At 44.5% G+C, this 72,089-nt stretch overlaps 2 protein-coding genes across 4 annotated transcripts; one reads left to right on the forward strand and one right to left on the reverse strand.

Moving 5' to 3' along the window:
• The first annotated feature begins 34,986 nt into the window (after positions 1-34,986).
• LOC125538190 (digalactosyldiacylglycerol synthase 1, chloroplastic) lies at positions 34,987-39,349 on the forward strand. 2 transcript variants are annotated; one of them, XM_048701471.2, is made up of 7 exons: positions 34,987-35,696; positions 36,474-36,506; positions 37,055-37,145; positions 37,230-37,708; positions 37,802-38,068; positions 38,141-38,490; positions 38,591-39,349. In XM_048701471.2, exons 1-7 carry the CDS (start codon positions 35,160-35,162, stop codon positions 39,120-39,122), a joined length of 2,289 nt encoding a protein of 762 aa, XP_048557428.2. In that variant the 5' UTR covers positions 34,987-35,159; the 3' UTR covers positions 39,123-39,349. The 2 variants fall into 2 exon arrangements, with proteins under 2 accessions (XP_048557428.2, XP_048557429.2); XM_048701472.2 differs by having other exon boundaries at positions 34,989-35,696; positions 37,058-37,145.
• A 188-nt stretch (positions 39,350-39,537) lies between these two features.
• LOC125541721 (aluminum-activated malate transporter 1-like) lies at positions 39,538-48,291 on the reverse strand. 2 transcript variants are annotated; one of them, XM_048705067.2, is made up of 6 exons: positions 47,894-48,291; positions 47,568-47,708; positions 46,729-47,001; positions 46,321-46,433; positions 46,050-46,199; positions 39,538-45,962 (listed from the first exon to the last, which is right to left on the reverse strand). In XM_048705067.2, exons 1-6 carry the CDS (start codon positions 48,219-48,221, stop codon positions 45,600-45,602), a joined length of 1,368 nt encoding a protein of 455 aa, XP_048561024.2. In that variant the 5' UTR covers positions 48,222-48,291; the 3' UTR covers positions 39,538-45,599. The 2 variants fall into 2 exon arrangements, with proteins under 2 accessions (XP_048561024.2, XP_048561023.2); XM_048705066.2 differs by having other exon boundaries at positions 39,538-46,199.
• Positions 48,292-72,089: the final 23,798 nt, after the last annotated feature.

A 72,089-nucleotide genomic window follows, 5' to 3' on the forward strand; every position in this document is an offset into this window, starting at 1 on the left:
AGTGATTATACCGTTTGGTCCGGGCATTTTGAGCTTCATATACCCGTAATGGGGTATGGCCTGAAAGCGTGTAAAAGCATCCCGCCCCAACAGGGCGTGATATCTGCTGCTGAAAGGGGCCACTTGGAAAGTTGTTTCTTCGGACCGATAGTTCTCCGGCGTGCCGAATACTACGTCAAGTGTGATTTTGCCCGCGCACCGTGCCTCCTGACTGGGAATAATTCCTCGGAAGGTTGTCTTACTTTGCTTGATGCGGCTCCTGTCTATTTCCATTTTATGGAGTGTGTCCTCATAAATGAGGTTTAGTCTGCTTTCGTTGTCCATGAGGACCTTGGTAAGTCGAAACCCGTCCATGATGGGACTGAGGACTAACGCGGCTGGCGCTCGTACTGTTCTGTACTTTGGTTCGTCACCGGCGTTGAATGTTATAGCCCTGTCATTCCAGGGGTTTATTTCAGCAATTTGGCAGACTTCGGTGATCTCGTGAAGCACCCTTTTGCGCTTGTTGTTTGAAGCGAATGTCTCAAAGACCATCAATACTCTTGAGTTATCGTCCTCTGGGGGATGTCGTTATGGGTCGTCTTTGATAAGGATGTCCTCGCCGCTCTTGGCTACCTGTCGTAGTATCCAACATGCTCTAAGGTTGTGGGTTGCCACGGTATCTGGTGTTGTATGTATTTTGCATGGGCCATCGAGCCACCCCATCAGAACGGTGTCGTGCCGCATAGCGGTTTTGTGTTTCTTGACTTTGGACTAGGCGTGCCACGAGGGTGCGCCCTTTTCGCCTGTAGGGAGAGTTGAGTTGGGACTGATGGTTCCCAGCGAGCTGCCTGAGTTTTCCGGGCGCTCTCCATCGCGCTGTACTTTTGTACGATGGTTGCTAAGTCAGCGAATTTCAGTATGTGGCGGCGACTGATGGCGTTGAGGATTCCTTCGTCCGCGCAATTGTTGCAGAATGCTGATATTGTGTCCTCGTCACGGCAATCTTTTACCTTGTCTTTGACAAGGAGGAATCTAGCTCAGAAGTGGTGGACCGGTTCCAGAGGCTGTTGTTTTATGCTCATGAGCGCGTCTATGTCCAGGTGGGTGGGTGGAATTAAATCCAAACCCCGACCTGACCGATTATCCGGAGTCTGACGACCTTCCGGGCTTAACAGTCCGGGTTCCGGAATATCTTCTGATTGTTTAGGACCGCCGTCCAATGCTATGTTCGGAGGGCTGGTCGCATCCTTTCGCGGGTGAGTATCCGGCTCTTCCTGATCGACGATCTGAACATAGTCCGTCTTCGGTATAGAAGAAGACTCGTCGTCCTGCTCCATGACTACCGCAATCTGGTGGGTGATCGGTAGGGTCTCGATTTCTCCTTGATCAGTTTTAGGCCCGATCCGATCGTAGTTTGTGGCTATTCCCAAAGCGGCGATGCAATCTAGGAGTTCGTTCAAAGACGAAAACTCCGTCGAATCCATCTGCTTGGAGTGCTCGGAGTTGATGCGAGGGGGGTTTTCGATGGCCCGAGAGGTCACCGTTGACTCAACAGCCGAACGGGCGATCATAGTAAAGCCGCCCAGCCGGAGGGTTTGGCCTGGGGCCAGAGCTCCCCCGGAGGTGATGTTGTCTTTAAGGACAAGGTGAGCCATCGAGCCTTTCATCGACGGCACAGTGGAACTCTCGATGAAAGCACCAATGTCGGTGTCAAAACCAGCGGATCTCGGGTAGGGGTCCCGAACTATGCGTCTAGGATCGACGGTAATAGGAGATGGGGGACACGATGTTTACCCAGGTTCGGGCCCTCTCTATGGAGGTAATACCCTACTTCCTTCTTGATTGATCTTGATGAGTATGAGTATTACAAGAGTTGATCTACCACGAGATCGTGATGGCTAAACCCTAGAAGCCTAGCATGTATGACTATGGTAATGAGTATATCCTTTCCGGACTAACCCCTCCGGTTTATATAGACACCGGTGAGGGAATCTAAGGTTACATAGAGTCGGTTACATAAGAAGGAATCTTCATAGTCGGTCGCCAAACTTGCCTTCCACGCCCAGGAGAGTCCAATCCGGACACAGGTACAGTCTTCGGCCTTCATGTCTTCACAGCCCATCAGTCCGGCCCATGGATAACAGGTCGGACGCCCGAGGACCCCTTAGTCCAGGACTCCCTCAGCTGACGGTAACATTACTGTCTACAAAGCTTGACTTGTTGCGAAAGGTTTTTGACAAGTTCAAGGAGTTGACTACGATGAGACCTTCTCACCCGTAGCGATGCTTAAGTCCATCTGAATCATGTTAGCAATTGCCACATTTTATGATTATGAAATTTGGCAAATGGATGTGAAGACTGCATTCCTGAATGGATTTCTGGAAGAAGAGTTGTATATGATGCAACCTGAAGGTTTTATCGATCCAAAGGGTGCTAAAAAGTGTGCAAGCTCCAGCGATCCATTTATGGACTGGTGTAAACCTCTCGGAGTTGGAATAAACGTTTTGATAGTGTGATCAAAGCATATGGTTTTATACATACTTTTGGAGAAGCCTGTATTTACAAGAAAGTGAGTGGGAGCTCTGTAGCATTTCTAATATTATATGTGGATGACATATTATTGATTGGAAATGATATAGAATTTCTGGATAGCATAAAAGGAAACTCGAATAAGAGTTTTTCAATGAAAGACCTCGGTGAAGCTGCTTATATATTGGGCATCAAGATCTATAGAGATAGATCAAGACGCTTAATTGGACTTTCACAAAGCACATACCTTGATAAAGTTTTGAAGTAGTTCAAAATGGATCAAGCTAAGAAAGGGTCGTTGCATGTGTTACAAGGTGTGAAGTTGAGTAAGACTCAATGCCTGAACACTGCAGAAGATAGAGAGAAAATGAAAAATGTTCCCTATGCTTCAGTCATAGGCTCTATCATGTATGCAATGTTGTGTACCAGACCTGATGTGTGCCTTGCTATTAGTTTAGCAGGGAGGCACCAAAGTAATCCAGTAGTGGACTACCTACGAGGTCCTGTAGTAACTTGGTCTAAAGTTTCATGATCATTATCATTAGCTTCCTCTCTAGTTGGTGTAGGCATCATGGGAATGGATTTCTCTGACGAGCTACTTTCCAATATAAGAGAAGGTACAATTACCTCATAAAGTTCTACTTTCCTCCCACTCACTTCTTTCGAGAGAAACTCCTTCTCTAGAAAGGATCAATTCTTAGCAACAAAGATCTTGCCTTCGGATCTGTAGTAGAAGGTGTACCCAACAGTTTCTTTTGGGTATCCTACGAAGACACACTTCTCCGATTTGGGTTCGAGCTTATCAGGCTAAAGTTTTTTCACTTAAGCATCGCAACCCCAAACTTTAAGAAATGACAGCTTAGGTTTCTTGCCAAACCATAGTTCATACGGTGTCGTCTCAACAGATTTAGACATCATAGATCACACCATATCGGATAAAGTACGGTTACGACATTCAGACACACCATTACGCTGTGGTGTTCCAGGTGACGTGAGTTGTGAAACTATTCCACATTGTTATAAATGAAGGACAAACTCGTAACTCAAATATTCGCCTCTACGATCAGATCATAGAAACTTTATTTTCTTGTTACGATGATTCTCCACTTCACTCTGAAATTCTTTGAACTTTTCAAATATTTCAGACTTGTGTTTCATTAAGTAGATATACCCATATCTGCTCAAATCATCTGTGAAGGTCAGAAAATAACGATACCCGCCGCGTGCCTCAACACTCATTGGACCGCATACATCGGTATGTATTATTTCCAATAAGTTATTGGCTCGATCCATTGTTCCAAAGAACGAAGTTTCAGTCATCTTGCCCATGAGGCATGGTTCCCAAGTATCAAATGATTAATAATCAAGTGATTCCAAAAGTACATCTACATGGAGTTTCTTCATGTGCTTTACACCAATATGACCAAAACGGCAGTGCCACAAGTATGTTGCACTATCATTATCAACTTTGCATCTTTTGGCATCAATATTATGAATATGTGTATTACTACAATCGAGATTCAATAAACCATTTACATTTGGTGTATGACCATAGAAGGTTTTATTCATGTAAACAGAACAACAATTATTATCTGACTTAAATGAATAATTGTATTGCAATAAACATGATCCAATCATATTCATGCTCAACGCAAACACCAAATAACATTTATTTAGGTTCAATACTAATCCCAAAGGTAGAGGGAGTATGCGATGGTGATCTTATCAACCATGGAATCACTTCCAACACACATCGTCACCTTACCCTTAACTAGTCTCTGTTCATTTTGCAACTCCAGTTTCAAGTTACTAATCTTAGCAACGGAACCGGTATCAAATACCCAGGGGCTACTATGAACACTAGTAAAGTACACATCAATAACATGTATATCAAATATACCTTTGTTCACTTTGCCATCCTTCTTATCTGCCAAGTATCTAGGGCAGTTCCGCTTCCAGTGATCACTCCCTTTGTAGTAGAAGGACTCAGTTTCAGGCTTGGGTCCAGCTTTGGACTTCTTCCCGAGAGTCGCAACTTGCTTACCACTCTTGAAGTTTTTTTTCCCTTTTGCCCTTTTTCTTGAAACTAGTGGTCTTGTTAACCATCAACCTTTGATGCTCTTTTTGATTTCTACCTTTGCGGATTTCAGCAATGCGAAAAGCTCGAGAATCATTTTTGTCATCCCTTGCATATTATAGTTCATCACGAAGTTCTAGTAACTTGGTGATAGTGAATAGAAAACTATTGTCAATCACTATCTTATCTAGAAGATTAACTCCCACTTGATTCAAGTTATTGTAGCACCCAAACATTCTGAGCACATGCTCACTAGCTAAGCTATTCTCCTCCATCTTGTAGGCAAAGTACTTGTCAGAGCTCTCATACCTCTTGACATGGGCATGAGTCTGAAATACCAATTTCAACTCTTGGAACATCTCATATGCTTCGTGGCATTCAAAACGTTTTTGAAGTCCCGGTTCTAAGTCGTAAAGCATGGTGCACTAAACTATTAAGTAGTCATCATACCAAGCTTGCCAGACGTTCATAACGTCTGCATTGGCTCCTGCAATAGGTCTGTCACCTAGTGGTGCATCAAGGACATAATTCTTCTGTGCAGCAATGAGGATAATCCTTAGATCACGGACCTAGTCCGCATCAACGCTACTATCATCTTTCAACTTAGTTTTCTCTGGGAACATATCAAAAATAAAACAAGGGAGCTATACGCGAGCTATTGATCTCCAACATAGATATGCTAATACTATCACTACTAAGTTCATGATAAAGTTCAATTAATCATATTACTTAAGAACACCCACTTAGATTGACATCCCTCAAGTAATCTAAATGATACGTGATCCAAATCAGATAAACCATGTCCGATCATCATGTGAGATGGAGTACTTTTCAATGGTGAACATCTCTATGTTGATCATATCTACTATATGATTCATGTTCGACCTTTCGGTCTCCACTGTTCTGAGGCCATGTCTGTACATGCTAGTCTCGTCAAGTTTATCCCGAGTATTCCACATGTGCAAAACTATCTTGCACCTGTTGTATGTGAACGTAGAGTGTATCACACCCGATCATCACGTGGTGTCTCAGCACGACGAACTGTCGCAACGGTGCGTACTCGGGGAGAACACTTATACCTTGAAATTTTAGTGAGGGGTCATCTTATAATGCTACCGCCGTACTAAGCAAAATAAGATGCATAAAAGATAAACATCACATGCAATCAAAATATGTGACATGATATGGCCATCATCATCTTGTGTTTTTTATCTCCATCACCAAAGCATCGTCATGATCTCCATCGTCACTGGCTTAACACCTTGATCTCCATCGTAGCGCCATGGTCGTCTCGCCAACTATTGCTTCTACAACTATCGCTAACACATAGTGATAAAGTAAAGCAATTACATGGCGTGTGCATTTCATACAGTAAAGAGACAACCATAAGGCTTCTACCGGTTGCCAGTAACTTTTACAAAACATGATCATATCATACAATAACGTATATCACATCATGTCTTGACCATATCACATCACAACATGCCCTGCAAAAACAAGTTAGATGTCCTCTACTTTGTTGTTGCAAGTTTTACGTGGTTGCTACGGGCTTCTAGCAAGAACCGTTCTTACCTACGCATCAAAACCACAACGGTGATTTATCAAGTTTGTTGTTTGAACCTTCAATAAGGACCGGCATAGTCAAATTTGATTCAACTAAAGTTGGAGAAATAGACACCCTCCAGCCACCTTTATGCAAAACTAGTTGCATGTCTGTAGGTGGAACCGGTCTCATGAACGTGGTCATGTAAGGTTGGTCCGGGCCGCTTCATCCAACAATATTGCCGAATCAAAATAAGACGTTGGTGGTAAGCAGTATGACGACCACCGCCCACAACTAAGTTTTCTTAATTCTTCCGCTTAGCGATCTATAAGGGTATGTAGATCCAATCTCTCCTCTGGTAGATGGTCATCTCCTAGATTGGATCTTGGTGAGCGTAGAAAAACTTTTGTTTCCCATGCAACGTTCCCCAACACCTCTCAGGGCGGGCCCCCTACCTTGTCGCTCCCTCGTGAGTGTTTCGGCCTCCTCCCGAAGCTTTCAGGGTCTTTTTTTAGAATAAATTGTCAAAAGTTTCATCGTGTTTGGAATTTGTTTTGTAAGGATTTTTTGGAAAACCAAAAGCGTGCAAAAAAAACAGGAATTGACATGGGGCACTGAGTTAATATCTTAGTCCATAAAAACAATATAAAATGACATATAAAGCATACAAGGTTGATAATGTAATAGCATGAAACAATCAATAATTGTAGATACGTCGGAGACGTATCAACATCTCCAAGTTTAGTTTATGCTCGTCCTTGAGTAGTTAAATGATAAAACCAGAATTTTTGATGTGAAATGCTACCTAACATGTCTTATCATGTAATCCTTTTACCGTATGACTATTGGGAAGCGATGAACTATTTGATATCAAAACGATTATATGCAAGAGTGCTAGAAAATAATTATTAGTCTTTAAAATAAAGAATGCTAAAGAATGTTATTCCCTACTCATTTAATCATATAAGCATGGCATAACTCGGTCTTCATCACGTAAATTATAAATCATGAGCACCCTGGTGCCAAACCAAGCAACTGTATTATACTTTTTCTCGCTTCAACTTTTTCAACTGAAGCTTTTCTTTGCCGTCTGTTATTATTTGGCTAACAGCAAAGACGACAGGTCTTTACCGTCAATGCGATGAATTATTGACCGCAAAGCAGCTCTTTGCCGGCATACTCTTTGTTGACAGACTTTGCCGTCAGCAAACTGACGGCAAACTCTTTGTCGTATGTTTTCATGCCTTTACTATCTGTTTCCCATAGACGGCAAATTAGTTGATTCTTGTAGTGAGTAGCCCTACTAGAATACAAACAAGACCGATGTTTGCCACCATATTTACCTCAATGACAAAATTGTAGCCAACCTTCTCAAGGGTAATTAGTCATTCCTATTTTTTTTTCTTGTTCCAACAGACTATCGACCAATCCCGCATATCGAGCAAGCGACCGACCCAAACTGGACTATGCCTTTTTAGCTGGATAGCATAGGAGTACTACATAGCCCAGTTTTGGGAACCTTCTAGAAGTTTTTTTTGGTTTTTTCTTGTTAGTTTTCTTAATTTAGGTATTTTTATTTTAATAAAAAAATCACATTTTGGGGGATTTTTCTGAAAAATAAGTTTTCTAATTTTTTTGCATTTTTAGGGAACTAATATCAAAATTTTAAAATGTTCATGCTTTTTAAAATATACTATCAAAATCTAAAAATGTTCATATTTTAAGAAATCACATTTTAAATAAAATATTTTTATCACGCAATAACATTTTCAGTTTTTATTGAGAGCCAGTTTTCGTGGGCCAGACCATATCCCATCGCTATGTGCATTTCAACGACAAATTACCATAGAGTGACGTGTCGTATAGGAACTCCCGGTAATTACCGACCATACTTTTTTTAGGAGAAAAAACATTGCTTTATTGATTAACTCCAAATGAATTGTTACATTGTCATTTGCCTCCAAAAGCAAGAGAGGTTTTGAAGCAGACAATTTAGCAAAGTTACCCCATACTATATATCGCTTATGAGACCTCATATTTTGATATATATTTTTGAGCAAAAACACCTCATATTTTGATATATTCACTCTCGTCTTCTCAGGTTGCAATGAGTGGCGCACTACATATGCGCCACTTGTCGTAACCTGTGAGTTTTCTTTTTTTTCGTAGATTCGTTTATTCAAAATATTTTAGCTCTTAAACAGTGCGTCCAAATCTTGAACTGTTTTCGGTATTGGATTCTTCTCGTCAAGATCTTCAAAATTAGATCCATGTTAATAGGTTTTGACGAACTTTTTTTATCATGAAAAAAATCAGACGAAAATACTGAACCGGAAGCACATTTTTTCTTTCTAAAGGAGGCACGATTGTGTCTCTCACAGAAGAAAATTCATGCCTCCACGAGAAGTAAACACGTGTCTCTCGTGAAAGGGAAAAACATGTTTTTTTCGTTTCCGAGAGGCACGCACATGTCTCTCGCGGAAGCATATTCGTGCCTCCCGCGAAAGTAAAAACCGTTTATTTTTTTCCGTTTCCGATAGTCACGGTCGTGCCTCAGAAGCAAATCCGTACCTCTCGCGGAAGGAAAAAAACGAAAACATGTTTTTTTTTCATTTTCGAGAGACACGGCCGTGCCTCTCGCGAAAGCAAAACCGTACCTCCAGCAGAAGGGAAAAAATGTATTTTTTTCGTTTTCAAGAAGCACGCCCGTACCTCTTGCGGAAGCAAAATCATGCCTCACGGTAGGTAAAAAAACGAGTTTTTATTCAGTTTCCGGGAGGCACAACCTTGCCTCTCATAGAAGTAAATATGTGGCTCTCGTGAAAGCAAAAAATGTGCCTCTTGCGGAAGGAAAAAGTTGGGTAAAAAAGTTTGTTTTTTGCGTAATTTTCCTATTTTTTGTCCAAAAGCTAAGAAAGGCCGGTGAAAAAACGAAAATCTGAAAAAAAAAACTCATCTAAAAAGCCAAAAACACGTGCGAACAAATATAAAAATATAAAAAGCCAAAAATAAAGCGTCCAGAGCGCGACACCTGACAGCGGCTGAGAGCGCGCGAAGTGGCGTGCTCCCAGTCCATCCTGAGTGACCCTTGGGAAGGCTTCCGAAGGAGCGCTCCTTCGTTAGTTGCGCCCGGCATCGAATAGTTGAGAAAATGCTCACTTTGCCCTGTATGGACTGACCGGAAGCAGCCCATTGATACTACCAGTTTCAATTTGGAGAAAAAGAAATTTAACTAACATGCTAAAACACGTTGTTAAAAAGAAAAGTGTTCATTGCATATTTAAGAAAACTTCATTTATCCACTTTGTATTTGAAACATGTTACTGGTATTGAAAATATCGTTCATCACATATATGAAAACTTTTTTTTGCCTACTTAAAAAACGTTCACTCCATATTTTCAAAATATTCATCCATAACTAAAAAATCTTCATGTACTTGGAAAAAAAGTCCACACATTAAAGTATTTCAAAATTTTATTTTGAAAATTTTCATTGTGTATTTATTTTTTCAGTATGCATTTGCACACATGATCGTCTTGTATTTTAAGAAATTTTCGTCACATATTTTAAAAATGTTCACTTTGTATTTGTAACAATGCCCATCGTGTATTTAACAAATGTTCATCGTACATTAAAAAAATATTGAGTGAGTAATTTGAAAATTGATCACCATGTACTCCCTCCATTTACTTATACAAGGCCACTATGGAATATATATTTGGCATCTATACAAGACCACCAATAATAATCGAGACAAAAATTAATAATATATCTTGTACTAGTACTTGTTTAATGCTTGCATGCATACAGTCATAATGACACTTAGCTACTTAATCCACTCAGTTTTCTTGCATGCATGAAGTGTATTAATGATCCCAGTAAAATTTTACCTTGATACCTATAATCTGAGTTTGTGGCCTTGTATATAAAAATGAAGGAAGTATTTAAAATATTCATTGCGTGTTTTAAAATGTTCAGCGTGTATTTGTATGAATGAGCATCGCGTATGTAAAAACAAGTGAAGTAGAAGAAAAACTAGCAGTAAAAATGAAAAGGAAGTAGGAAAACTCAAAAGAAAAGCATAACGATAAAATGAATAAGAAAAACGAAAAAGCAACACTAAACTGGAAAGAAAACATGACTACAAGAAAAATCACGGAAACCATTATTGGGCCTTGGTCTATCTTCAACTCGTGTGTTCCATTTTTCGAATCAAGATTTGCATATTGCGTCCCAGGTGTATCCTAGATAACCCACATATAATCCCACTACCTATAAAAAGACACATGATCCAAAAATACTTCTTAGGACATAGTGACAAGGGTAGCCAAAATTAGGGCCATTTTCTAGGAGATAGGTGTTGCATCATATGCCACTATGCTAGTGTAGTATAATCCATCTATCATAATTTTTTCTGGGGGTATTTTAATTCATATTCATGTGACCATTCAAACATAGGGAGCACATGGTGGGTGATGAAGTTAGAAAAACAAGCCCAACTAATAATGTGGTAGAGCTACAACTTTAGATGTCCGTTTGCTGAAATTTCCTTACTCCACGCAAGTTTTCCCTACCGCAATTCAAAACATTTAACACGGATTTTGATATGTTCTAAACATACTTTGTAAGTTATTAGCATCCTGATTTCTACAAATTAACTATGAGACTACGAGTCTTGCTCAATGTATGCCAATTGTTAATAGTTTTTTATTCATACATTTTGAATATTATTGGTTAGTGGCAACATTGATCACTATTTTTTTGGCAACTACTGATGATAATTAGCTAGTAAAAATGGCATGTACTTATTGACTTATTTATGATTGTTTAGGATATTTAATGGTATTTCAAATTAATGTTAATAGGAATTTCGAACTTTAATTTTTACGCATGAAGAAGGCCATTATAAGTAGACCAGGAACTGCGAACCAACCTGTGGTTGGATGGTTAGAGGGACTGCGGTATCCCCAGCCCACCAGGGTTGAAATCCCGGTGCTCGCATTTATTCTTGGACCACGATGACTTCGTAAATTTCAAGATGACATGCCAGCTCAGTCTTTCGAAGGTGCTCATAAGGGTAGGTTATGCGTGTGTGCGTTAATAGGGATGAGCGTATGCGCATGTATATGAGCGGTTGCATCTGTACTGTGTTAAAAAAAGTAGACCAAGAACTTTGGTAACTAATCCTCAAAATAGCACTTAATGTGGAAGCTTATGAAATATAGACAAATCTGGGAACTCCTTCAACTTGCGGGATGCTAGTCTTGCATTGGTGTAGCCACTTATGGTAATTGCTGGCTTGGAACACAAACATGTAAAGAAGAAGAAAGAAGAAGAAGAAGAAGAAAAAGAAGAAGAAGACCAACAAGCGAGAAAGTAAGAAAGCTTTCTATTAACTAAATGATGACCTAGGCTCTTAAGAAACTCATATAAACCTAATGCATCACGTTTTTTCATGAAGTTATCATAGATGGTGGATCATCACAATGAGTCACAGTTTAGGTCCAAGGACAAAATTGCATAGGTTAATTTGGCCTTAATGAGATATGGTAGACATGGGGCACCTTTGCATGTCAAGATCTTCATTTGTCTCGTGGGGGAGATCTTTGACCTACTGTTACCTGAGCAGCTCAGACCGTGTATTTGCAGGGCCGAGCACCCTTTTTCTTGTTCTACTTATGCGCTCACAACCACTGGTTTTGCAAGTTGCATAGGGACGTGGAGTTTCTACACCTGAGCTCATATGCTCCTGGTGTGAACAGTAAAATAAATAAAATAATAATATTTTTTAAAAATTTGAATTTTTTTTGTGGCATACTTTAAGAAATGTTTGTTGTGCATGAAAATTTTCATCACGAAATGACATTGGTGAAAGGTGTGGTAAAAAAATCAATGCTCTGAAAAATATTAGTTTCAAACACATTTTGGAGCTCTCATTTTGTTTTGTTTTTTGCCACGACTTCCATCAATGTGATTCCGTGATGAAATTTTGCATGCACAACAAACATTGCTTAAAGTATGTCACAAAAAAAATCACATTTTTAAAATATTTTTCTATTTTATTTATTTTACTGTTCACACCAGGAGCATACGAGCTCAAGTGTGGAAAGGTACTTTTGATCTTATAGTTGTTTGACTCTCTATCTATTAATACTTATCAATAAAGCGATACACAATATTATGATTTGCGAAAAACATGATGGCACCGTGGATGTTAACAATGAGTCACAGTTTTACCGTTTTAGGCATTAGATATAAAAAAAATCTGCATAACAAAACTCGACCTTACTTAAGTTGTGATGTTTCGTCACGAAGCCATGTTAGATGTTGGATATTGATGACAATTTGGTGGTGCAAGTGTAATTGGTGAGCTTGAGTGTGATGATTACTCACTCTGTGCATTTGAAAACCGAACTGAAAAACCATACCAAAAATAAATCGAACCGAACCAAATTTATGGTTTTTATGATTTCTGGTTTCGGTATGGTATGAACTTTTCATATCGATTTGAAATTTGGTTTTTATGGTATATACTGAAAAACCGAACAAACCGAGGTAAAAAATAATTTTATATTTCTTGTGATGAACAACCATACAAGTTCTCATTTTTCTTGTACATGAGTCAAATTCACTACTAAGCACGTAATTTTTTGTTGTAACATAGTCATTTTTCCCTTTTTAAAATGCTAAGCATGTCCATAACCATCAACAGATGAATCAATGCATGCATATATACTATTTGTATACACACACATATAATTATATACTATTTGTATAAAACAGTATGTGTTTTGAGTCATAAATCTACAAATTATTATTATGTCATTTTCAAATTCGTGTCAACTTTGATTATTATGATATATACTGAAACCATACTGAAATGATTTGGTATATACCGAAACCGAACCGTATTTTAATTTCATACCATATTTACCAAAGTATTAATACCGTACAAACCAAAAAACCGTATAAATTGAACCATGTAAATCGAATAAACCTTTTGCACAGAGTGAACGATTACACACAAAAAGCAATTATTTTTTCGAAGCGACTAGCAACCATCGGGAAAATACACAAGGAAACGACGAACCCCAGAGGCCTCTTCTACATGCTACTAGAGTTTCCACGGTAGTATCCAGAACAGCTCTATCCAGAAAGGAAAAATTAGAGGCAAGCAGGAAAGAAGCACATCCTTCCGGAAAGGTTTTTAGATTTTTTTTTGTGCAAAAATATTTTTTAGTTTTTTTAGGGGTAAGTGTTTTTTTAGATGTTTCGGAACGGAAAATGTTCGCGGGACGGAACCGGAGAGGAACTATTTCACGAGCCACCACACATCAAGATTTCCCCAGGCCCACCGGGCCAAGTGTCGCAATTCGCGCGGCTGACATCTGGCGTCCCGTCGTCCTCGCTCACATGGGCCGAGCGACCGAGCCGAACCTGTGAAAGTAAAAATGACCGAGAGAATAAACTTCTTATTTTATTGATTGAAGAGTAGGGTATTTATACCCCTGTTACAAGGCGGTAACTACATAGGCGGTAACTAGCGATTGCTCATCTACACAACCGACCTAAGCATGGGTTATTAGGATTTAATTAATCCTTGACACTCCCCTAATCCATGCTTCACTAGGTGAGGATGCATCATCTTGATAGACTCCTAATATATGGCCGCCCTTGAGAATGTTCATCATCTTCATCTTGAGAAATCCTTGTATAATTATTAAAGTCTGCTCCAAAAAACCTGTGGGAAAATATGAGGAGAACAGTGTAGATATGTCGCTAAAACTCCTTTAAACCCAGTGGGAAAAATAATAAGGAGAAAATGATGCAACATATAATGATTATTGTCTCTTGATAACTCATATGAGAAAAACCTTTGAAGAAGGAGAAAAATCATTGGTGAGTTTAGAGAACAATAAATATGCTTTGTATACTTTCCTTTAAAAACCCCAATGGGAAAACTTAAAAGTATTGCATATTATCTTAAAAAGATATTGCCTCATTAAATACCGTTATGAGAAACTTTGAGAGAAAACTCATAAGGGAAAAGAGTGCAATCTGATATGCCATCGAAAACTCCCTTAAAACCCAGTGGGAAAAATATAAGGAGAAAATGATATGGCATATACATACACTTGTGTTTATATTGTCTCGTTAAAAATCTTTTATGAGAAACCATTAGGGAAAAACTCATGAAGGGAAAAAGAGTACAATATATGCAATCTAATGATTGTTAATGGGTTATACTTTGGAAGAATACTCCCCCCTGAACTTTGCCAATCTGGAGGATGTCTCATATCAATTACATTGACATGATCATGACATTAGGAATAATCCGTTGGATTTTCCAATATTTTGTTTGCAAATTGTTTCCTCGCTTTCTATAATTCATGAGGATAAGTGATCTCGAGCAATGTGCTTTGTGATATTGCTCTTCATATAACCTGTATGTATTGAGTAACACAAGTGGTAGCATCTTGATAAATCAAGTTATGTTATTCTGATGAATCTCTCAACCACATGGTTTTGAGTGTGGTTAATCATTCTGCTAAGCCAAGCATATTTTCAATGCCTTTATATAAATCAATTATATCATAATGATAAGTGGAAGTAGTCGTTAAGTTCTATTTAGATGACTTCCATAAGAAGGCTATTCCATCAAATTCAGTCATTGATATGGCTTTGTTGGGATCAAGTAAAGAGCCAATATCATATATCATATCATGGTCAAATCTTGGTTTTCCTGATGGAATTGTCCAAGATTTATTGTGAACTTGGGATATAACTCAATATTCCTCATATCGACTATATACGTTTTGTTGGTATGATATATCCACATTGAACTTCTCATATATGTTTTGGATATATGTAGACTGATATGTATTCTTGAGAGAATGCTCAAGTTGTAAACTTAAGCTAAATTTGGCTTAATCCAAATTTTCCGCCTTGAGATGATTTTGTGTATGTTTAGGTCTTGTATAGACATTGATGATGAAGTCATTGATATACACTAAGTGATATAAGGAAATCAAATTTGGGATTCCCTTATTAACACATAAGAAATCATCATTCTTTGAGTAATCCTTTTGAAGAAAGAACTCATTTAGTCGGTAGTACCATATGATTTCCGACTATTTCAAGTCATAGAGTGAATGAAGTTTTACACAAAACTTGTTGCGATTTGCGTTTGGATTCGGAAGTTTTAGACCTTCAAGGACTTCAATAGAGATATCCGAAATGAGCGACTCATATGAGTATGTAGCCACTTCATCCATCAACTGCATGGATAATATTATTATTTTTATTGCCAATGATATTTAGTATCGAAACATAATTCCACTCATACCAAGAGGGTATGTTACATCGTAATCGATGTCGGGTCTCTACGGGAACCCTTTTGCTACAAGCCTCACTTTCTCACCACCTCATTGACTTTGTCTATGAATGAGAAGTTTTTAGTATTTCATGTGGAAGATACTTATGAGGAGTAAGGTATTACTGCGGTAAATACCACTCGTTTGCAGAGCGAGTGCTATTCTTCATTACTTGCTTCCTTTTATGTGAACCAATATGAGTGCAAGAGGCACTCTACCATGGATTTTGGTTCAGGGCCCAAAAGGTTTAGTAATTTAAGAAGAAATATATGTCGACAAATGTAGTTTTTAGTTTATATGATTCTGATGGAATCATTCAAGTTTGTGGACAAAATATTTGTTCCTTTTTAACTCCTTGTGATTTCCTACAACAAATGGAGTCAAGGTGTTTCGATGTCCTAGCGCCAAAACATTTTGTGCACATTTATGCCGGGCTTTGGATTATGAGCATCCAGTGAGGTGTCTTTCAACTTGATGTTGAATTACATTTACTGGTTGAGGATTTGATTTCCTCTGTTTCCGCGGAAGCATATGAGAAGTTATATCTCGTCTTGTCAAATTTTCTCCCCCTCTTGCTCTCATTTGGGGAGAAGAGTGGTTTATCAGGTACCTCCACTCTTTCTGACACTTTACTGCAGGAATATAGAATTTAGTAACACCTTGTCATCAGTAAATGTATGTGGCAAATTTGCAATGTGTTGCAAATATATGATTCTCTAAACTTTTAGTTCAGATTCTTTGAGTACGTGGATAGAAGGATTGAATGTCAATAACATTTCTAATTTATTTCTCGGCATTCATTGTGGTACTTATCTCCCCCTAATGCCAGAAAAAATCCTTATTGCTGATGCAATCAGCATACGGGCTATGAATAATTTTGATTGATGGATAAACTGTTATTCCTCACATAGATCCCTAATTTTTTTGTGAGTGCCCATTAATGTACCTGGAGTGGTGATATCGGTATGTAACCGAATTATCGCAGATGGGAAATACTTTGTTGATTTCCACGTAGTTACTACAAGGGGAAAGTAGTATGATATGCAATTGTTATGATTTAGATCATACTTAAGGTGTGTAAGGCCGCATGTGTCCGGCAAGAGGCTGGTAAATTTACAATTCTTTAAAAGTGGTCATGTAATTCATTTGACTATCTTTGATAAGAAATTTAGTTAAATCATTCTGGGTAAGTACATAGAGTACTGAATGCAGTCATAAAAGGCTCATGAAATGAGTTCAACGACATTGTCCATTCGAATGAGTTTATCCATTGTTCAGGAGAATTTGCTCCTACTTTAATAAGTTAAGCAATTTGTTTGGGTAAGATCATGGTTTGATGTGATAAGGGATACACTTCAAAAAATTTATGAATGCGTATATGAGTAACATGAGTTATCTAAATTACCCCAAATAACGATTAAGCAATCCACATATATCTTTTAAATGTGTTCAAGAAAGAATAAGTGGCCTGCTTAGAAATTTTAAGGTGAGAGTGCCTTAAAAACTAATTTCCCCTATGTCACATGCGGTGCACATAAAATCTGATGATTTGGGAAAATTTGTAACTTGATAAGTTGTGACCAACATAATTGTCAATAATTTTCTAATCATCCCCAAACCAGGATGGTTAAGACTACTAAACCAAATACTTAATGTATTAAGATATAGAAAATTATTGTGTACGCAACAATATTGAGTATGTCTTGATTCATACATTCAAAAATTTATCGAATATCGTGTCTGCGAAATAAGATATTGGACATCGCTCTACTTGTAGTAGAACAAGCATAGGCTAATAATATTTTGGGATGATTAGGAGATTACCCGAGGTCTCCATTTTTTTACTGAATGCAAATGATCCTCCTTTTACCGCACTAGATTCTGGTCCTCCTTATGATGAAGAATCTAAGAACAATCATTTTCCAGGAAATTTATTGGTTGTATGTTTGTAAAATTTTAAATTTATCCCATGAAACTTATTTGCCTTTTCAGTAAATTTGTGGTGTGGTTCGACCATATGTTTGAGGGTTTGGTAATCATAGGTACAATATTTATACGACCACACATTTGACAAATTTGAGAGTTGTCCTTTGATCATTTGAAAATTATTGATTCCTATTAAGAGATAATTTTGTCTTTGGTTGTCTATTAGCCTCCACTTTACTTCCAATTCCTCATGGTTCTATTTTGTGACCACTAACTTGCATAGTATTCTGATACTAGCAAGAATTTTAAATTATGGTATAGAACCTGTTGGGTGAATCTGATGATTTTAAGAAATTCCATGTTCCTCATTGAAAGATCGTGGATGTCGCCTAGAGGGGGGGGGGGTGAATAGGCGTTTTAAAATAATTACGATTTATGCTTGAACAAATGCGGAATAAACCTAGCGATTAATTTGTCAAGCACAAAACCTAAAACAACTAGGCTCACCTATGTGCACCAACAACTTATGCTAAGCAAGATAAGCAACTATGCGATAGCAAGATATATGACAAGAAACAATACGGCTATCACAAAGTAAAGTGCATAAGTAAAGAGCTCGGGTAAGAGATAACCGAGGCATACGGAGATGACGATGTATCCCGAAGTTCACACCCTTGCGGATGCTAATCTCCGTTTGGAGCGGTGTGGAGGCACAATGCTCCCCAAGAAGCCACTAGGGCCACCGTAATCTCCTCACGCCCTCGCACAATGCAAGATGCCGTGATTCCACCAAGGGACCCTTGAGGGCGGTCACCGAACCCGTACAAATGGCAACCCTTGGGGGCGGTCACCGAACCCGTACACTTTGGCAACCCTTGGGGGCGGTCACCGGTACCCGTCAAATTGCTCGGGGCGATCTCCACAACCTAATTGGAGACCCCGACGCTTGCCCGGAGCTTTACACCACAATGATTGAGCTCCGAACAACACCAACCGTCTAGGGCGCCAAGGCACCTAAGAGGAACAAGCTCTAGGGTGCCCAAACACCCAAGAGTAATAAGCTTCTCAAACTTCACTTCCACGTATCACCGTGGAGAACTCAAACCGATGCACCAAATGCAATGGCAAGGGCACACGGAGTGCCCAAGTCCTTCTCTCTCAAATCCCACCGGAGCAACTAATGCTAGGGAGGAAAATGAGAGGAAGAACAAGAAGGAGAACACCAAGAACTCCAAGATCTAGATCCAAGGGGTTCCCCTCACATAGAGGAGAAAGTGATTGGTGGAAATGTGGATCTAGATCTCCTCTCTCTTTTCCCTCAAAAACTAGCAAGAATTCATGGAGGGATTGAGAGTTAGCAAGCTCAAAGAAGGTCAACAATGGGGGAAGAACACGAGCTCAAAAGGTTAGGTTCAATGGGGAAGAAGACCCCCTTTTATAGGAGGGGGAAAATCCAACCGTTATGTGCTCAGCCCGCACACGAGCGGTACTACCGCTCCTGGTCCTGGTACAACCGGGACTCACAGTATACGTGCAGAACCCTACCAGGCGGTACAACCGGGCGATCAGGCGGTAGCACCGGTTGAGAAGAACAACCGGACCAACCGCCCAGCCACCGCTCAACCACCGCATAGGAACAGAAGGGAGTCACCCCTGAGTGCGGTAGTCGAGCGGTACCGGGCCAGTGCAACCGCATGGCCTTGAGCGCTCGGGCGGCTAAGTCCTGAGCGGTCGAACCGCTTCGGACACCGGTGGTACCGGTACGACCAGACCAACCGGGCCACCACCGCCCGAGTACCGCATCAAAACAGAGGCCTGACCGGTACTTGGGCGGTGCCTGGCCGGAACAACCGCCCAAGTCTTTGCTGAGCAAGTTGGCGGTACCACCGCCCAGAAGTAGCGGTACAACGGCTGAGAGCTCCAAGCGGTACTACCGCTGGGGCACGCGGTACTACCACTGGGACCAGACAAAAACCACTCTCAAGAAAACCAGAACTGCCATAACTTCTGCATATGAGCTCCGAATTGAGCAAACTCAAGCTTGTTGGAAACAAGATGACGAGTAGCATCAAAACATCGACTGGATATAGTAAGAAGAGGCAGGGGAGGTATGCCAACAAATAGAGGAGTGAAACCTCCAACCGAGAAGAACCGGCAAAACCTCCAACATCGAAAACATCATAGAAGATGCATGTGAACTCCGTTTTCGATGAACTCGAGCTTGTCATCAAGATGACCATAAGCTCTAAGACTCACAAAGAGAACCAAATAAGAACCAAGAAAGATGATGCAAGGATGCAATGGTTTGAGCTCTCTACGAACGATACGATCAAGCTACTCATCGAGAGCCCCCCTTGATAGTACGGCAATCGATCCTATAACCCGGTCTCCCAACTACCATCATGAGACCGGTAAAATAGAAAAACTATCAAGGGCAAACCTTTGCCTTGCACATGGTCCACTTGAGCTAGATGATGACAATCTTGACTCCCTCAAGTTGGACCATCTTTCTTGATTGTGTTGACTCGATGAAGACTAGTTGATTGCTCCCCCATACTCCACTATGGGTGAGCCACTCTTCCGCACATCTTCACAAGTCCATTATCACCACAAAGGACGGCAAGCTTCAAGCATTTGATCTCTTCGTGATGCTCCACTTGAACTTGCACACCGCAACCTAACCCCACAAAGAACTCTCACGAAGACCATGGGTTAGTACACAAAGCGTAATTGACAATTCTTACCATACCATGAGATCACTTGATCCCTCTCGGTACATCTTCTGTGCTTTGTGAGTTGATCAACTTGATTCACTCTTGACTTAGTCTTGATCATCCTTGAACCTTTCCAATTCTCTTCATTTGAATGATGTCTTGAAGGTAGACATGAATGATCACACAATCTTCTTCTTCAAGACATGCTTGCAATAAGCTCAACTCTCACATGACCAATCTTTGGATAATTCCTTGAATAACACCTTGGTCGACACAAACTCTCCTTGAAACCAACACATGTACTCCAAGAAAAGCCTATGGACAAAACCTTCAAATATAACTCAAGGCAACCATTAGTCCATAGAGATTGTCATCAATTACCAAAACCAAACATGGGGGCACCGCATGTTTTTTCACTCATCATGGAAAATGCCATCATAAGAGGATGTAAAGTGTATTGAGAGCTTTTCAACTAGATCCGCATATGAAAATATTTGATCACGAGATCTCAACTTGAAGTTGATTATGTGACATAATTGTGAGATGCAATAGACTTGAGGTCTTGAAAACTAAATGAGGGATCATTCCCGATGTGCACATGGCATCATGTTTCTCTTAACTGAAATATTCGAGATGAATAAATATTCATCCATTATGTACTTAGTTTGAGAACTAAGTGAAGTTGGTGACGCATAAAATGCATGAGTGTTGCAACTTTAGAGTCACCGCCAAAAACATAGACATTGCATGTTTAACATTGGTTAGTCACAATGAAAGTATAACCACAATGTGATGTGGACACTACAAAAGTGTTGAGACACTCAATCGTTGCCATATATTATGGGATCCATCTTGATGGATGAACGGCACTATAATTAGAAATAGTGACATAGGCTCAACTTTCATGTATTTAACCAATATTATAGAAGGTAATTACCAGGGTATGCATATGTTTGCGTAATTCCCTATGACTTATTCAAGCAAAATGAGGCTTGAATAATTGATATTGGTTGATATTACCATTCAACATAAAATGGTCATGTATGAATTTACTATGATAGTAAATCATTTTAGTGAACAACAACAATTGCTTCGGAGGAGCAAATTTTGGAATAGCTGATGCTTTATAACCATATGTGTAGACCTCAATCTATAGGATAACACTTTGAAGATAATCACCAATACGGTGTAGATCTCACGGTAATAGAAAACATAGTCTAACTTTTGCCAGTAGATGTTCATAATTCTATTACCTTATGTTATGCCAAATGTATAAAATCACTTTGAAGGTAATCATATGTCAAAGTGACAACATGTAGACCTTGCAGTAATAGTGGATAGTCTGTAAAAACTTACAATAGATGCCAGTATTACCTTATGATATCTTGAGGTAGTCACATATATGAAGGAAATATGCCCTAGAGGAAATAATAAAGTTATTATTTATTTCCTTATATATCATGATAAAAGTTTATTATTCATGCTAGAATTGTATTAACCGGAAACATAATACATGTGTGAATACATAGACAAACAGAGTGTCACTAGTATGCCTCTACTAGACTAGCTTGTTAATCAAAGATGGTTATGTTTCCTAACCATGGACAAAGAGTTGTCATTTGATTAACAGGATCACATCATTAGATGAATGATCTGATTGACATGACCCATTCCATTAGCTTAGCACCCGATCGTTTAGTATGTTGCTATTGCTTTCTTCATGACTTATACATGTTCCTATGACTATGAGATTATGCAACTCCCGTTTGCCGGAGGAACACTTTGTGTGCTACCAAACGTCACAACGTAACTGGGTGATTATAAAGGTACATGTTGGGTTGGCGTATTTCGAGATTAGGATTTGTCACTCCGATTGTCGGAGAGGTATCTCTGGGCCCTCTCGGTAATGCACATCACATAAGCCTTGCAAGCATTGCAACTAATGAGTTAGTTGTGAGATGATGTATTACGGAACGAGTAAAGAGACTTGCCGGTAACGAGATTGAACTAGGTATTGAGATACCGACGATCGAATCTCGGGCAAGTAACATACCGATGACAAAGGGAACAACGTATGTTGTTATGCGGTCTGACCGATAAAGATCTTCGTAGAATATGTAGGAGCCAATATGAGCATCCAGGTTCCGCTATTGGTTATTGACCGGAGACGTGTCTCGGTCATGTCTACATTGTTCTCGAACCCGTAGGGTCCGCATGCTTAAGGTTTCGATGACAGTTATATTATGAGTTTATGAGTTTTGATGTACCGAAGTTAGTTCGGAGTCCCGGATGTGATCACGGACATGACGAGGAGTCTCGAAATGGTCGAGACATAAAGATTGATATATTGGATGGCTATATTCGGACACCGGAAGTGTTCCGGGTGATTTCGGAGAAAACCGGAGAGCCGGAGGGTTACCGGAACCCCCCCGGGAGAAGTAATGGGCCATATGGGCCTTAGTGGAAAGAGAGAGGGGCAGCCAAAGGTGGGCCGCGTGCCTCCTCCCCCCTGGTCCGAATTGGACTAGGAGAGGGGGGGCGGCGCCCCCCTTTCCCTCTCCCTCCCCACTTCTTTCTCCCTCCTAGTAGGAGTCCTACTCCTACTAGGAGGAGGACTCCTCCTTGGCGCGCCTATAGGGCCGGCCGGCCTCCTCCCCTTGCTCCTTTATATACGGGGGCAGGGGGCACCCCTAGATACACAAGTTGATCCACGTGATCATATTCTTAGCCGTGTGCGGTGCCCCCTTCCACCATAGTCCTCGATAATATTGTAGCGGTGCTTAGGCGAAGCCCTGCGACGGTAGTGCATCAAGATCGTCACCACGCCGTCATGCTGACGGAACTCTTCCCCGACACTTTGCTGGACCGGAGTCCGGGGATCGTCATCGAGCTGAACGTGTGCTAGAACTCGGAGGTGCCATAGTTTCGGTGCTTGATCGGTCGGGCCGTGGAGACGTACGACTACATCAACCAAACGCTTCCGTTGTCAATCTACAAGGGTACGTAGATCACACTCTCCCCTTTCGTTGCTATGCATCACCATGATCTTGCGTGTGCGTAGGAATTTTTTTGAAATTACTACGTTCCCCAACAGTGGTATCCGAGCCTAGGTTTTATATGTTGATGTTATATGCACGAGTAGAACACAAGTGAGTTATGGGCGATATAAGTCATACTGCTTACCAGCATGTCATACTTTGGTTCGGCGGTATTGTTGGACGAAGCGGTCCGGACCGACATTATGCGTACGCTTACGCGAGACCGGTTCTCCCGACGTGCTTTGCACATAGGTGGCTTGCGGGTGATAGTTTCTCCAACTTTAGTTGAACCGAGTGTGGCTACGCCCGGTCCTTGCGAAGGTTAAAACAGCACCAACTTGACAAACTATCGTTGTGGTTTTGATGCGTAGGTAAGATTGGTTCTTGCTTAAGCCCGTAGCAGCCACGTAAAACTTGCAACAACAAAGTAGAGGACGTCTAACTTGTTTTTGCAGGGCATGTTGTGATGTGATATGGTCAAGACATGATGCTAAATTTTATTGTATGAGATGATCATGTTTTTTAACCGAGTTATCGGCAACTGGCAGGAGCCATATGGTTGTCGCTTTATTGTATGCAATGCAATCGCCCTGTAATGCTTTACTTTATCACTAAGCAATAGCGATAGTCGTAGAAGCATAAGATTGGCGAGACGACAACGATGCTACGATGGAGATCAAGGTGTCGCGCCGGTGATGATGGTGATCACGATGGTGCTTCAAGGATGGAGATCACAAGCACAAGATGATGATGGCCATATCATATCACTTATATTGATTGCATGTGATGTTTATCTTTTATGCATCTTATCTTGCTTTGATTGACGGTAGCATTATAAGATGATCTCTCACTAAATTTCAAGATAAAAGTGTTCTCCCTGAGTATGCACCGTTGCCAAAGTTCGTCGTGCCCAGACACCACGTGATGATCGGGTGTGATAAGCTCTACGTCCATCTACAACGGGTGCAAGCCAGTTTTGCACACGCAGAATACTCAGGTTAAACTTGACGAGCCTAGCATATGCAGATATGGCCTCGGAACACTGAGATCGAAAGATCGAGCGTGAATCATATAGTAGATATGATCAACATAGCGATGTTCACCATTGAAAACTACTCCATTTCACGTGATGATCGGTTATGGTTTAGTTGATTTGGATCACGTGATCACTTAGATGATTAGAGGGATGTCTATCTAAGTGGGAGTTCTTGAGTAATATGATTAATTGAACTTAAATTTATCATGAACTTAGTCCCTGATAGTATCTTGCTTGTTTATGTTATTTGTAGATAAATGGCCCGTGCTGTTGTTCCATTAAATTTTAATGCGTTCCTAGAGAAAGCAAAGTTGAAAGATGATGGTAGCAATTACACGGAATGGGTCCGTAACTTGAGGATTATCCTCATTGCTGCACAGAAGAATTACGTCCTGGAAGCACCGCTGGGTGCCAGGCCTGCTGCTGGAGCAACACCAGATGTTATGAACATCTGGCAGAGCAAAGCTGATGACTACTCGATAGTTCAGTGTGCCATGCTTTACGACTTAGAATCGGGACTTCAACGACGTTTTGAACGTCATGGAGCATATGAGATGTTCCAGGAGTTGAAGTTAATATTTCAAGCAAATGCCCGGATTGAGAGATATGAAGTCTCCAATAAGTTCTATAGCTGCAAGATGGAGGAGAACAGTTCTGTCAGTGAGCATATACTCAAAATGTCTGGGTATAATAATCACTTGATTCAGATGGGAGTTAATCTTCCAGATGATTGCGTCATTGACAGAATTCTCCAATCACTGCCACCAAGCTACAAGAGCTTTGTGATGAACTATAATATGCAAGGGATGAATAAGACTATTCCCGAGCTCTTCGCAATGCTGAAAGCTGCGGAGGTAGAAATCAAGAAGGAGCATCAAGTGTTGATGGTCAACAAGACCACTAGTTTCAAGAAAAAGGGCAAAGGGAAGAAGAAGGGGAACTTCAAGAAGAAAAGCAAGCAAGTTGCTGATCAGGAGAAGAAACCCAAGTCTGGACCTAAGCCTGAAACTGAGTGCTTCTACTGCAAGCAGACTGGTCACTGGAAGCGGAACTGCCCCAAGTATTTGGCGAATAAGAAGGATGGCAAGGTGAACAAAGGTATATGTGATATACATGTTATTGATGTGTACCTTACTAGAGCTCGCAGTAGCACCTGGGTATTTGATACTGGTTCTGTTGCTAATATTTGCAACTCGAAACAGGGACTACGGATTAAGCGAACACTGGCAAAGGACGAGGTGACGATGCGCGTGGGAAATGGTTCTAAAGTCGATGTGATCGTGGTCGGCACGCTACCTCTACATCTACCTTCGGGATTAATATTAGACCTAAATAATTGTTATTTGGTGCCAGCGTTGAGCATGAACATTATATCTGGATCTTGTTTAATGCGAGACGGTTATTCATTTAAATCAGAGAATAATGGTTGTTCTATTTATATGAGTAATATCTTTTATGGTCATGCACCTTTGAAGAGTGGTCTATTTTTGATGAATCTCGATAGTAGTAACACACATATTCATAATGTTGAAGCCAAAAGATGCAGAGTTGATAATGATAGTGCATCTTATTTGTGGCACTGCCGTTTAGGTCATATCGGTGTAAAGCGCATGAAGAAACTCCATACCGATGGACTTTTGGAACCTCTTGATTATGAATCACTTGGTACTTGCGAACCGTGCCTTATGGGCAAGATGACTAAAACACCATTCTCCGGTACAATGGAGAGAGCAACAGATTTGTTGGAAATCATACATACAGATGTATGTGGTCCGATGAATGTTGAGGCTCGTGGCGGATATCGTTATTTTCTCACCTTCACAGATAATTTAAGCAGATATGGGTATATCTACTTAATGAAGCATAAGTCTGAAACATTTGACAAGTTCAAAGAATTTCAGAGTGAAGTTGAAAATCATCGTAACAAGAAAATAAAGTTTCTGCGATCTGATCGTGGAGGAGAATATTTGAGTTACGAGTTTGGTCTACATCTGAAACAATGCGGAATAGTTTCGCAACTCACGCCACCCGGAACACCTCAGCGTAATGGTGTGTCCGAATGTCGTAATCGTACTTTACTTGATATGGTGCGATCTATGATGTCCCTTACAAATTTACCGCTATCATTTTGGGGTTATGCTTTAGAGACGGCCGCATTCACGTTAAATAGGGCACCATCAAAATCCGTTGAGACGACACCTTATGAACTATGGTTTGGCAAGAAACCAAAGTTGTCGTTTCTTAAAGTTTGGGGCTGCGATGCTTATGTGAAAAAGCTTCAACCTGATAAGCTCGAACCCAAATCGGAGAAATGTGTCTTCATAGGATACCCAAAGGAGACTGTTGGGTACACCTTCTATCACAGATCCGAAGGCAAGACATTCGTTGCTAAGAATGGATCCTTTCTAGAGAAGGAGTTTCTCTCGAAAGAAGTGAGTGGGAGGAAAGTAGAACTTGACGAGGTAACTGTACCTACTCCCTTATTGGAAAGTAGTACATCACAGAAACCTGTTTCTGCGACACCTACACCAATTAGTGAGGAAGCTAATGATAATGATCATGAAACTTCAGAACAAGATACTACTGAACCTCGTAGATCAACCAAAGTAAGATCCACGCCAGAGTGGTACGGTAATCCTGTTCTGGAAGTCATGCTACTAGATCATGATGAACCTACGAACTATGAAGAAGCGATGGTGAGCCCAGATTCCGAAAAATGGCTTGAAGCCATGAAATCTGAGATGGGATCCATGTATGAGAACAAAGTATGGACTTTGGTTGACTTGCCCGATGATCGGCAAGCAATTGAGAATAAATGGATCTTCAAGAAGAAGACTGACGCTGACGGTAATATTACTGTCTACAAAGCTCGACTTGTCGCAAAAGGTTTTCGACAAGTTCAAGGGGTTGACTACGATGAGACCTTCTCACCCGTAGCGATGCTTAAGTCTGTCCGAATCATGTTAGCAATTGCCGCATTTTATGATTATGAAATTTGGCAAATGGATGTCAAAACTGCATTCCTGAATGGGTTTCTGGAAGAAGAGTTGTATATGATGCAACCGGAAGGTTTTGTCGATCCAAAGGGAGCTAACAAAGTGTGCAAGCTCCAGCAATCCATTTATGGACTGGTGCAAGCCTCTCGGAGTTGGAATAAACGCTTTGATAGTGTGATCAAAGCATTTGGTTTTATACAGACCTTTGGAGAAGTCTGTATTTACAAGAAAGTGAGTGGGAGCTCTGTAGCATTTCTGATATTATATGTGGATGACATATTACTGATTGGAAATGATATAGAATTTCTGGATAGCATAAAGGGATACTTGAATAAGAGTTTTTCAATGAAAGACCTCGGTGAAGCTACTTACATATTAGGCATAAAGATCTATAGAGATAGATCAAGACGCTTAATTGTACTTTCACAAAGCACATACCTTGACAAGATTTTGAAGAAGATCAAAATGGATCAAGCAAAGAAAGGGTTCTTGCCTGTGTTATAAGGTGTGAAGTTGAGTCAAACTCAATGCCCGACCACTGCAGAAGATAGAGAGAAAATGAAAGATGTTCCCTATGCGTCAGCCATAGGCTCTATCATGTATGCAATGCTGTGTACCAGACCTTATGTGTGCCTTGCTATAAGTCTAGCAGGGAGGTACCAAAGTAATCCAGGAGTGGATCACTGGATAGCGGTCAAGAACATCTTGAAGTACCTGAAAAGGACTAAGGATATGTTTCTCGTATATGGAGGTGACAAAGAGCTCATCGTAAATGGTTACGTTGATGCAAGCTTTGACACTGATCCGGACGATTCTAAATCGCAAACCGGATACGTGTTTACATTAAATGGTGGAGCTGTCAGTTGGTGCAGTTCTAAACAGAGCGTCGTGGCGGGATCTACGTGTGAAGCGGAATACATAGCTGCTTCGGAAGCAGCGAGTGAAGGAGTTTGGATGAAGGAGTTCATATCCGATCTAGGTGTCATACCTAGTGCATCGGGTCCAATGAAAATCTTTTGTGACAATACTGGTGCAATTGCCTTGGCAAAGGAATCCAGATTACACAAGAGAACCAAGCACATCAAGAGACGCTTCAATTCCATCCGGGATCTAGTCCAGGTGGGAGACATAGAGATTTGCAAGATACATACGGATCTGAATGTAGCAGACCCGTTGACTAAGCCTCTTCCACGAGCAAAACATGATCAGCACCAAGGCTCCATGGGTGTTAGAATCATTACTGTGTAATCTAGATTATTGACTCTAGTGCAAGTGGGAGACTGAAGGAAATATGCCCTAGAGGCAATAATAAAGTTATTATTTATTTCCTTATATATCATGATAAAAGTTTATTATTCATGCTAGAATTGTATTAACCGAAAACATAATACATGTGTGAATACATAGACAAACAGAGTGTCACTAGTATGCCTCTACTAGACTAGCTTGTTAATCAAAGATGGTTATGTTTCCTAACCATGGACAAAGAGTTGTCATTTGATTAACAGGATCACATCATTAGATGAATGATCTGATTGACATGACCCATTCCATTAGCTTAGCACCCGATCGTTTAGTATGTTGCTATTGCTTTCTTCATGACTTATACATGTTCCTATGACTATGAGATTATGCAACTCCCGTTTGCCGGAGGAACACTTTGTGTGCTACCAAACGTCACAACGTAACTGGGTGATTATAAAGGAGCTCTACAGGTGTCTCCAAAGGTACATGTTGGGTTGGCGTATTTCGAGATTAGGATTTGTCACTCCGATTGTCGGAGAGGTATCTCTGGGCCCTCTCGGTAATGCACATCACATAAGCCTTGCAAGCATTGCAACTAATGAGTTAGTTGTGAGATGATGTATTACGGAACGAGTAAAGAGACTTGCCGGTAACGAGATTGAACTAGGTATTGAGATACCGACGATCGAATCTCGGGCAGGTAACATACCGATGACAAAGGGAACAACGTATGTTGTTATGCGGTCTGACCGATAAAGATCTTCGTAGAATATGTAGGAGCCAATATGAGCATCCAGGTTCCGCTATTGGTTATTGACCGGAGACGTGTCTCGGTCATGTCTACATTGTTCTCGAACCCGTAGGGTCCGCACGCTTAAGGTTTCGATGACAGTTATATTATGAGTTTATGAGTTTTGATGTACCGAAGTTAGTTCGGAGTCCCGGATGTGATCAAGGACATGACGAGGAGTCTCGAAATGGTCAAGACATAAAGATTGATATATTGGACGGCTATATTCGGACACCGAAAGTGTTCCGGGTGATTTCGGAGAAAACCGGAGAGCCGGAGGGTTACCGGAACCCCCCCGGGAGAAGTAATGGGCCATATGGGCCTTAGTGGAAAGAGAGAGGGGCAGCCAAAGGTGGGCCACGCACCTCCTCCCCCCTGGTCCGAATTGGACTAGGAGAGGGGGGGCGGCGCCCCCCTTTCCCTCTCCCTCCCCACTTCTTCCCCCCTCCTAGTAGGAGTCCTACTCCTACTAGGAGGAGGACTCCTCGGCACGCCTATAGGGCCGGCCGGCCTCCTCCCCTTGCTCCTTTATATACGGGGGCAGGGGGCACCCCTAGATACACAAGTTGATCCACGTGATCATATTCTTAGCCGTGTGCGGTGCCCCCTTCCACCATAGTCCTCGATAATATTGTAGCGGTGCTTAGGCGAAGCCCTGCGACGGTAGTGCATCAAGATCGTCACCACGCCGTCGTGCTGACGGAACTCTTCCCCGACACTTTGCTGGATCGGAGTTCGGGGATCGTCATCGAGCTGAACGTGTGCTAGAACTCGGAGGTGCCGTAGTTTCGGTGCTTGATCGGTCGGGCCGTGGAGACGTACGACTACATCAACCAAACGCTTCCGTTGTCGATCTACAAGGGTACATAGATCACACTCTCCCCTCTCGTTGCTATGCATCACCATGATCTTGCGTGTGCGTAGGAAATTTTTTAAAATTACTACGTTCCCCAACAATATAATATTAATATTTGGAAGAGCACTTGAAGGTAGTTATCTTATCAAAATGATAAGACGTAGACCTCACAGTAGTGATGGATAATCTGCAAATTATGAAGTAGATGCCATCAATACCTTGTGATTCGCAAATAAAATATGATGTAGTCATATTAAGTATAACACTTCGCAATCCTTGTTTTGAATTTACATCATGATTTGCAAGAAGAAGAAGAAAATCAATTGCAAAACATAGTTGTTGCACTTATTGTAAAGAATAGTACTAGCATCTTGGGGTCCATCGCAGATGTAATGATCGACCCATCCAAAAACATAAGCTCAATGCCTTAGACTCAACCAATATGATCTACTACTAGTAGTTATTAACCAAAATCTAAAACAATAAGCCTTGATGGCTTGTGTTCAAGTAATATTAAGTCTGATGACTCATTTGCCAATAAAAGAAACTAGAAGGGCTTAGTCTCAAATGGCGAAGGGATAAGGTTTGTCCTAATCTCTCTCTTCCCCGTACGGTTAACATCCAGTGAAGATTTTCTCCACAGAAAGAGAAATATCGCCACATCCATTTGCATCAGGAGAGAGTGGACGCGCCGGTCGTTGGTTGCCTCTGCCACCGTCGGGGAGTGCATCTACACCTGGAGTGACAGGGTCAAGCGTTGGCCGCAGGCCACCGCCTGTGGCTGTGCGGCCGCATCGTCGATCTTGCCGCGAGGATAGTCGCCCCGCCTTAGGACGGGCTGCCTCGTCTGGAGCGCGTCGCCGCTGCCACCGCCGCAAGACAGAAAACACTACTGTTGCAGCGCCGTTGCTCGTGTGGGCGCCTACCGCTGTTGCCGGAGCGTCTAATTAGACTGAAGGGCGTCGCACCAGATCCGTTGCTGTGCCGAGAGGAGCCAGGCCGAGGGGAGCGTCGCTGCGCCGTTGCGCGCCACTGCCTCCTGTCCCGCAGTGGGGTGCAACGATGAGACTCCGTGCGTGCCGGAGGATGTCGCTGCGGAGGGTCGGCCATGGCCATATCCTCGGCGCCGTCGATCTGCACGGATGTGATCCTTTTCTTGTTCTGCTCTTTTTGTTTGTAGTTCACGATTGATCAATTCTTCGTCAGATTCGTGTGAGCGCATATACATACAGGAGAAAAACAATTCATTGTTAGATTAGTAATTGATTGCAAGAAGACAAGATCAGTCAATCAATCTCCTGATTAGTTTCTTTCCTTGGAAGCGAACGAACACTCCCTCCCCCTCCCCTCGCGTCGTCTCCTCCGAGGCGACTCGGGGGTTACCCTAGCCGCCGCCGCCCTCCTCCCCCCTCCCCTACCCTCCGCCGCCACCAGAGGTGTCCTCCGGCTCGCGCGCGCGACACCAATGAAGGTGGCGGCGGGGATCTGGCGGCTCCACCTTGAGTGGAGGGCCTCGGCAGCCGGGGCGGCGGCCCTGGGAGGTGCGCGCGGTGTGGCCTCGTCGGCGGGTCACGCCCGCAGGTGCTGGTGAGCCGGCTCCCCTCGGTCGTGTGGGCGACGAGGCGACGGCGGCCGTCGGTTGCTAGTGCGGCAGTGTCCCCCGCAGGCCTGCCGGCATCCATGTGAAGCTGCTCCTCCCTATCGCCCCGATCTGCTCCTTCCCTCGCCGGATTCAGGCTTTGGTGGTACTAGCCACTGATTCCGGGTGCTGGTTGCGGGATGCTTGTGGGTGTGTGTGGATCTGGGGGAAACCCTTGACCGACGCGGCGGCCACATCAAAGTCGACACCTTGGGCGTCGATCTCCTCCATGGAGGCTCTGGTGAGGATCCACACCCTCCCATCCCCTCCCCTGCGTCGTGGTGAAAGCCAAGGTCCCCTGTTTCGGGCGGTGACGGCGCAATGTGTCGTGTTCCTTCTTGTAGGCTTCGTCCGGGGATCGCAGGGGTGGCGAGTGAGCGGTGGTGGGTGTGGGGGCGGCGGGCGCCAGCTTGATCTTTCTTGTTGGCATCTTTTCATGGGCTGCTAGTATGGAGGGTCCCTGCCAAGGGCGCCGGTGGATCGACACCCTCGTTCCTGGGCGAGAGGGGATCGGGTTCCCCTCTGCGGCGACAACGGTATGCCAGTTTGGTGGGAGCTGTGTGCTCCGGCGAGTCCTGCTATTGGCCCCTGTTTGGTGCTATCTCTTATTGCAGGTCCCAAATGCTTCTGTAACTTTGGCCGACAGCTCTCGTCCGAGGGTGTGACTGAGCCGGAGACGACGAGGGTGCTCCTGAGTAGTGTGGTCTGGGCTTGCAGATTCTGTTTCAGTTTCGCCTCATTGGCAACGTGGGTGCCAGCTATCTGGGTTCTAGGGAGAACCGATCTGTCGTCCGCCGGTGCGGCACCCTTCGAACCAGGGTGAGAGGGTAGGGGCCTTCTACGGCGACGGATCCAGATGATGGTCATGTTCATGTTTGGTCATTCGAGGGTGGTTGCGACATCAATCCAAGCGCGGCGATGCATTCCTTGGTAGTCCTTAGTCTGTTTGCTAGTGTAGGTTGTACCATAGGGCGATGGCCATGGCGTAACGATGCTCCTGATTGTTTATGCCAGGGCCTTCGAGCTGTTTCATCTGTGCATCTTGTATCAGCCGTGTGGTTTTTTCTTTTTTTGTTTCGTTCTTGTAAAGCGTTGGCAGTTTGTAATCCTGGCCGGTTGATGGCTTTGTTAATTCAAAGCCGGGCTCGACTTAAGCCTTCGTTCAAAAAAAAATAGTTTCTTTCCTTTTGTACGAGGAACATCTCGCCTTCGCCGTGAATCGCGTGGTGGCCGAAACTCCAGTAGCCAACTTCTCCAGACTTCTCCGGTCATCGTCTGCGGCAATTGCAGATCGCCGGAATGGCCTCCGCTCTCGGTAGAGTTGCTGCGTTGGGAGGCTGGGTCATGGTCAGATGGCCTCTGCCCATAGAGAGGCCTTGCCTTTTGTTGCCGCTGCCGTCGGCGGTCATGTGGCGGATTGAACCGCCGGAGGGCTTCGCTTCGACGCGCCTACAGAGGAGGGCGTCTCGACCATGGAGTGCCTCAGCCGCCTGCATCACGCGCTTGTGGTGCGCCGCTGGAGCGCTGTCGAGGCCGAGGGTCCTTGTGTCCTTGGCGCCGGAGGGAGTCGCCGCCATAGCCGTGTATCAGGCCGATGGCCAGGGACGCTGGTGCCGTCGAGTTCTTGGCCTACTTGCTCTCTGGAAGAGGCGTGCGTGATAACGTGTGAAAGTAAAAATGATTGAGAGAATGAACTTCTTATTTTATTGATTGAAGAGTAGGGTATTTATACCCCTGTTACAAGGCGGTAACTACATAGGCGGTAACTAGCGGTTGCTCATCTACACAACCGACCTAAGCATGGGTTATTAGGATTTAATTAATCCTTGACACTCCCCCTAATCTATGCTTCACTAGGTGAGTATGCATCATCTTGATAGACTCCTAATATACGAGCTCAAGTGTAGAAAGGTACTTTTGATCTTATAGTTGTTTGACTCTCTATCTATTAATACTTATCAATAAAGCGATACACAATCTTACGATTTGCGAAAAACATGATGGCACCGTGGATGTTAACAACGAGTCACGGTTTTACCGTTTTAGGCATTAGATATAAGAAAAATCTGCATAACAAAACTCGACCTTACTTAAGTTGTGATGTTTCGTCACGAAGCCATGTTAGATGTTGGATATTGATGACAATTTGGTGGTGCAAGTGTAATTGGTGAGCTTGAGTGTGATGATTACTCACTCTGTGCATTTGAAAACCGAACTGAAAAACCATACCAAAAATAAATCGAACCGAACCAAATTTATGGTTTTTATGATTTCTGGTTTCGGTATGGTATGAACTTTTCATATCGATTTGAAATTTGGTTTTTATGGTATATACTGAAAAACCGAACAAACCGAGGTAAAAAATAATTTTATATTTCTTGTGATGAACAACCATACAAGTTCTCATTTTTCTTGTACATGAGTCAAATTCACTACTAAGCACGTAATTTTTTGTTGTAACATAGTCATTTTTCCCTTTTCAAAATGCTAAGCATGTCCACAACCATCAACAGATGAATCAATGCATGCATATATACTATTTGTATACACACACATATAATTATATACTATTTGTATAAAACAGTATGTGTTTTGAGTCATAAATCTACAAATTATTATTATGTCATTTTCAAATTCGTGTCAACTTTGGTTATTATGATATATACTGAAACCATACTGAAATAATTTGGTATACACCGAAACCAAATCATATTTTAATTTCATACCATATTTATCAAAGTATTAATACCGTACAAACCAAAAAACCGTATAAATTGAACCATGTAAACCGAATAAACCTTTTGCACAGCGTGAACGATTACACACAAAAAGCAATGTTTTTTCGAAGCGACTAGCAACCATTGGAAAAATACACGAGGAAACGACGAACCCCAGAGGCCTCTTCTACATGCTACTAGAGTTTCCACGGTAGTATCCAGAACAGCTCTATCCAGAAAGGAAAAATTAGAGGCAAGCAGGAAAGAAGCACATCCTTCCCGAAAGGTTTTTAGATTATTTTTTGCGCAAAAAATATTTTTTAGTTTTTTTAGGGGTAAGTGTTTTTTTAGATGTTTCGGAACGGAAAATGTTCGCGGGACGGAACCGGAGAGGAACTATTTCACGAGCCACCACACATCAAGATTTCCTCAGGCCCACCGGGCCAAGTGTCGGCATTCGCGCGGTCTGATCTCTGGCGTCCCGTCGTCCTCGCTCACGTGAGCCGAGCGACCGAGCCGAACCAAAACCTCTCGCTCCCTTCCCCCGTGGCCGTCCAGTACGCCACCGTCTTCTTCTTCCCCCGTCCCCACCCCACCACCATCGTCTCCCGCCTCGCGACTGTCCTACGCGCTTCCAGAACCCAATCCCTAGCCAACCCAACGCTAGATCCCAGTTCCCCAGCCTACTCACGGGACATGGGCGTGGATAATCCGCCGCCGATCACCGGCTCCAGCCGCGACGACGGCGCGTTCGCCTTCATCTCCAAGGGCTGGCGCGAGGTGCGGGACTCGGCGACCGCCGACCTGCAGCTGATGCGGACGCGGACCGATAGGGAGCTGGGGCGCCTCCTCTCTTCGGCGTCGGCGCTCGCGGGGCCCGGACCGGCGCCGCCGGTGGCCGCGGGGGCGCCCTTCGCGGAGCTGGAGTTGGTGCGGAAGCGGATCCAGCCCAAGATTGCGGAGCTGAGGAAGCAGTACTCGGCGACAGTGCTCGACGGATGGCCGCCAAAGTCCGGCGCCAGCCTCCGCGTCGACCTCTCTGGGATTATGGCTATCCGCAACGCCATTGTGTCCAGCGGGAAGGCTGATGGCTGTGACGAGGGGAAGGAGTGGGAGGTGGTGAAGATGATACGGAACAGGCTCAAGGAGTTCGAGCGCCGGAGCCTGTCAAGTGAGATGTCTGCTGGGTTTCGTGTCCGCACCGACTTTGTGGAGAAATTTAAACTGAGCTTGGTAAGTTCGATTGTAGCATTTGAACAGTGAATGATGACGTGCACCTAATACTTGTTTATTAAACCATGTGCTTTGGAAATCGAATTTGTTATGACCGGTAGCTTTGGGATCCGTAGCAACAAAATACTACTCCCTCTGATTTTTATTTAGTTCGCGTATTAGCTTTGGTCAAAGTCAAGCTTTATAAACTTTGACAAAGTTTATAAACAAAAATAATAACATATACAATAACAAATCAATACCATTAGATCTATTATTGAATGTACTTTCATATCATATAGATTTGTTATGTTAATGTTTATATTTTTTTCTATAAACTTGGTGAAACTTTACGAAGTTTGACTTCATTCAAACCTAATATGCAGAGTAAATAAAAACGGAGGGAGTATTATAATCATGTTAAGCTCAAGTAAAACTAGAGGTGGCAGCAGCCAGATATTTTTCCCCACATTTGTTGTACTATTTTATTAGATACTCCTATTTAGATATGATAACGTTTGGTATCTAACTCATTGTTGTGAAATAAATGCACTGTATTTCTAAAATAAGATGATTTTAGGAACAGCTAAAATCAGCAATTTCAGCTTAATATCCCCGTCTATTTTCCCAGCTTGCAATGATCCGATGACATCTGTGCAGCAATTCTACCTTTAAAAACAATACAAAGTACTAAGCAATCTATGAACAATTAATGTACTAATCTGTTATTCCGTCATGTGAGCTGTGATGTTTGGTGTCAATTAAAGTACTAATGTGTACTACTCATTTTTATTGCAGAAATCTATGAACAAAGAGTCTCAGGAACCGAAGGTAATGCATAAGAAACAATGTCTGAGCTTAACTGCACTTCTGTACAGTTGAAACTTTGGTGACAATTCCGTTTTGAATACATTTCCCTAACGTGAACTTCCGTGGATTCCCTTTGCCTTGCAGTAACCTATTATGACAAAAGCAAGTCCTTTAATAAATATATGTTTAATTCTGCAAACTGCAACACATACTGGTTTAACGCCAATTTTTCAGCACCAAGATCATTACTTGTTGCAGAAAAAGAAGAAGCCAATAGATAGGATTTGATGCTTACGAATGATGAAGCAGCATAAACGTAGCTAACTTGCAAGTATGACTTCTTTTAGATGACATCGCAAGCCAATTCCTATTGATATTGCCATTACTTCAAATTCATTGACATTGAATTCGTTTTCCTTAAATACAACAAGCTGGTATGTTTCCTAAAAGCAATCCTTCTTGCTCAAAAAACACTTGATTCTGTCACTTATGCAATCCTCTGCTTGCCATTTGGTCTTATTAGTCATTGCTTAGGTGTGTTTTCTCTGAACTGAATTTGGAATGTAAAGCAGGATGCCCCGCCACTGGATCTAACTGAAATACTGGCATATCTAGTCAGGCAGTCTGGACCATTCTTGGATCAACTTGGTGTACAAAGAGGTACAAAATATAATTATTTGTTTCCTTCAACTCTTGTTTTTTTTTGTGTCGACTTTTAAAATTCTTGTTAATGTTGTGTTGCAGATCTGTGTGAAAAACTAGTGGGCACATTGTACAGTAAACGGAATGGCCGGCTCATGCATCCGCCTTTTTCAGGAGATAGATCCTTAATTGGTAGTGAGGACATAACTGATGAGCTTGATCTAAGGATAGCTAGGGTGCTAGAAAGTACTGGCTATCACAGAGAGGGTTTTTGGAACGATCCTGCAAAGTACAAGATCTCAGACAACAGACGACATGTTGCAATTGTCACCACAGCAAGTCTTCCATGGATGACTGGGACAGCTATCAATCCACTGTTCCGTGCTGCATATCTGGCAAGAAGTACAATGGAAAAAGTGACACTAGTGGTTCCTTGGCTCTGTAAGTCAGACCAGCAACTAGTCTACCCGGATAACATCACCTTTAGTTCACCAGAAGAGCAAGAAACTTATATTAGGAACTGGCTACAGGAAAGACTTGGCTTTGCAGCAAGTTTTAAGATATCCTTCTATCCTGGCAAGGTAAACATCCAACTCACATATATCCCAAGGTTTACGTCTTCACTCCATACTTTGTTTTCCCCAAAGATTTTCATTGTTCATTATCTTCAACAGTTCTCAAAAGAGCGACGAAGCATTATTCCTGCAGGGGATACCTCAGAATTCATTCCCTCAAGAGAAGCTGATATAGCAATTCTGGAAGAACCAGAGCATCTCAATTGGTATCATCATGGGAAGCGTTGGACAGACAAGTTCAATCATGTCATTGGTGTAGTTCATACAAATTATCTAGAGTATATCAAAAGGGAGAAAAATGGTGCTCTTCAAGCTTTCCTTGTTAAACATATCAACAATTGGGTGACTAGGGCATACTGCCACAAGGTACAGTGTTTTAGGTCAATTTTTGTGTTGACATCGTGGTTGCTACAGTACAACTAATAATGGTGCCTGCAGGTTTTACGTCTTTCTGCAGCAACTCAAGATCTACCCAGGTCCATCATTTGCAACGTTCATGGCGTAAATCCAAAGTTCCTCAATATTGGCGAAAAAGTAATAGCGGATAGGGAGCGTGGACATAACTCTTTTTCCAAGGGAGCGTATTTTCTTGGGAAGATGGTTTGGGCTAAAGGCTATAAAGAACTGATTGATTTGTTACACAAACACAAAAATGACTTGGAGGGCTTCAAGTTAGATGTTTATGGAAATGGCGAGGATTCACAGGCTGTCGAGGCTGCTGCTAGGAAATTGGATTTGGGCATCAATTTCTACAAGGGAAAGGACCATGCCGATGATTCACTCCATGGGTGAGATTAGAATCAAGCAGGCCGCTAAATAAACTCCCTTTTTTTGGCTATATGTTTCTAATTACTGAAGTGGTGGTTTTTCTCTCTTGCTAACTTTCAGGTACAAGGTTTTCATCAATCCCAGTGTTAGTGATGTACTGTGCACAGCAACTGCTGAGGCTCTTGCAATGGGGAAATTTGTTATCTGTCCCGATCATCCATCAAATGAATTTTTCAAGTCATTTCCCAACTGCTTGATGTATAAAACTCCAGAGGAATTTGTTGCCCGAGTGAAGGAGGCCATGTCTAGTGAACCTCAACCTTTGACCCCTGAGAAAAGATACAGTTTGTCATGGGAAGCAGCAACCGAGAGATTTATGGAGTACTCGGAGCTTGACAAAGTTCTGAAAGATAGAAATGGTCAGTGTGGAGAAGGTGTAAAGAGAAAAGGAGTGAGGAAGCTACCTTTACTCCCCAAATTCTCGGACATCTTGGATGGGGGACTGGCATTTGCTCATTACTGCGCAACCGGCAATGAGATCCTCAGAATGGCAACAGGAGCAACTCCTGGTACACGGGACTATGATAAGCAGCAGTGCATGGATTTGAATCTCTTGCCTCCCCAAATTCAACACCCTGTATATGGCTTGTGATGTGAATCTGGTTTTACTAAACTAATGTATAGTTGAAGGACTTTTCTCCCTAGGTATGTGCATACTAAGTGTTGTCCATTTCCTGTAGTAACTAATGACTGGACAGTAGATTAGTAGAGCCCATACATTTGTAAAATTTCATTAGGTTCTGTATGGCTTGTCTTGTTTGTACCATTTGCCGGTAATTATCTCCATTTTATTCTCTAAATAGGCAAGTTCATCAACCATTTGTAGAATGTAATTTACATAGACGGAAAATATCTGGTGTGCTTCACTCTACATGTATTTGCAGCATCAATATACGGTAGTCTAAAGTTCAGTGATATCTGGGAAATTCCACAAGAATGTATATTCACTGAAGTTCCACTGCAACATGTTGCTTCTGGATATCACTGAAGTTCCACAAGAATGTATAGTTAGACCAATGAGCAAAAGGAATTAATATTTGGGAAATTTGGTGAGTTGTGCTGATAGTTCTTTGTGTAGACGCGGCCGCTCGCTGCACGGCGAGCTTTGAGGCGCGGCGGTTACTCCGTCCACTGGTGTGGTGGCGGCTCGCTGCATGGCGGTGGGTGGCTGGGAGGTGGAGTGCTGGCCATGTGCGGCGTCGGGGCTGCCATGGCCCAATGCTTCATGGTGATGCAGGTGCGCGGTCTACCTCAAATAATCTGTTCATAGGGTGTGTGTATGTTCAACTCGGCGAAAGCCATGCTCTGCTCAGAGCCAACGACGGTGACGTCCGTGGGCGCCACTAACCTTCTTGGAGGCATCGTTGAAATGTTGATTTCGCCACCTTTTGCTCAACTTCGGAGGAAACTCTGCTTCCAGGTCCGCCTGGAACCGATGATGGCGGCGCAACCGTGTGTCGCACCCCTTCTTGAAAGTATCATCAAGAAGTTGGCCAGGTTATTTTGTTCAGTAGGTGGGGATGTCGGTGGTGGTGGTGCGACTAGCTTGGGGTCGACGGTGGTGTGTGTTGGGGTCTGGCAACAACACTGCTCCATGTTGTTCAGCTGCCATCTCTACCCTTTGCCCATCTTTGGTGGTGTTCTGTTGGGGGGCGGCGGCGCTGCCTTTGTGTCGTCCCTGTTGTTGTGCAGGCTCAAGACCCTCCCATGGTTGCCGTTGTGTCATGGCGAGCTTCGTGCTTTTGGGGTTGTCTTGGTTCATCTTTGCTCAATGACGACGCAATAAGCCTCCCCAACTTGCTAATCATTCTGAATTCCACTGGCGGAGCTCCGAGTCAAGGTTCGTTCTTGGCACTAGTAGATTGTGGGTGCACGCCGGTGCAGTGCGCTAGGTTGCTCGCAAAGTCTTGGTGTTGTGATCCTTCGACGATACCCTACATCTACTTGTGTTTCTCGTGGTGATGGTCCTTTTGCCTGCTAGCTAGGTCCTGCCTTATCTTGGGCGTCATGTTGTTCTCATCCTTTAGTAATCTTGTTACTTGTATGGTTTTCGGCCCGGTTTCCCTTATAAACAGGGTCAATTTGTTCAGGTTTTTGATCCGGTTTCCCTTATAAACTGGATCACTCTCTTGGCATAATGGCCATTTTGAGGGACTCCTCCCCTGGTGATTTCTAAAAAAAAAAGTTTTTTGTGTAGATTGGTCTGGCCGTACATCCAGTTTGTCATGAGCTTCGTGCTTACTATGAGCAAATCCATTATCGTACCATCACAACTTCTAAACTTGTAACGCCCTCGATGCGGCTATATCTCCCACGTGTCGAAGCACGTCTTAGAGGCATAACCGCATTGAAAGCAATGTCGCAAGTGAGGTAATCTTCACACAACCCATGTAATACATAAGGGAAAGAGATACATAGTTGGCTTACAATCGCCACTTCACCCAATTACATGAATAAAGCATTACATCAAACAATACAATCAAGGTCCGACTACGGAACCAAAATAAAAGAAGACTACCCCAAATGCTACACAGATCCCCGATCGACCCCAACTGGGCTCCTCTACTGATCAACTGGAAACAGAACAACATAAAGGACAAGATCATCATCGAGCTCCTCCTTGAGCTTGGTTGCGTCATCTGCACGGTTCAACGGCACCTGCAAACTGGTTTTGGAAGTATCTGTGAGTCACGGGGACTCAGCAATCTCACACCCTCGCGATCAAGACTATTTAAGCTTATGGGTAAGGTAAAAGGTGTGAGGTGGAGCTGCAGCAAGCGACTAGCATATATGGTGGCTACACATACGCAAATAAGAGCGAGAAGAGAAGGCAAAGCACGATCGAGAAACTATGATCAAGAAGTGATCCTAGAACAACCTACGCCAAACATTACTCCAACACCGTGTTCACTTCCCGGACTCCGCCGGAAAGAGACCATCACGGTTACACACGCGGTTGATGCATTTTTAAATAAGGTCAAATTCAGGTTTTCTACAACCGTACGTTAACAAATTCCCATCTGCCCATAACCGCGGGCACGGCTTTCGAAAGTTCAAATCCCCGCAGGGGTGTCCCAACTTAGCCCATCACAAGCTCTCACGGTCAACGAAGGAATAAACCTCCTCCCGAGACATTCCGATCAGACTCGGTATCCCGGTTCTACAAGACATCCTCGACAATGGTAAAACAAGTCCAGCAACACCGCCCGAATGTGCCGACAAATCCCGATAGGAGCTGCACATATCTCGTTCTCAGGGCACACTCAGATGAGCAATCCGTACAACTAAAACCAGCCCTCGAGTTCCCCGAGGTGGCGCTGCAAAGGGCTCTAGTTTGGACCAACACTCAGAGGAGCACTGGCCTGGGGGGTTAAAATAATGATGACCCTCAGGAGCGCGACTCCCAAGGGAAAAAGAGGCTAGGTGGCAAATGGTAAAACCAATGTTGGGCATTGCTGGAGGAGTTTTATTCAAAGCGAACTGTCAAGGGGTTCCCATTATAACCCAACCGCGTGAGGAACGCAAAATCCGGGAACATAACACCGATATGACAGAAACTAGGGCGGCAAGAGTGGAACAAAACACCAGGCATAAGGCCGAGCCTTCCACCCTTTACCAAGTATATAGATGCACTAATTTAATAAGATATATTGTGATATCCCAACATATAAGCATGTTCCAACAAGGAACAACATCTCCATGTTCCAACAAGGAACAAACTTCAATCTTCACCTGCAACTAACAATGCTATAAGAGGGGCTGAGCGAAGCGGTGACATAGCCAATCAACGGTTTGCTAGGACAAGGTGGGTTAGAGGCTTGGTTCAACAATATGGGTGGCATGATAAGAAAGTGGTAGGTATAGCAGCATAGGCATAGCAAAAGAGCGAGCAACTAAGCAAGCAAAGATAGAAGTGATTTCGAGGGTATGATCATCTTGCCTGAGATCCCGCAAGGAAGACGAACGAGTCCATGAAGAAGACAAACGGACGTAGTCGAATGAATCCTCACAACACGACGTTATCGGAACCAACCCGAAGAAGCAACACCGGAAAGAAGCAAACAATCATGGTGAACAAACATCACATAAGCATGGCACGATGCGCAAACAAGTATGATGCATGTCCGTTTAAAAAATAAATGGCATGGCAAAATGCACAAGCAATACTACAAATTAAGTGGAGCTCAATATGCAACTCCGTTGCATATTGACGAAACACCACGTGACCTATTAAGTTCGATCTTGTTTATGTACCCAACAATATTAAATGTTGTTAAACATGGCAAGAGGGTGAAGCAAAGAAAACTACCTATCTAATCAAGTTTAAATGAGGCCGGAAACAACGAACAACAATTTCCGGAAACTCCTCATATGCATATATTAGGTTTGGTACTGTTCTGCCCTAAACCATATTTTATAGTTGTTAAACATGCCAAGTAAAGCCACCATGTTAAACTAGGCATTTTCCCACCCCATTTACATATAAAGTTTATTAAGTTCGGAGTTACGGTTATTTAGTTATGAATTAAAGCATTTTAACATGGCATAGGAGCAAATTTAATCAAACACCATTTTAAACATTTCAAACATGGATGAAAGTTGCACAATATGAATCTACACAAAATTCTAAGCATGTTTCATATATAGAGTTTTTACATATGATGCATTATTTATAAGTTTTATATGCATGAAGACTAGGGGTTTTTCTGTAAAAACCGTAAACTCTGGATAATTACTAAAATCACTGGACAGGAAAAAAAACATAGCGGGCCAGATCTGGCTGGCCCAACCGAAACAGGCGCTGGGGAAGGCTGCTCACCCATGGGCCCCTTGGGCCGGCAGGAAAAATAGAGGAGGCATGGCGTTGGGCCTGAAGGCGATGCAAAGGGCCCATATGCACTACCGCTCGTCCTCCCCGCTCGAGCGGGCGCAGAAAACAGAGGAGGTGGCGCACGGCATGGCAGCGTTCATCGACGGGTCCCCGGGGCGCGGACCAGCAAGGAGATGACTGGAGGAGGTAGATCCGAGCACGGGACGACAAGGGCAACCGGATCCGGGGCGGAGATGGCCGGCGGTGTCGACCTGCGAAGGGCACATAGAGAGAGGCCATGAGAGAGCAGAGAGACGGAGAGGGAGTGACGAAGAGAGAGGAGGGCAGGGAAGGCGGCCCGGTTCTGGTGGTGCTCCGACGGCTCTGCTGGCCGGCGACGAGGGCTCATCTGTTGGTGGAGGCGCGGCTGCGGGGTGGAGGAGGTGCTGGGCATGAGCGAGGCCGGCGAGGCGGCGGCAGGAGGGCTCCTTGGACGCCATGGCTGGGCGCTGCAGTCACCGGCGCGGACGGCAGATGCACGGCGGCGCAGCAGGGGCACGGCGGGAACGGCGCGGGAATGGAGGCAGCGACAGGGATCTCCGGTGGCGGAGCTCGACGCGTAGGCCGGCGGTGACTTCCATGACGCCGGTGTGCTCCTGTGAAGAGAGCAAAGAGAGATGAGGTGAGGGGAGAACCAGAGAGGGAAAAAGGATGAAGGGTGAGAGAGGAACAAGGAGGGTCCATGGCAAGCAATTCCTGCTGGTGCTCGGCGTCGAGGTTCGCCGTGGCAGAGAAGGAGCTCCTCTCCTTTGGACTTGAGCGAAGCAAGGAGGAAGAGGCATCGGGAGGGAGAAGAGCTCGGGCGCGGGGCTGCGTGGATGGATTGGATCTGGGTGCGGCTGATGGTTGGTGTAGGGGGGAATGAGAGGATCCCAAGGTGGGGAATGAGTGCGGCGGCGGCGGCTGGGAGGATCCCTGGGAATTAAGGATTTGGTCTAGGTTAGGCTAATATATATAGCAAGTGGGTTGACTTAGGGGTATATCGTCCCTCCGATCGCAATCGAGCGATCGCGAATAAAATAGCTAGGAAGTCTAAATAAGAAAACGGAGACGTTTTGTAGATATTTGGGGATGATCCGGACACAACGGTGATGACTGCTCGGGTCGGATCCGGGACAACTTTCGGACGCGCGAGGGGGGCCGCGGGCTGACGAGAGAGGTTAGGTTGGACCTGGCGGTAGGTAGTGAGCTGTGTAGACGGTCTCGAGCTGAGAGAAGAGAAGAGAGGGAGGCCCGGCGGCTGTTTCCGGAGACCGAAAACGTCCGACTTTAAACCGGCTACTATTGCCGCTATATTTAACGGTTGGACTATCAAACGAACTCCGAATGCGATGAAACTTGACAGGCGGTCTATCTACACTAAAATAAGACCACACGCCAACTTTTAACCCATTCCGAGAACATTTTCCGGCCACTTATAAATACTATTTCGAACATGCCGCGGGCGCGTGCAAGTGTGTCTGGGCTCAAAACGGACAACGGACGGAACTGGGGGAACCCGGACGGATGCAGGTTTTGAAAACATGATGATGCAATGCACATGATGACAAGATGAAATGCAACACGCAAGCAAATGACATGGCAATGACAACAAATAACTGAAAGACATCTGGCACATCGGTCTCAGGGCGTTACAAAACTGATCTTGCAAAAGTACCTAATGGAATCATGATTTTCAATCTCAAACAAACAACACAAAAGAGGAAGATAGAAGATTTAGGAGAAAACTGTTCATTAACATCTACTAGCTCTGTTTTTAAATGTAAGACGTTCTTACATTTAGAAACAGAGGGAGTATGTAACTGCTTTTTGTGGCATTTCTGTTGGAAAGACTGCAATGCTTTATTATCAAAATTCAGCATCATAACTACTTCTATAATACTGAAGAAATTAGTCACTTGCTGTATACACGATATAGTACTGTACACGATAGATTCGGCTTAGCATTGATGCTCCCGTGGATTATTCTCTGGATAGAACAACCACATGAGAACCGAGTAGTGTCTGGTTGGTTCGAGCACATGCGGATGAGCTCGCCCACCCGCGTTCGAGCAGCAGTCTCCGTTTCGTGCCTCATTTCTATCTAACCACGTACTCCTTATAAGGGAGGGGAACTTTCACGTTATTTTTTTTAGAATAACCACACCTGAGGACAGAAGTTTGCCTCTTTTTTTTTCTTTTGGAAGGAAATTTGCGTCTTTATCTGCTCGGAATGTTGATAGCGACATCTTTCTGAGTTTTTTCAGGCTTCTTGAAGTGGCCAAGCCGTGCTAGATTGTCAGCGGTTTCTGCAATTTTCACTATTGTCGTAACCAAGTCTGAGAGAAGTGTGGCAGTAACAGCCACATGCATCACTTGCAACAGGGCTGCTTCCTCTGACAATTCATTTCTGAGGTCTTTTGCAGCTTTGATGGCTGCGGACATGGCGATGTTGGCTGGACATGGTACGATCATTGTCCGAATGGCTGTTGATAGCTCCTTGAGCGCCTTAGCAGAGTGCGAGCTCATTTCCCCGCACGCCGTTCGGACCTTCAAGGTTAGCTCTGGATTGGTCTCAGGGTACTGTTGATCAGGAAAATGGTGTCGGTCAATATCTTGGCTCCATAGTCTCCGTTTAATATCATGAATTGGGGGAGAATCTGCAATTACCTGGGACTTTTGCAGTGTGATGACATAGGAAGCAAGAGCCTCCATTGAAGACGCGCACTGACGACAAAGAGCTCCGAGCTTCTGGTATTGGCTCCATGGGTGCCGGAAGCCGAATTTGCCATGACCGGGCTCCCACTTGGCAAAATTGCACTGCAATTTTCAGAATAACATTACAAAAACTGCTATGTATGCAAGCTGTCTTGTTGCAGATGTTTATTGTAGCTTTTGCACTCGGCATATAGTGTAGTGTATCATCCGTAAAGAAGCTTACCAGGGAGTCCTCAGTGGCCTTGGAGTTGAGGACGCTCTTGTACACTTGTAGAAAGGCTTTGCCCTCCAAATTCTCGCTGGCAGCCTTTTCTCCAAAGCATTCAGATTCCAATCCTGCGTACGTATGCTCACTTTTCAGCCTCGCAAACTCTTTGTATCAATATGAATTTGCTACAGAGGTTCTACAGGGGAGAAGCAGAGCTATAAAACAGAGTATGAGTATGTCTGGTGACTGGTCAGGAAAACTCCACTGTTTGATGTTCCCTTTATTTCTCTTTCTTTCCAAAGAACACATTACCTTACGTACTTGAAGGAGACTACGGCGAGAGTGACCAAAAAGTGCAGGAATCTTTCTTTCTTTTTTGATGACAAAAATTGCAGGGATTTTTTATGAGTATATATATTATACCTTGAAGAAACTGTGCCAGCTTATCGAGGTTGCCTGCGGTGAGCTTGTGAAGATCCTCGCCGGCCCAGACAGGGAAGACGAAGATGGTGGTGCAGAGGCAGGTAAGGACGCCGATGACGATGGTGGAGAAGCGCTGGTGTGCCAGCTGAATAAGTTCCTCCACGCGGTAGCTCGACACGGCCACCAGGCTGAAGGTCAGTATGAAGATGGTCACGCCGTAGTCATACCTCGCCTTGATCTCCGGGATGAAGCGCGAGAATGTTGCTGCCGACGCTGCAATATAACCAAGTTTCGTTAGGGTATTAGTTCTCTTTGTCGGTTCAAAACGCAGGTCCACTTTTTTTTCCGGTATGGTATCCGGCTATTGAGGCGTCGGTACTCACTTCTCCGACAATATATGATGGTAGAGACGGCTTCAACAATAAGTATATATACTCCTATATGTGGATGAAAACACAAGATCTTTGATTAGATCATGTCGATGCGTGCCTGCTTCGTATCCTTGCCGTAGTTGGTGGATCGAAGCTCAGCTTGGGGATGAAAAATCCAAGACTGGCCTATGGTTAGACTCCATCACTGAAAGCTTTCGTCTAGGAGTTGTGTAATTTTTGTTTGTTTATGTCTTTTACTATGTTGTTTTTGGGGTCAAATTTATTCAGCTGCTGGATTCTATATATACGGTTGTGTGCATTATTCGATCAGAGCCTGCCAATTTCTTGCTTTTGCATGCATGGCGGCAAAATACTTCTATCTACGTAGCTAGTAGTAGTAAGACAAGTCCAAGTATACTAGTAGTTGGAACATGCATGTTTTTAGTCTAGTTGCATATGCATGCGTACCTAGCAAGAAGACGAAGATGGCGAGCAGTATTGGCTCCCCCTGCGCACCACAGCGGTTAGCTACCTGATGAGCTCCCACGGCGATGAATCCAGCCACAAACGTCGCGAAGGCTCTATTCAAGCCTTTGCTCAGCGTGCCACCTGTTGCATGCACGTACGTCAGAGACTTGCATGCCCTTCACACCCACATATACAGTACTTTCTCTGTCCCGAATTTTTTGTCGCATAAATAGATAAAAAAAATGTATCTAAAACTGAAATATGTATACGACAAGTAATTTCGGATGCAGGGAGTACAACTCAAGTCATTTGTATGTAATACGCACCGACGGTGTACTCCATGACAACGACGACGGTGAGCACGGCCCAGAGCGTGGAGACCCCGAAGCCCTTGAACAGCGGCGTCACGTAGTACAAGACGGACACCAGAGTGAGCGCCAGGCCGACCTTGAACGAGTGCGCCACCCGCCTTGGATCCTCCCTGGCGATCCTGCTCACCTTCCTGGCGAACCCCGCGACCCAGCAGCAGAGCCCGACGAGCACCGAGCGGAGCCGCAGCCAGCAGCCCGCGAAGAACACACCGACAACGCCGGCTTGTCCGGTCGTCGTCTCGCCGTCGCCGCCGCTCACCCTGATGCGGTGATCAACCTCCATGGCAGAATGAGAATGGTGGTGGATATGCAGCTAGTTGTGCTGTGTTTTGTGAAGCAGCTAGCTTATTGTGTGTGAGTGAGTTGGGCGGGGAGGCTATGGCTCGGAGGGCTTATATAGACGCAAGGGAACGCCAGCTGCATGCGGACGCTTTTCTGGACCGCGACATGTATCTCGTATTGCGATGCGACACACAGGGCCCCCGGGCCGGGTCGATCGGTATTCGGTAGTGGAACAAAAAGCGTAGCATGGCGCCATCGACTTTCTCGGAGAACACGACCGTCCCGGGATCTTGCCCTTGTCGTGTTTGGTTTCGTCTCGTCTTCTCCGTCTCCGACGTTGCTCTGGTCCATCGGCTGCGGCCGCTCCTGCTCTGCTTAGGGTCAGTGAAATGATATGAGGAAATGTGTGTATTCATTCGATCGATTGCGCGTTTTTAGCTGTGCGTCATGCTTTGAAATGGCAGCAAGATCGTCACTCCGATCGACATGTGTTGGATAAGTGCGTGTGTATATATGAACTTCTTTTCGAAACGGATATATGAACTTTGCGTTGGTGTAGACAGGCGTGCCTTTAGCTTGGGCGTGTTTGTTCTAGAAACTCTCGATAACTTGTCATTTGCATTCATGTTAATGTTATTATATCCCGCGTGTTGCGCTCTTACGTATGGCCACTCATTCCGTACCTCCGTACGTACCTCACGATCGACACATCACCCATCGCGGTAATTAGTTTAGTTTATCTATTATCTGCTTTTTTGGACTCGAGGAGAATGAGAGCGGTGTCGGATGAGGTGAAAATGAAACGCAACTTGCCTTGTCGGATGAGGAGTACGCGTGAGTTATTTTGCCCGGGCCGTACGTGCTGACCCCATGGTCGTCTACCTCTGACTTTTGATCAAAGGATAAAGCAGCGGAGCACCGCGCCCAAAAGTAGAGCATTGCCGTTGTTGTATTTTTTCCTATTCTTTCACGTTTGTGACATGTAAAGGAAGTCGTTGCTTCATTTGAAAACACAAAAGCAATTTGATGACTCGCTGTATACACCATTGCTTGTCTCCACTCTCTCTAGCTAGCTAGCTATCATGCATCAAGAGGTGGCCTGACTTATCAATCTATCCGCTTTTTTCTGAATTTTTCGGTGGATCTCAACTACGGCTTATCACGTTGAATGGGAGCTCTTGTCCTCTTCTTCAACCACGCACGCGCTTCTATTTTCTGACACCTAGGGATGGAAATTGATGAACTCGGCCGTGTTCGATGCATGTAGACGTGCGTGTATCTGTATGACCTTGTCATCCTTCGTCAAACTCTTCCCTCCACCGTTCGCGTGAAGCTGACCGCGCATCCTTACCGTACCGTACCGCACCGTACCACCGCTGCTTCTTTTGTTTCTTTCTGCACGTAGGCAGCATATATCCTGCACGGACTCAACCAGCTGTTTTCCGGTGTTGCCAGTCCCAGTCACCGACTCAGGCCGAAACTGATCCACATCCATAGTGATTGCAACTGTTCAGATACCCGTATACCATAGCAGCTCATAACGGACGCATCACTGTTAGTCCCTCTGTCCAAAAATACTTGTTAAAGTAATGCATAAAAATAGATGTATTTAAAACTTCAATACGTCTAGATACATCCATTTTTTTTGATAAGTATTTCCAAACAAAGAGAGTAGTATTTGATTGCAGCACGGCGGCTCTCTTGCTCAGTTTTTTTTATAAGGTAAAACTTTATTTCTCAAATAATGGCAAGATCGTTTACAATGAGGTCAGAAATAAAGTCTGGGATAGCACCTTTCCAAAAGTCTGAAGATCTACTAGCTAGAGATGATTTAGCTATACAATCAGCTACACAGTTTGCTTCCCTAGAGCAGTTACTTACTTCATACTTCGCATAATCCAGACCCATCTCTTTGCTCTCAAGAAGAGACCGAGGAGAGTTTCAGAGTTGAGGGCACACATTGCATTTGAGCTATCTGACTTGATGTGTATAGGATGTTACACCCAATCTTGGCTGCCAGATAGAACCCATTCCGGATAGCAATCATCTCTGCCGCATCCACGGACACTACATGTGGTATGAACCAGGAAGCAGCCGCTATAAAGTTACCATGTTCATCTCTTGCCACTGTTCCTGTGCCTGCAGCCATATTTTCGATGCTAAAAGATGCGTCGACATTAATTTTAACCACTCCTCTCATTGGTTTGTGCCACATGTGATCATGTTTAACCATCAGCTGGTTTGGTGTTTGTGAGCGGATAAATTTCGTCGCTAGAACTCGTATTAATATAGCAGTTTGGTGCGGCTTTCGGACTGTCTCGCCCTTAACAATTTGTCGTCGTTGCCACCAAATATACCATCCTGCCACCGCAGCTAACTCGGCGACAGATAGAGTGTTTTTTGAATCGTGACGCTCTATAAGGATAGCCAGAGTGAATGCGCCCGAACGGTCCTCCGCTACAATTTTCTGAACTTCAGCCTCAAGACCCAGCTCCTTCCATATATCTTTCGCCCTCTTACATGTAAACAAACAGTGCTGAGCATCCTTAAATCCTGACTGGCATATCGGGCATTGTCCCGTAACTGGTATATGTCGGCTAGCTCAGTTCTTGGTGCATGCAGCTAGCTGCTGCCAGCTAAAATCAATACAAGGGACCGAGTTTCACAAAAATTACGGAAATGCTCAACCTCTACACAGCTGACACGCATAGGCTCTGAACCTTAGCGACGGTAGCGCCGCTCCGCCGTTCTTTAGTTCTCCTGTCACCGGCAATATTCGCCTTATCCTGGCTGGCTGCTGAATGCTGAAGTAACTTCAACTCAGTCTCTCACATCACACCTGGCTCTGGTTAAGTTGTTAACAGCATCGAGATCGAACGGAGGGGACGTACGACAGGATCGGAACACGGAAGTGGGGAACATTCGAATAACTGTTCCATCAGCAGCCAGGAGGCCCGGACGACCTAACATGGCACAATCGGAGAATATATGCCGATATGCTTCCCAAGGTACGGTACGTTCCAAAAATCCAAGTGCGTGTGCACCTGGGGTCTCTGAGGATCGATCAAGGAAATCGCACCAGGGCCACCCATGTCTAAAGCAGAATCATCATCACACATACGCATTACTTTTACTGACTATTCAACTCTTCTCTTCTCCCCTTAGAGCATCTACAGGCGGCCGTTCCAAACCCGTTTTGAACACCCGGGAGGATGGCCCGGTCACAAAAATTTAACTTAGATGGGCGCCTCAAACTCCTGTGCTGACCGACATCCCTCATATCCAACCCAAATATGAAACAAATATGGTGTGCCTGGACGCGTCCGCACGTCGGACTGACGGCGGGTCCATGCCGAATAGCCTGAAAACCCGAAGGTCTGATGATCGTCTCCTCCGGTGGAGGGTGTGAACGCAGCGTGGCGCCGGTCTGGCTCGCCGTCCGAGACCAAATCCGGCTATTTAAGCCGTCTGGCGTCCCCAACCCTGGCCCATCCACCTCCTCCCTCTCCGTGCCGCCAGCCGAAGCCCATCCACCTCCTCTCTCCCAGTCCGCCGCTCTTTCCATGCTCTCCAGCGTCGCCACGGGCACGAAGATAGTGGACATCTTCGACAAGGACCAGGGTAGTTGATCTACATAGTATGTGAATTTTTTTATTTACATGCTTTTGTATGGATTTAAGATTTCTATTATAAGGTATTCAGATGTAGATTAGAAAATTCAAGAGTTGACCGGTCGTGGTCGCGGGCGTTTGAGAATCCAAATTTGCCTAGTTCAGCTGCGGATGCTCTTGCACTTGTCCACGTAAAACCGCGGGGGTGTAGAAGGAAAGCGAAAGACAGTTTCTTGTGCGTGGGTCGCATGTGCGAGCTGAGCTAGTGACCTTGGATTTGTAGGCGCGCGCAATATTTATGAGACGCACGAATGATGAACTACGGAAGGCGCCGGGAAGGCCAGTCGGGGGGAAATGAAAATGTCCTTAGTGGATGCGCCTTTGTAGGCACGAAAGGGATCCTTTTCCCGACACTGATAGGGAGGGCTTCATCTTTGCCTCCATCGTGCATTCTATTCATGGCCTGTGCTGTGAACTTGGCCGTACTTCTTGCCGCCCGCCTTTCCGCCTGTCATGCACGTACACCGTCCTCCTGTGCTTTCTAGCGAGAAGCATTCTAGCTGTCGAGCTAAAATCGTGGATTTGCACTGTTCTGTTCTTGTGGAAGAAAGAACGGTCCTGATCTGTCTTGGCGGCTGCACTTGTTAGGTCGGTCAGGCATAGCGCGTACATCGTGCAGTGCACTTCCTATATGATCTGAAGAAACAAAAATAATCTAGGCGAACTAGTAAGTACTAGGAACTAGATGCCACGATCGATCAGTAATCCGCCTCCTTTTTTCTTCCTTTTTACACAGAGAAAGAGAATATCACGCACTAGCTAGCGATGAGAACCGTGCGTGGTACGGGAGGCTCACTACAGCTTTCCGACAAGAACATGTGGTGGCCACAGTAGGGCTGAGAAGTCGACCAAGATCGAACTCCACTTCTCTCAGCCGGGAGCGCCAACGTACGTACGTACGTACACGCAGCGCCTTGTTGCTCCATGACATTGTGTCCGCATTTTATCTCAAATCCAGGAGTCACAGCTCACCTTTCGATCCTCTGGCTAGCTAGCTTGCAAATCGTGGATGTGCATGCAAGATGATGCAGAGCAAGTTGTGCCAGGGAGCCGCTGGAGCCACAGGCGTCGCATCCTGAACCGCGCATGCATGCGTGCCTGCTGGAAGAAGATGCGGCTAGCGGTGCCGATTTCGACCGGATTTAGCCGATGCATGCAGGGGATAGCGCACTCCTTGGGAATAAAGGGAGTCAGCCAACTCGTCGACTAGGTAACTTGACATCCCTCGCTCATCAAGTGGAGGGGATCAATACCCATCACCTTGTGTAGACGCTCGCTCGCTAAGAGCATCTCTAGGGGATTCCCTATTTTTTTCGTTATGGGACTAAACTTTTCTTCATGTAGCATATCCCCAACTTAGTCATTCAAAAAAAAAATGAACACAAAATCTTGTACGCAAACTCATTTGAAACACACATTTAAACCAGTTCATTGCATAATTCGATTTAGATATCACATTAACATCATAAATGGCATAATTAAATAGTTCAATGCCCATTAATACTGCATCGACATCAAACTAGATTAAGCATCGACGGACAGACCAACCCACACAGAAACATCATCGTCATCTGTACAATGATAAGTGGGCCTGGGCACGTAAACGAGGGCCCACCCACAATGCCTTAAGCCTTCATTGCCAACTGAACAATTACAACCCCTCAAAGAAAAACTGAATGATTACGGAATCTCAATGATTCTAAAAAAACATTACAAAATCTTGAAAAGAAAAAAACTGAACGATCACAAGTTTACAACAAAGAACTGAAAATTAATTCCGGTTAGGACTCTTTGATTTTACAGCGTTCCTGTTTGCTGTAAATCTGTCCAAAATTATTCGTGCGTACTGTAATCACTGGATAGGTTCCCTTTTTTTTCTAGCCATGGATCATCCCGTTCCACTTAGAAGAAAAACCAAAAGAAAGAAAGAAAAATGATAAAAACAATGAAAACCGAGGAAACAAGTCTAAAAAAGAATGAAAAAACAATGAAAGTCGATAAAAAAGGAAAAAAATTGAAAACCCTGAAAAAACAAAAAAACCCAAAAAAAGAAAATAAGAAAACAAAGAAAAGAGAAGTTATATCAAAGAAAAACAAAGAAAAGAGAAGTTATATCAAAGAAAAACAAAGAAAAATAATTACACCAAAGAATAAAAAGAAACCGAAGGAAAATAAGAAAAAACAATGAGAAAAGGAAAAACAAAGAAAAAGGAAGTTATATGAAAGAATAAATAAAACCATTGAAAAAATAAAAAGGACCAAAGAAAAAAAAAGAAAACAAGAAAAAAGACCCAGAGAAAACTCAAGCAGCAGCGAACATGCAGCGATTAAACCGCAACAAGAGAATAACTCTGCGAATGGGCCGGCCCACTGGTGATGCGTGTGACGCGAGAGCTTGTTATGGTCGCGAAAAGCCATCCCCTCAAGCAGACTCCATAGTGGGTCGATCTAGTAGCTGGCGAGACACATGTTTGTTCATTTCGTTTGATTTTTCTATTTATTTATTTGTTTTTTTCTACATTTCAAATTATTTTAAATAAATACTCCTATAAAAACATAATTGATGATGTGCCTGCCTCCTAGCAATCTGAACCATCAGATCTAAAACAAACGGGTTAGATGGCATTGAAAATGTGACGAAATTACCCGCAAATGCTACTCAATATAATAACACATCCACTCTTCCCAACTCAATAGGCCCCTCCATGGTGCCAGATCTGACGACATCAGTGCCCGATGAGGGTACCCTCTCTATCACAGTCAGAGTTCAACCGCCCCCATCTTCTGGCCCAGAATGTTCAAGTCAACCTGCTGGAGCACCGACGGGTCGCTATGCTCTTGATACCGCACTCTGAATGGTAGGAGAAGGTCTGGTGGTGTTGCGACGCGATTGACTTCTCCAATATCTTGCCCCTCCTCAGCTATTCCTCACCCATGTCCTCTTCTCGTACCACCTCACCCTCATTCCCGACTTCCCATCCTATGCAGGATGAGGCAGCGGAAAGGTAATTGGCTCGGGGCAGATTTGGCAGGGGGTGTGGGCGGCTCTGGTGCACTTCGTCGGATGCTTATTATGTGTTTTTTAATCCTTATATGTTTATTATGAACACGTGATCACCTTCGTAGAGAAAAGAGTGGTTCCCAATAGAATCTCGAACCCTCTTCTTCCTCACCGCAGAACCTAAAACTCACCTTCCAGTCTTTGGCCGCTGCAAATTGTTCAGTACGATCTTTAAAATCTGTCTCCTATCATCACTAGATCGTTCCCTTTTATTTTCTAGTGCTGTGTTTTATTTTGTCTTGATCTTGTGGATTGAAATTTCAGTTTATAGTTAAGATTTCTCAATTATTTGCTTGAGGTCATCATAGGAAATGCGTTGTTGGTACTTGGACACTGTACCGAATTATTCCACGTGTTCACCGTCACCAAGTATGCATGATGGTCTGCACTTTAGCAAAATTAGTCCAACAGAATTTTGAAAATGCAACTTTCTTTCTATCTTGATTCTAACATCCTGTTTATGTCACGCTCGGTATGAGTGGTTAGCTATTTTAAAACAAACAAAAAGTCTGACTATAATTGTAGGTGGGCGTTAGAGAACAGAGATCCTTTTCCCAGATCACGTCTGTCCAATGTAATCTTTGATATTTTTCTATCACTTTTGGATTTATTTGACCTCCAAGTTCAACAATAGTTGACATATACTTCTGTTGTAGATGACGCCACTTCCAACTATTTCGGTTAATGCTCTCAATATGTTTTCCATTCACCAGATGACGCCACTTCCAACTATTTCGGTTAATGCTCTCAATATGTTTTCCATTCATTTGACCATAGGTCAGGTGAATGGGAGCAAACTGAATTTCGTTACTTTTTCTTTTTTGCGAGAGAACTTTTCGATCTATTCCTAATCAATCATGATAGTACAAAGAAGACTAGAGGTAATAAAATTACTACCAGGTCCATGGACCACATAGCGACGACTGCAAATACTGGAGCGAGCCGAAGGCGCTCCACCATCATCGCCCCTTCCGCACCGGAGTCGGGCAAACCTTGTTGTAGTAGACAGTCGGAAAGTCATCGTGCTAAGGCCCCAAAGGACCAACGCATTAGAGCAGCAACCATCAACGATGAAGAGAGACGTAGATCGAAAAGATCAAACCTGTAGCCACACGAACGAAGACGATCGAAAACTGGATACAAATAGATCCACTGAATACCAATACTTATCAAATTCCGCGATATTCAACGGTGACACACCTCCACATGCTCTTCGCCTATGCTACACAAACCATCGAGATAGGATCGGATGTGAAGACATTATCCCTACTAAGGGATATCGCCACCGCCACAAAGCCCCAACCAAGATATTGAACCTAACAAAAACTGCATCGGCGTTCGTCCCGCCGGAGGGGGGAGGGGGTTGGGCGAGATCCTCCACACCTCCACGACCCAAAGGCCATTGGAGGTGCTACCTCTTGAGCACTGCGTTGGATTTCCTTGAAGAGGAAAGGATGATGCAACAAAGTAGCGTAAGTATTTCCCTCAGTTTTTGAGAACCAAGATATCAATCCAGTAGGAGGTTGCACGCGAGTCCCTAGTACCCGCACAAACAAATAACTCCTCGCAACCAACGCGATAAGGGGTTGTCAATCCCTTCAGGTCACTTACGAGAGTGAGATCTGATAGATATGATAAGATAATATTTTTGGTATTTTTGTGGTAAAGATGCAATAAAATAAAAGTAAAGTAAAAAAGCAAAGGCAATAACTAAGTATTGGAAGATTAATATGATGAAGATAGACCCGGGGGCCATAGGTTTCACTAGTGGCTTCTCTCAAGAGCATAAGTATTTTACGATGGGTGAACGAATTACTGTTGAGAAATTGACAGAATTGAGCATAGTTATGAGAATATCTAGGTATGATCATGTATATAGGCATCATGTCCGAGACAAGTAGACCGACTCCTGCCTGCATCTACTACTATTACTCCACTCATCGACCGCTATCCAGCATGCATCTAGAGTATTAAGTTCATGAAAACAAAGTAACACCTTAAGCTAGATGCCATGATGTAGAGGGATAAATTCATGCAATATGATAAAAACCCCATCTTGTTATCCTCGATGGCGACAATACAATACGTACCTTGCTGCCCCTACTGTCACTGGGAAAGGACACCGCAAGATTGAACCCAAAGCTAAGCACTTCTCCCATTGCAAGAAAGATCAATCTAGTACGCCAAACCAAACCGATAATTTGAAGAGACTTGCAAAGATAACCAATCATACATAAAAGAATTCAGAGAAGATTCAAATATTGTTCATAGATAATCTTGATCATAAACCCACAATTCATCGATCTCAACAAACACACCGCAAAAAGAAGATTACATCGAATAGATCTCCACAAGAGAGGGGGAGAACATTGTATTGAGATCCAAAAAGAGAGAAGAAGCCATATAGCTAATAACTATGGACCCGAAGGTCTGAGGTAAACTACCCACACTTCATCGGAGAGGCTATGGTGTTGATGTAGAAGCCCTCCGTGATGGATGCCCCCTCAGGCGGAGCTCCGGAACAGGCCCCAAGATGGGATCTCGTGGATACAGGAAGTTACGGCGGTGGAATTAGGGTTTTGGCTCCGTATCTGATCATTTGGGGGTACGTAGGTATATATAGGAGGAAGGAGTACGTCGGTGGAGCAACAGGGGGCCCACGAGGGTGGAGGGCGCGCCTGGGGGGGGTAGGCGCGCCCCCTACCTCGTGGCTTCCTCCTTTGTTTCTTGACGTAGGGTCCAAGTCTCCTATGGTTGTTGTGGACATGAGCGTGAGCCATGGACATAACACTATAGGTGGAATAGAATGGTGGTTGTGGAGAAGACAAAAAGGAGAAGATAGTCTCACATCAACTAGGCGTATCAACGGGCTATGGAGATGCCCATCAATAGATATCAATGTGAGTGAGTAGGGATTGCCATGCAACGGATGCACTAGAGCTATAAGTATATGAAAGCTCAACAAAAGAAACTAAGTGGGTGTGCATCCAACTCGCTTGCTCATGAAGACCTAGGGCATTTTGAGGAAGCCCATCATTGGAATATACAAGCCAAGTTCTATAATGAAAATTTCCCACTAGTATATGAAAGTGACGAAATGAGAGACTCTCTACTATGAAGATCATGGTGCTACTTTGAAGCATAAGTGTGGTAAAAGGATAGTAGCATTGCCCCTTCTCTCTTTTTCTCTCATTTTTTTATTTGGGCCTTTTCTCTTTTTTATGGCCTCTTTTTTTCCTTTCTTTATTTTTTGTCCGGAGTCTCATCCCGACTTGTGGGGGAATCATAGTCTCCATCATCCTTTCCTCACTGGGACAATGCTCTAATACTGATGATCATCTGATACGTCTCCAACGTATCTATTATTTTTGATTGCTCCATGCTATATTATCTAATGTTTTGGACATTATTAGGATTTATTATCCACTTTTATATTATTTTTGGGACTAACCTATTAACCAGAGGCCCAGTGTGACGCCCCCGATTCAATCGCACACTAATCATGCACGCAAATGTGTACGATCAAGATCAGGGACTCACGGGAAGATATCACAACACAACTCTACAAATAAAATAAGTCATACAAGCATCATATTACAAGCCAGGGGCCTCGAGGGCTCGAATACAAGAGCTCGATCACAGACGAGTCAGCGGAAGCAACAATATCTGAGTACAGACATAAGTTAAACAAGTTGCCTTAAGAAGGCTAGCACAAACGGGGATACAGATCGAAAGAGGCGCAGGCCTCCTGCCTGGGATCCTCCTAACTACTCCTGGTCGTCGTCAGCGGGCATCACGTAGTAGTAGGCACCTCCGGTGTAGTAGGAGTCGTCGTCGAAGGTGGCGTCTGGCTCCTGGGCTCCAACATCTGGTTGCGACAACCAGGTAGGAGGGAAGGGGGAAAAGAGGGAGAAAGCAACCGTGAGTACTCATCCAAAGTACTCGCAAGCAAGGAGCTATACTACATATGTATGCATTGGTATCAAATGGAATAAGGGTAGCATATGTGGACTGAACTGCAGAATGCCAGAATAAGAGGGGGATAACTAATCCTTTCGAAGACTACGCTTCTGGCAGCCTCCGTCTTGCAACATGTAGAAGAGAGTAGACTGAAGTCCTCCAAGTAGCATCGTATAGCATAATCCTAACCGATGATCCTCCCCTCGTCGCCCTGTGAGAGAGCGACCACCGGTTGTATCTGGCACTTGGAAGGGTGTGTTTTATTAAGTATCCGGTTCTAGTTGTCATAAGGTCAAGGTACAACTCCAAGTCGTCCTGTTACCGAAGATCACGGCTATTCGAATAGATTAACTTCCCTGCAGGGGTGCACCACATAACCCAACACGCTCGATCCCATTTGGCCGGACACACTTTTCTGGGTCATGCCCGGCCTCGGAAGATCAACACGTCGCAGCCCCACCTAGACCAACAGAGAGGTCAGCACGCCGGTCTAAACCTAAGCGCCCAGGGGTCTGGGCCCATCGCCCTTAGCACACCTGCACGTTGCGTGGGCGGCCGGAAGTAGACCTAGCCTAGTGGCGTTCCAGTCCAATCCAGCGCGCGCCGCTCCGTTGCTGACGTCACGAAGGCTTCGGCTGATACCACGACGTCGAGTGCCCATAACTGTCCCCGCGTAGATGGTTAGTGCGTATAGGCCAGTAGCCAGACTCAGATCAAATACCAAGATCTCGTTAAACGTGTTAAGTATCTGCGAACGCCGACCAGGGCCAGGCCCACCTCTCTCCTAGGTGGTCGGAACCTGCCCTGTCGCTCCGCCTCAAAGTAACAGTCGGGGGCCGTCGGGATCCCAGGCCCACCTCTACCGGGATGGAGCCACCTGCCCCTTCAGCCCCCATGTCCGAACAGTATCACAGGTAAGGTAACTGTGTAGAGTATATAGTATATGCCCGTGATCACCTCCCGAAGTGATCACGGCCCAGTAGTATAGCATGGCAGACGGACAAGAGTGTAGGGCCACTGATGGAACACTAGCATCCTATACTAAGCAGTAGGATAGCAGGTAAGGGTAACAATAGTAGTAGCAAGGACAGGCTATGCATCAGGATAGGAATAACGGAAAGCAGTAACATGCTACACTACTCTAATGCAAGCAGTATAGAAAAGAGTAGGCGATATCTAGTGATCAAAGGGGGGGCTTGCCTGGTTGCTCAGACAAGAAGGAGGGGTCGTCGAAGTAATCGATCACAGGGGTACCGGCATCGGCCTCAGGGTCTACCGGAAAGAAGTAACGGAGGGGGAACACAATAAATAACAGAGCAATCAAATGTAACACAAAGCAAGACGTGGCAATACGCGGTGCTAGGTATGCCCTAACGCGGTATTATGTGATACCGGCGAAGGGGGGAAACATCCGGGAAAGTATTCCCGGTGTCTCGCATTTTCGGACAGATGAACCGGAGGGGGAAAATTGTGTGTTTTATATGCTAGGGGTGTGTGGCGGACGAACGGGCTGCGTATCTGGATTCGTCTCGTCGTTCTGAGCAACTTTCATGTACAAAGTTTTTCCATCCGAGCTACGGTTTATTTTATATTAATTTTAAAAGATTTAAATCATTTTTAGGATTTATTTATTTAATTTAATCAACATTATCCAGAATAGTGTCTGCTGACATCAGCATGACGTCAGCATGACGTCAGGAGTCAACTGACGTGTGGGTCCCGATCGTCATACTCTGTTTTAATTAACTAACAGTTAATTAGGTTAATCTAATTATAATTAATTAACTTAATTAATTCCTTAATTAATTAATTAATTATTTTTATTATTATTATATTTTTTAAAAATTCTTTTCTTCTCTTTTTTTAATTAAAACGTTCTGGGGCTGGGGCCCCCATGTCAGTGGCCCAGAGGGGCGATGCGGTTTACAGGCGCTAGCGGGCGCCGGGTCTCGGGCGTCGCCCGAGCGAGGGGGAAGCGAGGCAAGGTCAGTGGCAAACGCCGGCGAGGAGCGTGGCGCAGGGAGCGGCGCAGCGCGCGGCCGGACGGGAAGGGGTAAGGCGAAGGCCATGGCAGAGCTGGGCGGTCGTGGCGAGGCGCCGGCCGTGGCCGCGAGCGGTGAAGGCGCGGGTCGCGGCAGAGGCAAGGCCACGGCGGGGCCGGGAAGCAGCGGGCGGGCGCTGGGGAGGCGCAGCGGCAGCAGCGGTGCGCGGCCACGGCGGGGCTCGCGCGGTCGCGGTCGAGGGATAGGGGAGAGGGAGGAGCAGGGCGGCGCGCGCGCGTGCACGCGGTGGCCAGGGGCGACAAGCGGCGACGCTTCGGGTGGAGGACGCGGGCCTCCGAGCGGCGCCGCGGTGCAGCGGCCGGAGTCGGGCGGCGGGTGCAGCGAGCAGGAGGGCGCGGGGCCGTGGGCGGGCACTAGCCGGTCGGGAACGTGGCGCGGGCGCGACCAGAGGTCGCCGGGCGTGCGGTCGGGCGTGCGCACGCGGGTGGAGCTCGACCGCGTTGACGGGGACGAAGAGGCCGGGGGCCTCACCGGGAGCCTGTAGGGAAGTGGCAGCGGGGGTTTGAGGAGGAAGACGGCGACGACGTCGTAGAGGAGGCAGGCCGGGGGGGGGGGAGGAAGCAGTCCGGCGGGGGGGGGGGGGGGGAAGCTCCGGGCGCCGGCGTCGGCGTGCAGGGGCGAGGGGATCGGGAGTCCTCCCGATCCAGATCTCGCGCGGGGGGGGGGGGGGAATGGGGATCGTGGGGAGTGGGGGGGAGTTAGGTTAGGGTTTGCGGGGGTGAGGGGTTATACAGGGGGGCACCGGGTGGGCCGGTCTGACTGGTTTCGGCTAGTTGGGCCAAGGCCTAGTTGGGCAGGCCAGCTAGGCCGGAGCCCAGTGGGGGTGCTATTTCCTTTTTTTTAGTTTAGGTTTTCTGTTTTTGTAACCTCTTTTCTTTTATTTCTTTTTCTTTTCTGTTTTATTTTAATTTTGTAAAAATATAATTTCAACTCCTAAATTTAGCATTGCACTAAACCCACTGCCATAAAAAGATTTACCCTAAACAGAACAGTTTAGTATTTTACATAATACAAAAGGCATTTAATTTAATTGTTTTATCTACAGTTTTATTCATCTTATAGTATTATAAATATTTTATAAATGTGTGGTTTCTCCACCATAATTACCTACGCATTATTTGGAACAACCTGGACATTTTAGTTTTATTGTTTGAAAACTTTTGTTGTTTGCCTATATTTTAAATTTGAATTTGAATCGGTTTCGAACTAACTCGAGATTAGCAACTATAATCGAGGTGACATGGCGTCATTAGTAGAGGATCACTGTAGCTTAATTACCTGGGCGTCACAATTCTCCTCCACTACAAGAAATCTCGTCCCGAGATTTAAGAGGGGAAGTGCGGGGAAGGAAATAGGTTACGAAATCCTAACGGGTCTTGTTGGTCTTGGTTACTCTTCTCGAGGAGGTCGATCCATTAAGTTGATCTTCTCCAGGTCATCATGATGAAGTCGGCATCCTTTCTTCGGGAACTCCATCGTACTTACGAATAGGTAAGGGGCAGGTCGATAACGATAGGATGCTATAAGGGGTAATCATCTGGGGTTATCCCATGAATGAACACATGACTATCTCTGGAGTTGAACAAATGAAACACATTGAGAGCAAAGTAAGACGGTACAATAAGAAGTTTCAAGCGGATAGACAATCGTTCGATGCCTAGCCAGAAGGTGAAAGGGGTTTCAAAGCAACGGATTAATTATTATGTTCGATGCCAGAATTGATGATCTCATCGGGAGGTGGCTCATGAATTACATACGAGTCCACGCGGGAGGAATAACTTTGGGAACAGTGGGTGTACAGGAGAGTCAGGTTTCGATCCTATGGAACTATGGGTTATGGGCCCACCATGTGGGCTAAAAGTAGGAAGGGTGATGACGTCTTGCACGATCATGTAGTAAGGCCTGTCAGAGGGTAGCCTGTCAGTTATGTTGGCAACAACGTTGGTACCAAGGGCGAGGGATGAAGAGAACCCTTTTCCTGCTCATTGAACAAGGCGGACCATTAGGCAAAGTTCTCGTCCATCGGTGGATACCGGAATGTCATCAACAATAGTAACAGGTTCTTACTAATAGAGTTGTACACCGAGGCGCTTACAAAAGCAGGAGAATATTACTGCTTAGATCATATAGCTCACAAGAAAGATTAAACCAAACAATGGAAAGGAAAACATATGTATCAGATTAAACAGAACAATGGAAAGGAAAATGTGTTTAGCACATTTTTTTGGGGTATATCATTCCCAAGGACAAGCAAAGCATGGTTTCCTTGACAGGATATAATGTAGAAAACCCTTTAGGTAAGGGGGGGGGGATTTCATGACATTACCCATACAGTGGTGTTTGGGTAATTGAGCAGGAAACATTTAGCATTGGGCTTCAAATGTTCTCTTTGAAAATCGGAGTACCACAGACATGCTTCAGATAGCATTGACATGGTCTTCAATCAAAGGTCAGACTCTGGATACACGAAGGGATTCATCATTAAGCCAAGGAGAGGATGAGGAGGTGGCTGATGGACTCAGCAATAATTCAACGAGGTATCCAAAAAGATGGATTTCCACACTTATGTGAACAAGGAGATAACATTTGTCGGATCAAATGATAAGATGATGTATGCTCAAGGAAAAACATACACAACTGAACAATGATAGAAGGGTGCACCCAGGAATCTGGACTAGGTAGCACGATCAATGTTCGAATGATGATTCAATAAGCAACAGACTTAGAATGAAACTGTAGACCAATAACTTCAAAGCAATAGGGTTGCTAGAAGTTTAGATTTTACACATCACAGACCATTTGTCAGTATTACGGTTAGAAACAACACGGAGACCAAGAAATGATCGCAAAAGGCGAGAGATATTACTATATCAAGAATTATCAAGAGGTGGTAAAATTACCACGACATTCTTGACATAGAAGGTGGTAACAATCCAAGGTAAAGAAGAACAAATGCTGAATAGCAAGGATCTCAAGGTATAACACAAAACACAATAAGTTTGTGTTGAACGGAAGGCAATAAAGTGGTCGGTGATAACACAAACCATTGAGGGGCGAGCATGGTACTTCTCATCATGAATTCAATTGATATCCTGGAAGGGGTCAAAATGTTGATGATGATCACGACACATTTGTCGAGAGGTTTCAAGAAGATGTAACCGATCGGCGATGACATCAAGTCCACAGAATGATGAAGCGAGAAGTTATTGAAACCATAGGTACGACACAAACTTGAAATCAAGCTTGTTATTCAAGGACAATTGTTATGACGAGGAAGATCGACGTAAGATTAGCTCTCCTCGAAATTTTTGCTCTAGGAAGGACCAGGTAGCACAGTTAAAATCGGCATGACAAGGATATAGCCAAGTAGGCTAGGAATGACGTGATCGAGTTCAAATTCGTAAGTCATGAAGGTTACCACGATTTGTTTAATCGCGGTGCAGACTTCAGTCAATTATCGGTGTCTTTGAGTGTTTAATAACTCTGAGCCCATGAAAATTTTGGAGTCAGCGAGAATGTAGCACTTGTTGAAGAACTCATAAGAAGCTGTGCGGTTCCATGACAATCTCGAGGTACCAGGGGGTAATACTCAACGACAGATCAAAGTAGAGGTTGGACTGGGGTATTGCTCTATAGAAGACAGGTGCTTAAACTTGCACGAGAAATGGTATTTAAAGGAGATCATGGTCGGAACCACGATTGCCAAAGGCCAGATCCCAGATATAAGCTGAACTTATACCAAGGGAGTAATTAATTTAAGAGAAGCTTTAATCATAAGATCTACATCGTGTCCATGGGCATGAACACAAAGTTCAAGGTCGACTCCCACTTCTTCAATGCATAACCTTACATTTACCTCCCCTTTTTTGAAGTTGTAGGGCTGAAAAGTTATCTGACGAAGCGTCAGCAGGGTATAACCCGCATAACTTTCGAGGTCACACAAATTAAGGAAGGCATAGGTTCAACCCGTCAGGGTATCGTGGAAACATTACCACAAGCTTTGAGAGTAAATATTACCAGCTCGAAAACAGAGCATGGTTGGCAAAGGAGAGGATACAAATTACCAAAGGCATTATGTATCGGAGAAAGAACTCACAAGGTGATTAATTATGAAGGACATTGTCGGATAAAAATCCAACAGTGGATATGGTGATCCACAATGGAGCTGATGTGAGTATCGATACCAAATCAGAGGAAGAAAGAATGCAAATGCATCATTTTACAGAACATCTGAATAATTCAACGTTTAAATAACAAAGGATTTATGATTTTCAAATCAAGGGATCAGGAGCAAATGCTCTGAACAAGGACGGACAAGTTGAATAGACTTAGGGGTACAATCGATGGCAATCTGATTGGTCGAGATCCAGCTCACGTTTAAAATGACGTTTGAGCCGAAAGGATGAATTCTAGGATCCGATTGAGGATTGCGGGCATTCGCAATATTTTTGAATCAATGGACTCAAAATGATAGAGACAAAGGCTGCCAATAAGATTACTATACTTATGGGCTTAACCATAATGCAAGCAAGCAAGAATTTCAAGAGCAATAAGCTGCTAAGGATTTTCGGAAGATCGAATATTATTTCTAAGACCTTAGTGAAACACATAAACAACGGGGAAAGAACGGATATCTGGTAAGTGTGAGGAATTATCCGTAGGGGGTATTCATGTGGCAAGAATTGTAAGGCAGTGGGAACAAAGTATACTCGAAACATTATAGAGAATTTCGGGTTATCTTGTAATAACAAGATCAACTGGGAATAAAAGTAAGAACGACAGGTGTAAGTATTTATCCATAGGGATATTTCGGTGCAAGGGAATTGCAAACGCAACGGGCACAAGGTCTTGAGAGAATATCAAAGAGTATCTTCGAAATCTTCTAGTGCAGCCAGCGATCATCTGGACTGAAGGGGCTCTCCGGGAGAAATTATTTTCGAGAACCTAAAGTTAGATTTTAGTAAAAATTGTTTAACCCAAATAGAAGAGAGTTCAGAATCCCAGAGTAAAGATCGAGAAGTAAAAGATCCTAATACCACCCAATGGCGACGTGGGCCCATAGGCCGCACAGCCATGTTAGTAAAAGTTTTGCAAGGTCTAGACTCGACTTTGGCCAAGGAGTATGGAAGGGGGATTCCTACAGGCACTCGGCTCTGATACCAACTTGTGACGCCCCCGATTCAATCGCACACTAATCATGCACGCAAATGTGTACGATCAAGATCAGGGACTCACGGGAAGATATCACAACACAACTCTACAAATAAAATAAGTCATACAAGCATCATATTACAAGCCAGGGGCCTCGAGGGCTCGAATACAAGAGCTCGATCACAGACGAGTCAGCGGAAGCAACAATATCTGAGTACAGACATAAGTTAAACAAGTTGCCTTAAGAAGGCTAGCACAAACGGGGATACAGATCGAAAGAGGCGCAGGCCTCCTGCCTGGGATCCTCCTAACTACTCCTGGTCGTCGTCAGCGGGCATCACGTAGTAGTAGGCACCTCCGGTGTAGTAGGAGTCGTCGTCGAAGGTGGCGTCTGGCTCCTGGGCTCCAACATCTGGTTGCGACAACCAGGTAGGAGGGAAGGGGGAAAAGAGGGAGAAAGCAACCGTGAGTACTCATCCAAAGTACTCGCAAGCAAGGAGCTATACTACATATGTATGCATTGGTATCAAATGGAATAAGGGTAGCATATGTGGACTGAACTGCAGAATGCCAGAATAAGAGGGGGATAACTAATCCTTTCGAAGACTACGCTTCTGGCAGCCTCCGTCTTGCAACATGTAGAAGAGAGTAGACTGAAGTCCTCCAAGTAGCATCGTATAGCATAATCCTAACCGATGATCCCCCCCTCGTCGCCCTGTGAGAGAGCGACCACCGGTTGTATCTGGCACTTGGAAGGGTGTGTTTTATTAAGTATCCGGTTCTAGTTGTCATAAGGTCAAGGTACAACTCCAAGTCGTCCTGTTACCGAAGATCATGGCTATTCGAATAGATTAACTTCCCTGCAGGGGTGCACCACATAACCCAACACGCTCGATCCCATTTGGCCGGACACACTTTTCTGGGTCATGCCCGGCCTCGGAAGATCAACACGTCGCAGCCCCACCTAGACCAACAGAGAGGTCAGCACGCCGGTCTAAACCTAAGCGCCCAGGGGTCTGGGCCCATCGCCCTTAGCACACCTGCACGTTGCGTGGGCGGCCGGAAGCAGACCTAGCCTAGTGGCGTTCCAGTCCAATCCGGCGCGCGCCGCTCCGTTGCTGACGTCACGAAGGCTTCGGCTGATACCACGACGTCGAGTGCCCATAACTGTCCCCGCGTAGATGGTTAGTGCGTATAGGCCAGTAGCCAGACTCAGATCAAATACCAAGATCTCGTTAAACATGTTAAGTATCTGCGAACGCTGACCAGGGCCAGGCCCACCTCTCTCCTAGGTGGTCGGAACCTGCCCTGTCGCTCCGCCTCAAAGTAACAGTCGGGGGCCGTCGGGATCCCAGGCCCACCTCTACCGGGATGGAGCCACCTGCCCCTTCAGCCCCCATGTCCGAACAGTATCACAGGTAAGGTAACTGTGTAGAGTATATAGTATATGCCCGTGATCACCTCCCGAAGTGATCACGGCCCAGTAGTATAGCATGGCAGACGGACAAGAGTGTAGGGCCACTGATGGAACACTAGCATCCTATACTAAGCAGTAGGATATCAGGTAAGGGTAACAATAGTAGTAGCAAGGACAGGCTATGCATCAGGATAGGAATAACGGAAAGCAGTAACATGCTACACTACTCTAATGCAAGCAGTATAGAAAAGAGTAGGCGATATCTGGTGATCAAAGGGGGGGCTTGCCTGGTTGCTCAGACAAGAAGGAGGGGTCGTCGAAGTAGTCGATCACAGGGGTACCGGCATCGGCCTCAGGGTCTACCGAAAAGAAGTAACGGAGGGGGAACACAATAAATAACAGAGCAATCAAATGTAACACAAAGCAAGACGTGGCAATACGCGGTGCTAGGTATGCCCTAACGCGGTATTATGTGATACCGGCGAAGGGGGGAAACATCCGGGAAAGTATTCCCGGTGTCTCGCGTTTTCGGACAGATGAACCGGAGGGGGAAAATTGCGTGTTTGATATGCTAGGGGTGTGTGGCGGACGAACGGGCTGCGTATCTGGATTCGTCTCGTCGTTCTGAGCAACTTTCATGTACAAAGTTTTTCCATCCGAGCTACGGTTTATTTTATATTAATTTTAAAAGATTTAAATCATTTTTAGGATTTATTTATTTAATTTAATCAACATTATCCAGAATAGTGTCTGCTGACATCAGCATGACGTCAGCATGACGTCAGGAGTCAACTGACGTGTGGGTCCCGATCGTCATACTCTGTTTTAATTAACTAACAGTTAATTAGGTTAATTAGTAATTAGGTTAATCTAATTATAATTAATTAACTTAATTAATTCCTTAATTAATTAATTAATTTTATTATTTTATTTTTTTTAAATTCTTTTCTTCTCTTTTTTTTAATTAAAACGTTCTGGGGCTGGGGCCCCCATGTCAGTGGCCCAGAGGGGCGATGCGGTTTACAGGCGCTAGCGGGCGCCGGGTCTCGGGCGTCGCCCGAGCGAGGGGGAAGCGAGGCAAGGTCAGTGGCAAACGCCGGCGAGGAGCGTGGCGCAGGGAGCGGCGCAGCGCGCGGCCGGACGGGAAGGGGTAAGGCGAAGGCCATGGCAGAGCTGGGCGGTCGTGGCGAGGCGCCGGCCGTGGCCGCGAGCGGTGAAGGCGCGGGTCGCGGCAGAGGCAAGGCCACGGCGGGGCCGGGAAGCAGCGGGCGGGCGCTGGGGAGGCGCAGCGGCAGCAGCGGTGTGCGGCCACAGCGGGGCTCGCGCGGTCGCGGTCGAGGGATAGGGGAGAGGGAGGAGCAGGGCGGCGCGCGCGCGTGCACGCGGTGGCCAGGGGCGACAAGCGGCGGCGCTTCGGGTGGAGGACGCGGGCCTCCGAGCGGCGCCGCGGTGCAGTGGCTGGAGTCGGGCGCCGGGTGCAGCGAGCAGGAGGGCGCGGGGCCGTGGGCGGGCACTAGCCGGTCGGGAACGTGGCGCGGGCGCGACCAGAGGTCGCCGGGCGTGCGGTCGGGCGTGCGCACGCGGGTGGAGCTGGACCGCGTCGACGGAGACGAGGGGGAGGAAGAGGCCGGGGGCCTCACCGAGAGCCTGTAGGGAAGTGGCAGCGGGGGTTTGAGGAGGAAGACGGCGACGACGTCGTAGAGGAGGCTGGCCGGGGGGGGGGGGAGGAAGCAGTCCGGCGGGGGGGGGGGGGGGGGGGAACTCCGGGCGCCGGCGTCGGCGTGCAGGGGCGAGGGGATCAGGAGTCCTCCCGATCCAGATCTCGCGCTGGGGGGGGGAATGGGGATCGTGGGGAGTGGGGGGGAGTTAGGTTAGGGTTTGCGGGGGTGAGGGGTTATACAGGGGGGCACCGGGTGGGCCGGTCTGACTGGTTTCGGCCAGTTGGGCCAAGGCCTAGTTGGGCAGGCCAGCTGGGCCGGAGCCCAGTGGGGGTGCTATTTCCTTTTTTTTTAGTTTAGGTTTTCTGTTTTTGTAACCTCTTTTCTTTTATTTCTTTTTCTTTTCTGTTTTATTTTAATTTTGTAAAAATATAATTTCAACTCCTAAATTTAGCATTGCACTAAACCCACTGCCATAAAAAGATTTACCCTAAACAGAACAGTTTAGTATTTTACATAATACAAAAGGCATTTAATTTAATTGTTTTATCTACAGTTTTATTCATCTTATAGTATTATAAATATTTTATAAATGTGTGGTTTCTCCACCATAATTACCTACGCATTATTTGGAACAACCTGGACATTTTAGTTTTATTGTTTGAAAACTTTTGTTGTTTGCCTATATTTTAAATTTGAATTTGAATCGGTTTTGAACTAACTCGAGATTAGCAACTATAATTGAGGTGACATGGCGTCATTAGTAGAGGATCACTGTAGCTTAATTACCTGGGCGTCACACCCAGCCCAGAATTGCTGTTTTTTGGCCTGTTTTAGGGTTTCAAAGAAAAGGAATATCAAACGGAGTCCAAACGGAATGAAACCTTCGGGAACGTGATTTTTAGGAAGATTATGATCCGGGAGACTTGGACCCTACGTCAAGAAAGAAAACAGGAGGGCACGAGGTAGGGGGGCGCGCCCACCCCCACCAGGCGCGCCCTCCACCCTCATGGCTCCCCTGTTGCTCCACGGACGTACTCCTTCCTCCTATATATACCTACGTACCCCCAAACGATCAGATACGGAGCCAAAATCCTAATTCCACCGCCGTAACTTTCTGTATCCACGAGATCCCATCTTGGGGCCTATTCCGGAGCTCCACCGGAGGGGGAATCGATCACGGAGGGCTTCTACATCAACACCATAGCCTCTCCGATGAAGTGTGAGTAGTTTCCTCAGACCTACGGGTCCATAGTTAGTAGCTAGATGACTTCTTCTCTCTTTTTGGATCTCAATACAATATTCTCCCCCTCTCTTGTGGAGATCTATTCGATGTAATCTTATTTTTGCGGTGTGTTTGTTGAGACTGATGAATTGTGGGTTTATGATCAAGTCTATCTATGAGTAATATTTGAATCTTCTCTGAATTCTTTTATGTATGATTGGTTATCTTTGCAAGTCTCTTCGAATTATCAGTTTGGTTTGGCCTACTAGATTGATCTTTCTTGCAATGGGAGAAGTGCTTAGCTTTGGGTTCAATCTTGCGGTGTCCTTTCCCGGTGACAGTAAGGGCAGCAAGGCACGTATTGTATTGTTGCCATCGAGGATAACAAGATGGGGTTTTCTTCATATTGCATGAGTCTATCCCTCTACATCATGTCATCTTGCTTAAGGTGTTACTTTGTTTTTAACTTAATACTCTAGATGCATGCTGAATAGCGGTCGATGAGTGGAGTAATAGTAGTAGATGCAGGCAGGAGTCGGTCTACTTGTCTCGGACGTGATGCCTATATACATGATCATACCTAGATATTCTCATAACTATGCTCAATTCTGTCAATTGCTCAACATTAATTTGTTCACCCACCGTAGAATACTTATGCTCTCGAGAGAAGCCACTAGTGAAACCTATGGCCCCCGGGTCTATCTTTATCATATTGATCTCCTACTACTTAGTTATTTCCTTTGCTATTTACTTTGCCTTTATTTTAATTTGCATCTTTATCATAAAAATACCAAAAATATTATCTTATCATATCTATCAGATCTCACTCTCGTAAGTGGACCTGTAGGGATTGACAACCCCTATTTGCGTTGGTTGCGAGGATTTATTTGTTTTGTGCAGATGCGAGGGACTCGCGCGTAGCCTCCTACTGGATTGATACCTTGGTTCTCAAAAACTGAGGGAAATACTTACGCTACTTTGCTGCATCATCCCTTCCTCTTCGGGAAAAACCAACGCAGTGCTCAAGAGGTAGCAAGAAGGATTTCTGGCGCCGTTGCCAGGGAGGTCTACGGAAAAGTCAACATACCAAGTACCCATCACATACCCTTATCTCCCGCATTACATTATTTGCGATTTGCCTCTCATTTTCCTCTCCCCCACTTCACCCTTACCATTTTATTCGCCCTCTCTCTCTCTATCCTCCCTCTCTTTCTCTATTTGCCTCTTTTTGCCCGCTTGCTTTTTGTTTGCTTGTGTGTTAGTTTGCTTGCTTGTCACGATGGCTCAAGATAATACTAAATTTTGTGACTTCACCAATACCAACAACAATGATTTTATTAGCACTCCGATTTCTCCTCTTACCGATGCTGAATCTTGTGAAATTAATGCTGCTTTGCTGAATCTTGTCATGAAAGATCCGTTCTCCGGCCTTCCTAGTGAAGATGCCGCTACCCGTCTAAATAGATTCGTTGATTTGTGTGACATGCAAAACAAGAAAGATGTGGATAATGATATTGTTAAATTGAAGCTATTTCCTTTTTCGCTTAGAGATCATGCTAAAGCTTGGTTTTCCTCTTTGCATGGAACAAGTGCAAAGATGCTTTTATCTCTAAGTATTTTCCTCCCTCTATGATCATCTCTCTTAGAAACGATATTATGAATT

Source organism: Triticum urartu, chromosome 2A, assembly GCF_056163025.1.
Source record: "Triticum urartu cultivar PI428250 chromosome 2A, HENAU_Tu73, whole genome shotgun sequence".
NCBI classification, from domain to species: domain Eukaryota; kingdom Viridiplantae; phylum Streptophyta; class Magnoliopsida; order Poales; family Poaceae; genus Triticum; species Triticum urartu.

What these genes read in the sequence shown, in the direction of transcription:
- LOC125541721 (XM_048705066.2), bottom strand. Translation starts at nt 48,221, where the DNA reads ATGGAGGTTGATCACCGCATCAGGGTGAGCGGCGGCGACGGCGAGACG. An exon ending in CATCTTCGTCTTCTTGCTAG is followed by an intron (nt 47,002 to 47,567) that starts GTACGCATGCAT and finishes GTTATATTGCAG; the next exon opens with CGTCGGCAGCAACATTCTCG. An exon ending in GCTGGCACAGTTTCTTCAAG is followed by an intron (nt 46,434 to 46,728) that starts GTATAATATATA and finishes ATACGTACGCAG; the next exon opens with GATTGGAATCTGAATGCTTT.
- LOC125538190 (XM_048701471.2), top strand. Translation starts at nt 35,160, where the DNA reads ATGGGCGTGGATAATCCGCCGCCGATCACCGGCTCCAGCCGCGACGAC. An exon ending in AAGAGTCTCAGGAACCGAAG is followed by an intron (nt 36,507 to 37,054) that starts GTAATGCATAAG and finishes TGGAATGTAAAG; the next exon opens with CAGGATGCCCCGCCACTGGA. An exon ending in GCCGATGATTCACTCCATGG is followed by an intron (nt 38,491 to 38,590) that starts GTGAGATTAGAA and finishes GCTAACTTTCAG; the next exon opens with GTACAAGGTTTTCATCAATC.